Source organism: Peromyscus eremicus, unplaced genomic scaffold (genome assembly GCF_949786415.1).
Source record: "Peromyscus eremicus unplaced genomic scaffold, PerEre_H2_v1 PerEre#2#unplaced_67, whole genome shotgun sequence".
In the NCBI taxonomy this organism is placed as follows: Eukaryota; Metazoa; Chordata; class Mammalia; order Rodentia; family Cricetidae; genus Peromyscus; species Peromyscus eremicus.
This window is the reverse complement of record NW_026734308.1, coordinates 455,810-527,898: the sequence shown is the minus strand read 5'-3', so window position 1 is coordinate 527,898 and position 72,089 is coordinate 455,810. Positions and strand designations below refer to the sequence as shown.

The following is a 72,089-nucleotide window of genomic DNA, read 5'->3' as shown; positions in this document are numbered from 1 at the left end:
GTCCCAGTCCCACTGCCTGGGTGCCTCCCAAACAGTTCAAGCTAATCAACTGTCTCACTTATCCAGAGAACATGATCCAGTTGGGGGCTCCTCAGGTATTGGATCATAGTTCATGTGTTTCTACTAGTTTGGCTATTTGTCCCTGTGCTTTTTCCAATCTTGGTCTCAACAATTCTTGCTCATACAATCACTCCTCTTTCTCACCGATTGGATTCGTGGCGCTCCACCTGGGGCCTAGCCATGGATTTCTGCATCTGCTTCCATCAGTCATTAGATGAGATATCTAACAAGACAGTTAGGGTGTTTGGCCATCCTATCATCAGAGTATGTAAGTTCAGGCTTTCTCTCAACCATTGCCAGTAGTCTATTGTGGAGTTATCTTTGTGGATTTCTGGGGACCTCCCCAGCACTTTACTTCTTCCTATTCCCAAGGGGTCTTCATTTATCATGGTCTCTTTTTCCTTGTCCTCCCTCTCTGTTCTTGATTCAGCTGGGATCTCTGGCTCCCCTAAGCTCTCTTTCCTTCAACCCTTGCCCCTTGCCCTTCATTACCCTCCCCACCATGTCCAGTTTGCTCATGTAGATCTCATCCATTTTTCTGTCATTGGGTGATCCCTGTGTCTTTCTTAGGGTCCTATTTCCTAGGTAGCCTCCCTGGAGGTGTGAGTAGCAGTATAGTCATCCTTTGTTTTATATCTAGTATCCTCCTATGGGTGAGTACATACCATGTTTGTCTTTCTGAGTCTGGGTTACTTCACTCAGGATGATTTTTTTCCTAGATTCATACATTTGCCTGCAAACCTCATGATGTCATTGTTTTTCTCTGCTGAGTAGTACTCCATTGTATATATGTACCCCATTTTATTTATCCATTCTTCAGTTGAAGGGCATCTAGGTTGTTTACAGGTTCTGGCTATTACAAACAATGCTGCTATGAATACAGTTGAGCATGTGTCCTTGTGGTAAGAGTGAGCATTCCTTGGGTATATGCCCAAGAGTGGCATACCTGGGTCTTGGGGGAGATTGATTCCCAATTTTCTAAGAAAGTGCCATATTGATTTCCAAAGTGGCTATTCAAGCTTGCATTCCCACCAACAGTGGAGGAGAGTTCCCCTTGCTCCACATCCTCTCCAGCATAAGCTGTCTTCAGTGTTTCTGATATTAGCCATTCTGACAGGTGTAAGATGGTATATCAGAGTCATTTTGATTTGCATTTCCTGATGACTAAGGACGTTGAGCAATTCCTTAAATGTCTTTCACCCATTTGAGCTTCCTCTGTTGAGAATTCTCTGTTTAGCACTAAAGCCCATTTCTTAATTGGACTGTTGGGCAATTTGATGTCTAATTTCTTGAGTTCTTTATATATTCTGGATATCAGCCCTTTGTCAGATGTGGGGTTGGTGAAGATCTTTTCCCATTCTGTAGGCTGTCGCTTTGTCTTGTTGACCATGTCCTTTGATCTACAAAAGCTTCTCAGTTTCAAGAGGTCCCATTGATTGATTGTTTCTCTCAGTGTCTGTGCTACTGGTGTTATATTTAGGAAGTGATCTACTATGCCAATGTGTTCAAGACTACTTCCTACTTTCTTTTCTATCAGGTTCAGAGTAATTGAATGTATGTTGAGGTCTTTGATCCACTTGGACTTAAGTTTTGTGCACGGGAACAGATATGGATCTATTTGTAGCCTTCTACATGTTAATATCCAGTTTTGCCAGCACCATTTTTTGAAGATGCTTTCTTTTTTCCATTGTACAGTTTTGGCTTCTTTGTCAAAAATTATATGTTCATAGGTGTGCAGATTAATGTCAGGGTCTTCCCTGACATTACTCAACTTCCATATGAAGTTGAGTATTGTTCTTTCCAGGTCTGTGAAGAATTGTATTGGTAATTTGATGGGGATTGCATTGAATCTGTAGATTGCTTTTGGTAAGACTGTGATTTTTACTGTGTTAGTCCTGCCTATCCATGAGCATGGGAGATCTTTCCATTTTCTGACATCTTCTTCAATTTCTTTTTTCAGGGACTTGAAGTTTATGTCATATAGATCCTTCACTTGCTTAGCTAGAGTTACCCGAAGGTATTTTACTTTATTTTTGGCTGTTGTAAAGGGTGATGTATCTCTGATTTCCTTCTCAGCCTCTTTGACAATTGTATATAGGAGGGCTACTGATTTTTTTGAGTTGATCTTGTATCCTGCTATGTTGCTGAAGGTGTTTATAAGGTGTATCAGTTCCTTGGTCCAATTTTTTGAGGTCACTCATATATACTATCATGTCATCTGCAAATAGGGAAAGCTTGACTTCTTCCTTTCCAATTTGTATCCCCTTAATCTCCTTATGTTGTCTTATTGCTCTGGCTAGAACTTCAAGTACTATATTGAATAAGTATGGGGAGAGTGGACAGCCTTGCCTCATTCCTGATTTTAGTGGAATCGCTTTGAATTTCTCTCCTTTTAATTTGATGTTGGCTGTTGGCTTGCTATAAATTGCCTTTATTATGTTTAGGTATGTTCCCTGTATTTTGATCTCTCCAATACCTTTATCATGAAGGGGTGTTGGATTTTGTCAAATGCCTTTTCAGAATCTAGTGAGATGATCATGTGGTTTTTTTCTTTCAGTTTGTTTATATGGTGTATTACATTGACAGACTTTCGTATGTTGAACCACCCTTGCATCCCTGGGATGAATCCTACTTGATCATGGTGAATAATTGTTTTGATGTGTTCTTGGAGTCTGTTTGCCAGTAATTTATTAGTATTTTTGCATCAATGTTCATGAGAGAGATTGGTCTGTAATTCTCTTTCTTCGTTACATCTTTGTTTGGTTTAGGAGTCAGGGTAATTGTAGCCTCATAGAAGGAGTTTGGTAATGTTCCTCCTGTTTCTATTGTGTGGAACAATTTAAAGAGTATTGGTATTAACGCTTCTTTGAAGATCTGGTAGAATTCTGCACTGAAACCAACTGGTCCTGGGCCTTATTTGGTTGGGAGACTGTTGACGACTGATTCTATTTCCTTAGGGGTTATTGGACTACTTACATAGTTTATCTGGTCTTGGTTTAACTTAAGTATGTGGTACCTATCCAGAAAATTATCCATATCTTTTAGATTTTCCTGTTTTGTGGAATAGAGGTTTTTGAAGTATGACCTGATGATTCTCTGGATTTCCTCAATGTCTGTTGTTATGTCCCCCTTTTCATTTCTGATTTTGTTAATTTGGATATTCTTTCTGTCTTTTGGTTAGTTTGGATAAGGGTTTGTCTATCTTGTTGATTTTCTCAAAGAATGAACTCTTTGTTTTATTGATTCTTTGTATTGTTCTCTCTGTTTCTATTTTATTGATTTCAGCCCTCAATTTGATTATTTCCTGGTGTCTGTTTCTCCTGGGTGACTTTGCTTCTTCTTGTTCTAGAGCGTTCAGGTTTGCTACTAAGTCACTAGTGTGAGATTTCACCAACTTCTTTATGTGGACATTTAGTGCTATGAATTTCCCTCTTAGCACTGCTTTCATAATGTCCCATAAGTTTGGGTATGTGGTATATTCATTTCAATTGATCTCTAGGAAGTCTTTAATTTCTTTCCTTATTTCTTCCTTAATTCATTGGTGATTGAGTTGAGTATTATTCAGTTTCCATGAGATTGTAGGCTTTCTGTGGTTTTTGTTGTTGTTGAAATCTAACTTTAAGCCATGGTGGTGTGATAGAATACAGGAGGTTATTCCAATTGTTTTGTATCTGTTGAGATTTGCTTTGTGGCCAAGTATGAGGTGGATTTTAGAGAAGGTTCCATGGGGTGCTGAGAAGAAGGTATGTTCTTTTTTGTTAGGATGGAATGTTCTGTACATATCGATTAAGTCCATTTGAGACATAGCATCAGTTAAGTCCTTTATTTCTCTGTTAAGTTTCGATTTGGCAGATCTGTCCAGTGGTGAGAGTGGAGTGTTGAAGTCTACCACTATTAATGTGTGGGGTTTTATATGTGATTTAAGCTTTAGTACCATTTCTATTACATATGTGGGTGCCCTTGTGTTTGGGTCATAAATGTTCAGAATTGAAATTTTATCTTGGGGGATCTTGCCTGTGATGAGCATGCAATGCGCTTCTTGATCTCTTTGATTGATTTTAGTTTGAAGTCTATTTTGCTGGATATTAGGATGGCTATACCTGCTTGCTTCTTAAGACCATTTGATTGGAAAATCTTTTCCCAGCCTTTTATTTTTAGGTAATGTCTATCTTTGAATTTGAGGTGTGTTTCTTGTATGCAGCAGAAAGATGGGTCCTGCTTTCATATACATTCTCTTAGCCTGTGTCTTTTTATAGGTGAATTAAGTCCATTGATATTAAGGGATATTAATGACCAGTGATTGTTCATTCCTGTTATTTTTTTGGTAGTAGTATGTGTGTACTTCTCTTCTTATGGGTTTACTGCTGTGGTGTTATCTGTTGCCCGTGTTTTCAAGGTTGTATCTGACTTCCTTAGGTTGGAATTTTCCTTCTATTGCTTTCTGTAGGTCTGGGTTTGTGGATAAGTATTGTTTAAATCTGGCTTTGTCTTGGAATGTCTTGTTCAGTCTGTCTATGATGATTGAAGGTTTTTATGGGTATATTAGTCTGGGCTGGCATCCATGGTCTCTTATTGTCTGCATTATATCTGTCCAGGTCCTTCTGGCTTTCAAGTCTCCATTGAGATTTCGGATGTTATTCTGATGGGTTTGCATTTATAAGTCATTTGGCCAATTTCCTTTGCTGCTCTTAATATTCTTTCTTTATTCTGTATGTTTAGTTGTTTAATTATTATGTGGTGAGGGGACTTTTTTGGGGTCTATTCTGTTTGGTGTTCTATATGGCTTCTTGTATCTTCATAGGCATTTCCTTCTTTAAGTTGGGAAAGATTTCTTCTATGATCTTGTTGAATATATTTTCTGTGTCTTTGAGTTGGTATTCTTCTCCTTCCTCTATCCCTATTATTTGTAGGTTTGGTCTTTTCATGGTGTCCCAAATTTCCTGAAAATTCTGGGTCATGACTTTGTTGGCTTTAGTGTTTTCTTTGACTGATGACGCTATTTCTTCTACTATATCTTCAATGCCAGAGATCCACTCTTCCATCTCTTGCATTCTGTTGGTTATGCTTGCACCTGTAGTTCTGGTTCATTTACTCAGATTTTCTATTTCCAGCATTCCCTCTGTTTGTGTCTTCTTCATTTTTTCTATTTCCCTTTTCAGGTCTTGGACTGTTTTCCTCATCTGTTTCATTGCTTTTTCATGGTTTTCTTTCAAGTGTTTATTGTTTTCTTCTGCTTTATTTGTCTTTTTTTCTAGTTTTTTATAGCATTCTTCCCATTTTTTGTTTTTCTTTTTCTCAATTTCATTTTTGATTTCTTCTTTAAAAGTCTGTAGAATCTTCATGATGTTATTCTTAAGGTTGCTTTCTTCTGCTTCTTCCATTTTGTGATGTTCAGGTCTTGCTGTTGGAGGAGGGCTAGGTTCTGGTGATGCTGCATTGCTCTTTATTTTGTTGTATGTACTTCTGCCTTGATGTCTGGCCATCTCCTCGTGGATTCATTCTTGATCTTATGAATGCTCTTGGTCCAGACAGAGCTCTGGTCTGGATGGGAGCTGGGCCTGGTCTCCAATTCTCAGGAAGTGGGTGGGGGTCTTGGGCGGATGGGTGTGGGGGCAGGGCATGTAGATTTCAGGGTCTTCTGGGGGGTCTAGGAGAAGGAGAACCTTCCTGCTGGGGCCTGCCTGATGGCCAGAACCTGGGGCTAAGTTGGGTAGGTCTTCCCCGGAATGCCTGGTGCCCAGGGATGGGACCTAGGGGCAGTCCTGTCTGCGTATAACCCCAGGCACTCACCTCTGGTCCGTGAAATTATTTTATTTTATGATGTAATACAGCCTCAAAATCAAATACCACATGTTCTTTATCATATGTTGTATTAGTCACAGTTGTCTGTAATGATGGAACATGTAGAATATAAAGAGAATATAATGTAGATTTATTTGAATAACTTAAAGGCTAATCCAACAATGGCTGGGTGTGAACGGAAAGTCCAGGAATATAATAGTTGCTCAATCAGCATGTTGACTCTAAGTCTGGATGTCTCTGCTAAATTTCAGTACATGCTGGAATCACAAAGATGTAGACTGTAATGCCAGTGAAGGAACAGATTTGCAAATAAGGCCAGGCCAATTAAGCAAAGAATAAAATATTGCTTTCTCCATTTCCTTATATCAGCTTCTAGAAGAAGGTATGGCCCGTATTAGAAATGGGTTTTTCCAGCTCAAATGCTCTGAATTAAAGGTGTATCTCAGTGACTCAAGATCCAGATTAGAAGTGAATCTTTCTACTTAAAATTAAGCACAAATCTGTCCCAAATGTGCCTTTAATTTTTTGGCTTTTAGTTTTTTCCAGATGTAATCAAATTGACAACAAAGAATATCCATAACATTGGGAAGCTTTGGTTTAAATGCTTAAATTCTGTCCATGTAGTTGTGAGTGTGGATATAGGTCATGAAAAAAAGAAAGTGAGCCATAAAAGGTGCTGAGATGGGAGGAAGAAATAAGATGAATAAGTCATAAAAGTTGAAAGGAGACAAAGGTTTATGGGAATAAGAGATCAAAACTGAATAATAAAAATAAATTATATTTGAAAGTGTGATGATAAAATGTTACACTTTGTACTTAATTTTTTCTAGTGTTCAAAAATACAAGTAATGGCTAGAAAGACTGCTCAGTTGATGAAACATTCACTAGTAAAGCATGAGGATTGGAATTCAGCCAAATATCTACATAAAGCAGGGGAGGCACAGACAATCTAGTTAGAGGAAGTAGAATCAAGCTGCTCTGGGTTCAGTGAGAGTCCCTGTTTAAAAAGAAATAGGTGGAAGTGTTGAAGGAAGACACCAATCACCAAATTCAGGCTTCATTAATTATCTGCACATAAATATATGTGCACATACATATGCATGCCTCACATAGGTATGAACATGCATGCACTGCAAACACATATAAACAAGAAAACAAATAAAAATAAATTGACAAAATGAACCACCTTAAGTCTTAGCATCATGTCCAATGCACAAAAATGCCCCAGGGCATTCAGATGCCTCTTGATAATAAAGCATGTCTCTGCCTTTTCGCAGCAATAAGAAAAAATCTTCACTGTGATTTAAGAGACTTATCTGAGATATGTCATGTCTTTCTGTTCTTCAGTACTAACTGAATGTGGTAATTTGAAAGAAAATGGCCCCCAAAGTGAGTGGCAGTATTAGATGTGGGTTTGTTGGAGGATGTGTAATCCTGTGTGGACAGGCTTTGAAGTCTCTTTTGCTCAAGCTTCCCTTGGTGTGACAGTCAATGAACTTACTGTTGCCTACAAGATGTATGACTCTCAGCTCTTCCTCTAGCACCACATCTGCCTGCATGTTGCACTCCCCACCTTGATGAAAAAGGACTTAACCTCTGAAATTATAAGCAAGCCCCCCATCAACTAAATGTTTTCCTTATAAGAAGTGCTGTGGTCATGGTGTCTCAGTAATACATAGTCTAACTAAGATAGAAGTTGGTAATAAGGATGGGTGCATTGTTATGATAGGTCTGACCATATCTGTGTTTTGAGGAATTTGGACTTTTATATTTTGGATTATGAAAGCAGAGGCTGGCAATTATCTGAGTTTGAGGCTAATCTGGTCTAAAGAACAAGTTCAAGGACAGCCAAGCTTAGGTAGTAAAGGAAAACAGATAGCTTGAAGATGTAATTGAAAAAGTGATCCATATTCCAACCCCAGTAAGCATAACTTGGAAGCCTCAGATACGTGGTTCTGGCTTTAAAGTTAAGGAGAGAAGAAAGGTGTTATGGAATAAAGCCACTGAGGCCAGGCTTGTGTCAGGGCTGTCCTTAGCTGGAGGTCTAGTAGAGAAGTCATTACATGGTGTTGTGAATTTGAAGCCTGGATTGCCTTGGAGAAACCTAGATGTTAGAGATGCCAGAGAGAAAGAACACCTGCTGAGGAGAGCTGCTAAGAGGGAGAACCAGCTCAAGAGAAAGAATTGTGTTTCAGTACAAGTTTAATGGAGTTATTGGAGATGAGAAGAGGGTTTTGATGGTAGACATGATGATGCAAAGTTAAGGTTTGCCCAGCCAGTTTTTGGTCTTGCATTTGTCCAGTATTTTCTCACTATGCTACCTTCCCTACATTTTGGAATGGTAATGTATAAACTGTACTATTATATGTTGTATGTGTGTGATCTGCTTTTTGTTTTTGATTTTACAGGTGATTACAGTTTTGAGACTGCATGAATCTCAGAATAGATTATTAGACTTTGAAGCAAGTTTTATGACTGTTATTGACTCTGGCACTTTTAAAGTTGAACTGAACATATTTTTTGAATTATGATATGTGCATAAGCCTTTGGAGGACAGAAAATCAAATGTGGTGGTTTAAAAAATGACCCTCAAAGGGAGTGGGGTTATTAGGAGATGTGGCCTTTTTGGAAGAAGTGTGTCACTGCAGGCACAGGCTTTGAGGTCACTTTTGCTCAAGCTTCCCTTACTGTGTTAGTCAGCTGACTTCCAGTTCATTACAAGATGAAGGACTCTCAACTATTCTTCCAGCACCACATTTGCCTGCATGTTGCCATGATCTTTGCCATGATGATAATGGATTGAACCTCTGTAATGTAAGTAAGTCCCATCAATTAAAGGCTTTTCTTGTCAAAGTTGCCATGGTCATGGTGTCTTTTCACAGCAATAAAAGTCCAAACTAAGTCACTCTAATTCCCTTGGTTCCAATGTCTCTCCTAGGATCTCACAGATCTTCTTAGTGACCCTTCTAGTATCCTACAGGAAAACAAAAACACCACAGAGGACAAGGATGTGAACATGAATAACAACAGATGCAGGAAATGAGACATAGAGAGAAGGAGAAGAGTGCAAAGAAGAACAACACAGGAAAGGAAGTGACAAAGGACTGAGAAGAGTCAAGGAGGAGGAAGAAATAGAGATCTGATGCCCGAGGTTGTCTTCTGAGCTACACATATGAACCATTCGTGCTCAAACCCAAACACACACAAATATGCACATTCACAGAAAAATATACTTGCAAATACACAGTGCCCATGCATGTCCAAAGACAAACATATATTAATAACACATACAAAAACATTCACTCACAAACATGCATACACCCATATATGTGCATATATACATATGTACACTACCTCTCAAACATATATACTATTTGTTTGAAAGAATAAGAGAGGTGGGGTTGTGACTCAGAACATAAATCTCATGCAGAGGACTAGATTTAGTTCCAATAACTCATAGCAGGCAGTTCACACTCCAACTCTGGTAACCCAACTCTCTGTTCTCACCTCTGCAAATGCTAGTATTCAAGAGAAGGATACTACAAAACACATACACATTAAAAATAAACATCTAGCTTGGAGTGGTCACATGTTTGAACAGACACAAATGCACAGTTATAATAAATTGGTAAATAAGTAAATGTAAAAACAGATTCATCAAGACATATGATATATGAATACATAACAATAGTCCCAGCACTTGGAAGGTGGGGGCAGAAGAATCAGAAGCTCAAGGCTACCTTGGACACAAAATGAGATTGGAATTAACTTGTGTCTAGAATTTTGTCTCCAGAACGTAAGAATCAGCAATTAGAAGTGTAGGAAGACCTCACAGATGGTAGCAGTCAGTCAGGCATTGGTCATGCCAGTGAGCTCAGCAAGTGTGGAGCTGAGACTGGAGAATTACCATGAGTGAGGCCATTCTCCATCTTCATGAATCCTGTTGGGTGGGCCTGCAAGAAGGGATAGATCAGGGTGGAGTTGGAGGATGGGAAGAATACAGTCAAAGCATAATGAACAAAATGCTAAAAAAAAAGGTATTTTTTATAAAAAGAAAAAAAATACCACTTTCTCACACACAAAATGAAGATCCATTGGCCAGAAGAAGAGTGACATTTGTACACAGACTTTAAAACAATTCTCTGTCCTCTGTAAAGCATGCAACCATCAAAAAAAAAAAAAGAGGCAGGTTTCAGGTGGAAATTCAAGCCATTGCCAGCACAGAGAAAAGCCTTGCTGTGATTTCCCACAGGGGACTGAACAAGGGGGAACTGAACAGAAGAACCTTGCCGAGATGTCCCTCAGGGAACAGAGTAAGAGGGAGCTGAAAAAGTAACACTTATTGCTGGAGCCTGAGAAGATTGCTAAATTTCTTTTTTTTTTTTACTTTATAATTTAATTTAATTTTACATATCAGCCACGGATTCCCCTGTCCTTCCCCCTCCCACCCCCACCCTGCCTTCCCCCCAGCTCACCCAGCATTCCCATCTCCTCCAGGGCAAAGGCTCCCCGGGGAATTCAGCTCAACCTGGTAGATTCAGTCCAAGGAGGTCCAGCCCCCTCTTCCCAGGCTGAACAAAGTATCCCTGCATAAGCCCCAGGTTCCAAACAGCCACCTCATGCACTAAGGATAGGTCCTGGTCCCACTGCATTGATGCCTCCCAAACAGTTCAAGCTAATCAACTGTCTCACTTATCCAGAGGGCCTGATCCAGTTGGAGGTGGGGTATCCCAGATACCTCAAGCTGTTTAGGACAGCTCTAATGACTGGGGCTGTGATGAGACAATTCAGTCCTCGAGGGTGAGGTATCCCAGATATCTTGAGCTGATTAGGGCAGCTCTGACACCTGGGGCTACAATGAGACAGCTCAGTCCTGGAGGGTGAGGTATCCCAGATACCTCAAGCTGATTAGGAAAGCTCAGCCCTGGAGGTATCCTGAATACCTTGAGCTGTTTAGGACAGCTCTGACAACTGGAACTGCTATGAGACAGCTCAGACCTGGCAGGAAAGGTATTCCAATTGCTCAGGAGAGTCAGGCCTGGAACTGCTTGGGTAACTCAGCAGGGAAGGGTATCCTGACTGTTTAGGAGTCAGGCTATAGCTTGTGTGGTGGGGAATGGTCTCCTCACAGGATATAGAAATCCTGCTTCTCTCCTGGAGAGCCACTACAGCCACACGTCAGAGCTTCAGAACACCTGGTATTGACAAAGAAGCCAAAACTCTACAATGGAAAAGAGAAAACATCTTCAACAAATGGTACTGGCATAACTTGGTGTCAACATGTTGAAGATTACAAATAGATCCATATCTGTCACCATGCACAAAATTCATGTGCAAGTGGATCAAAGACCTCAATATAAATCCAGGTACACTGAAATTGATAGAAGAGAAATTAAGTAGTCTTGGCTGCATTGGCACAGGAGACCACTTCTTACATATAATGCCAGTAGCAGAGACACTGACAGCAACAATTAATAAATGGGACCTCCTGAAACTGAGAAGATTTTGTAAGGAAAAGACACAGTTAATAAGACCAAATGACAGCCTACTGAATTGGAAAAGATCTTCACCATCCCCACATCTGTCAGAAAGCTGACCTCCAAAATACATAATGATTTCAAGAAACTAGACATCAAAATATTGAACAATCCAATTAAAAAATGGGCCACAGAGCTAAACAAAATTCTCAATAGAAGAATCTCAAATGGTCAAAAGACACTGAAGGAATTGCTCAACATTCTTAGTTATCAGGGAAATGGAAGTCAAAACGAATCTGAGATACTGTCTTACACCTATCAGAATGGCTATGATCAAAAATACTGAGGACAGCTTATGTTGGAGAGGATGCAGAGCAAGAGGAACACTCCTCCACTGTTGGTGGGAATGCAAATTTATACAGCCACTTTGGAAAACAATATGGTGGTTTCTCAGAAAATTGGGCATCAATGTACCTCAAGACCTAGCTGTACTACTCTTGGGCATATACCAAAGGAATACTCAATCATACCACAAGGACACATATTCAGCGATGTTCATAGTAGCATTATTCATTATAGTCAGAACCTGGAGACAATTTGGATGCCCCTGAATTGAAGAATGGATTAAGAAGATATGGCACATATACATAAAGGAGTACTACTCAGCAGTAAAAAAAACAATGACTTTATGAAATTTGTAGGCAAATGGACGGAACTAGAAAATATGATCCTGAGTGAGGTAACCCAGACTTAGAAGGATAAACATAGTATTTCTTCACTCATAAGTTGATACTGAATATAAAGCAAAGGATAACCAGATTACAACCCAGAGCTCCAGAGAAGCTAGCTAACCAGGAGAACCCTAAGAGGGACATATGTATTGCCCTAGGAAGGAGAAATAGATTAGATCATCATGAGTACAGTGAGGGTGAGGGGAACAATGGACTGTAGGGGATGGAATTTGACAACATAAGGAAATGGGATGATAGAACTGGAACAGGGACAGAGTGGGAGAGCAAGTAAAGAGATACTATGATTGAGGGTGACATTAAGGGAACAGAGAGAAAGAGGGTGCTTGGGACATTTCCAGGAATCTACAAGAACTATCCTACCTTAGACTACTAGCAATAGTGGAGACAGTGCCTGAACTGACCTACTTTGATAATTAGATTGTTGAATACTCTGTCATCATAGAGCCTCCATCCAATAATTGATGGAAGCAGATGCAGAGATCCATAACCAAGCATCAGGTCAAGCTCCTGGAGTCCAGTTGAAGAGAGAATAGGGATTCTATCAGCAAGGGGTATCAAGATCATGATGGGGAAACATACAGAGACAACTAAACCAAACTAGTGGGAACCCATGAACTCTGGAGCCATAGCTGTGAAGCCTCCATAGGACTGGACTAGGACCTTGACATAGGCAATGCAGTTGTTTAGCTTGACCTGTTTTAAGGACCCCCTGGCAGTGATATTAGAATCCATCCCTGGTATATGAATGGACTTTTTGGAGTCCAGTATCTATGGTGTGACACACTACACACCCTTGGTTTAGGGGGAGGGGCTTGGACCTACCTCAACTGAGTGTACCAGCCTCTGCTGACTCTACATGGGAGTCCTTGCCTTGGAGGAGATGAGAATAGGGAGAGGGTTGGGATGGGAAGGCTGGGGGCACAGGAGGAGGGCGGAGAGGGGCATCTGTTGTTGGTATGTTAAATGAACAGAAAATTTCTTAATAATACAAAAGAAAGAAATTTGTGTTTCATAAAGTCAATATTCATGGACTACCCTAAGAACAGTGGATCTTAAAATGGGCTGGGTATCACATTCATTTTCAGTCATACCTAACTAACCCTATCCGTTATTTGGAGGAGACTTACTTACTGAAGTTGGATCTCAGATCACATCCAACAAGAATGAAGTCTCAATTACAAATCAGGTGGAACAGCTGATCCAAATTCTCACCCTTGAGCTTGAGGATGAGCATAGTTTACACCAGGAGCTGTTACCTGTCATTCAGGACATGACCACATTGCTAGAAGTGTATCTATATACATTCAAAGAGCCTGGGAGAGTGGGTTGGCAAAACATCAATCCCCAGTGCTAACTGAGATCATGATCAGTGCCACCCCTACCCAGCTGTGACACTATCCCATGTCCCAGGAGGCAAAGGAGGGAATCACCACTCACCTCAGGCACCTCATGGAACTAGGAACTATGGTTCCTTGCTGGTCAGCCTGGAATACACCCCTGCTCTCCATTACAAAGACAAACACAAATGATTACCAGCCTCTGCAGGATCTTAGGGAGGTCAATCACAGGGTTATGGAAATTCACCATACTGTCCCAAATCCATACACTCTTTTGATGTTATCTCTTCTTACATGGGCCTGGTATATGGTATTGGATCTTAAAGATGTTTCCTTTTGCCTGCTGTTAACCCCAAAGAGCCAGTCCTTGTTTGCCTTTGAATGGCATGACCCTGAAAAGAAATACAATAGATACCTGACTTGGTCCAGGCTGCATCAAGGGTTCAAGAACTCCTCAATCATCTTTGAGAAGGCCCTACATGAGGATGTCAGTGAGTACCAGAGGGGACATTCACAGGTCACTCTCCTGAAGTATGTGGACAATCTCCTGATAGCAGCTGACACTGAAGAAGTTTGTAAGGTAAGCACTAGTAATTTGCTTACTGCCTTGGGGATCCCGGGGTATCAGTGAAAAAGGCCCAGATCTGCCAAGCTAAAGTGCCTTATCTGGGATATGTCCTCAAAGGGGATCAGCATTGGGTCTCTGAAGCCCACAAAGAAACTGTGCTCAAAATACCTGACCCCAATAACAGGATAGAGCTTAGAGAACTCCTTAGGTCATCTACTTACTGCCACCTCTGGGTCCCATTTTGCTGAAATGGCTAAGTCACTATATGAGGCAACAAAAGAAAGCTGGCCCTTGTGGTGATATTTTATGTGTATGTTAATAAGTAAAGTTTTCCTGGAGATCAGAAGAAATAGCAAGCCATTTTAAGTAAGCACAAAAGTCAGGCAGTGTTGGCACATGCCCTTAATCTGATCACTTGGCAGGCAGGGTCTCTGTGTGTTCAAGGCCATACTAGGTCACAGAGCCAAGCATAGTGACACATACCTTTAATCCCAGAACCAAACATAGAGACCTGGGGGTCTGTACAGACAGGTAGTGACAAGGAAGTGAGGAAGCTAGGCTAAGAGCCACTGAGAGAGCAGAAGAGCAAGGCACTAAAAGCCTAGGTAGACAGAAAGTCATGGCATTTTGGAAGCTGCAGAGCCCGTGAGGTAAGGTTGCATGGTGGCCCTCACTACTTCCCTGATCTCTAAGGCTTTCTCCCCTATATTTGGCTCCATGTTTTTTATTTAATAAGACTGCTTAGTAATTTGGCTATATTTGGCATCTAACTGTGGGACAGGAATTGATAAAAAAGCCACTTGGCTGTGGCTTTGTGCGCCCCAGTTCAGCTGGAGCATGCTGACAGAGCTGTACTCAGCTGGAGCTGCAAGGGGCCATATGCAACTGCAAGTGGCCAGACTGCTCCTGGCTCAGGCCCAGTATGGCTCAAGACTGAGCACATGGCCAGACTTTCCTTAGCTTTTAGCTTTTTTTTTCTTTTGGTAGGCAGTAGGCTCTCTCTCTCTCTCTCTCTCTCTCTCTCTCTCTCTCTCTCTCTCTCCCTCTTTCTCTCCCTACTTTCCCCCTCCCTGCCTCCTTCCCTTCGTTCCTCCCTCCCACTCTCTCTGGACTCCCATCTCAGACTGATACCACACTAGATAGCTGCTTTGAAATACCCTCAAATATTTACTGTTCTATGCAGACTTGCTAAGTCAATTACAATATCTTAAAAGGAGAAACTAGTTAAAAGAGATTTTTTCCCGCATTTAAAAGTGGGAAACATTTTTACAATGGAAAGAAATTGGTCTTTGTTTGATAACACCTTAGGCAGTCTAAAAATGGGACAATTAAATGAGAGGATAATTAATGTTGATGGGTTGTATGTAACATCAATTATGAATATTATTTGTTTAATTAGTATTAAAAATGTTGGTCAATCTAAGTGCCAAGGTAAAAGCATTAGAAAAACCTGATAAAAATGAATCATAGAGAACTTCAGGCCCAGACAGAAAAATTCAAAGGTGAAACTAACTAAGGATTGACATTAGAAAAACTAGTTAAAATGACTTATAGAGAAATTCTGAGCCAGGCAGAAGAATTTAAAGGTGAAATTATTTTGGGACTCAATTATATGGTTATAGAGAGACAGCCGGTTTTCAAACAACCAAACTTAATCTATCCAGTAACCTTACAGAAACTACCTGCTCAAGGATGTGTACAAGCTAACTGGATTCCAGTGGAAATGTTAGATTTAAGGAGATTTAAGGAAAATAGAGTATCATATGGCATGCATTCTCTATTTTAAAGCAAATGTTAAATGCATGGTCAACTTGTAATAGGGTTATTCCTAAGGACTGGAAAGAATTGGTAACAGCTGTCCTGGAATCTGGAGCACAATTACAGTGGTGAACATGGCTAAAGGAGGAGGCTAAGACAATAGAAAACCAATGTAGAATGAGAGGTGTGCAAATTTCACAGGATCAGCTTCTTGGAGAAGGTGAATACTCTGATATACAAAGACAATGTTTATATGATAACAAACCATAATTTTATGCTGCATTGCAGCCATGAATGCATGGGACAGAATTGAGGAAGCAGGAAAAGAAAACCTGACTCATTCACAAAAGATATACAGGGCCCCAGAGAATCCATCATGAATTTCTTACAAAGGCTGTCTTCAGCAGTAAATAGAACGATACCAAATTAAGAAATTAGATAGATAATAATGGTATCTTGGGCTTTTGAGAAATATGAATGCAGCATGCAAAAGAATAATCAGGCTGCTAAAGGCAAGATCAGCACTCTTGGCGGATTGTGTCACAGACACAATTATTGTTGATTCTCATGACCATGATGATATGTGGATAGGAGAAGTAATTTCAAAAGCTTTGAGGAAAAATGTCAGACCATTTGGGTGTGGTAAACAGGGTCATTTGAAAATGGAGTGTAAACAGGGCATTCCTAGAAAGAATGTTTATTCAAAGAACAATGGCAACAAAATGCCCCTCCCTTCTGTATCATTCAGAGGGTGTGGTAAGGATAAACATTGGACCAACGAATATAGATCAACAAGAGACAAACAAGGCATTCCTTTGCCTCTTTCCTTGGGAACTCCCAGAGGGCCCTCATGTAGGCCCCCACAGCAAATTCAGTTCAGACATTTCCTGCCACCATAGAAGAAACTCCTTCTATGAGCAATTAAATAAACAAATGCCTATTGGAATAAACCAGCATGCTCAGGGTGATAGAACAGTTATAGCAGAGAGAACAGGAAGAAACTATAAGGTTAATTTTTTGGCAAACTTCTATGAATGAACAATGACCAAAATTAAAAATATGAATAAATGACATTTTTGTAAGGTTTAGTAGACACAGGTGTGGATGTGACAATAATTGCATCAGAATTTTGGCATTCAAATTGCCCTCTTCTGGTGGTAAATGTTAAGCTGTTAGGGATTGGAACATTATCTCAAGTGGATCAAAATGCAAGATGGCTCAAATATACAAGTCAAGAAGGACAGAGAGGAAAATTAAAGCCATTTGTGTCCAATATAGCTATGAACTTATGGGGCCATGGTCTATTACAACAATGGAATACTCAGATTCCAACCTCAGAATCAAATCATAAACTAACACATATTTCTGAGAGAAGTATTCGGAGGTATTATTCTAAAGAATGTTCACCAGCCATGCAGATTGTTCGAGAACAGGGCACAACAACTGCTGATATTTCAAATACACCAACAGCTTTTCCTTTAAAATGGTTAACAGACAAGCCTGTATGGGTTCAGCAATGGCCTTTAAAAACAGAGAAACTCCAGGCTTTTGAAGACCTGCTACAAGAGCAGTTAAATGCTCAGCATATTGAAGAATCAACCAGCCCTTGGAATTCTCCTGTATTTGTTATTAGAAAGAAATCTGGTAAATGAAAAATGGTAACAGACCTTGGAGCAATTAACAAAGTAATTCAGTCAATGGGTTCTTTTCAATCTTGAATGCCTTTGCATACTCTGCTACTTAAAGAATGGCCTCTTATAGTTATCAATTCAAATAACTGTTTCTTATCAATATCCTTACAAGAAAAAGACAGAGCAAGATTTGCCTTCACAGTGTCTATTTATAATAATTCACAACTGGTTAAGAGATATCAGTGGAGGCTTCACTCACAGGGAATGTTGAATAGCCCAACCCTGTGTCAATACTGTGTTAACAGCTATTGGAATTAATACACAAACAATTTCCTAAATCTATAATTTACCATTATATGGACAATATTTTACTAGCTGATTCAAATACAGATACTTTAGAAAGAATGTTTGAAAAAGTAAAGAAAATTTTGCCTTACAGGAGATTACAAATTGCTCCTGAAAAGATACAAAGAGGAGATTCTATTAATTATTTAGGATACAAAATAGATCTACAAAAAATTAGACCTCAAAAGGTGCAAATTAGGAGGGATCGATTATGGACTCTTAATGGCTTTCAAAGATTATTTGGAAATGTTTCCCATCTATGAACTGTGGGGGTAAAAAATGATGAAATGAGTAGTGTGTTCAAAACTTTAGAAGGTGAAAAGGTCTTAAATAGTCCAAGAGAATTATCAGCTGCTGAGAAAGAATTGGCCTTGTTGGAAAAAAAAGTACAGAAAGAAAATGTGCATCATGTGGAGCCAAAACTTGATTGCATTTTGGTTATTTTACCCTCTAAGCATTATCCTACAGAAATTTTAATGCAGACAGAAGATATTCTATGGGAATAGATATTTATACAAAATAAATGGAGGAAAAAATTTAAAAAAAAATATGTGAAAAAGTCCCGTGTAGCTAGAGTTTTCCTGCCTGGCCCACACTCAGGACAAATCTCTCTCACCTGCCAGTCCCACAGCAGCTCAGACCTGAACAAGTAAACATAGACTTATATTGGTTACAAACTGTATGGCCGTGGCAGGCTTCTTGCTAACTGTTCTTACAGCTTAAATTAATCCATTTCTATAAATCTATACCTTGTCACCTGGCTTGTGGCTTACAGGCATCTTCACATGCTGTTTGTCATTGTGGTGGCTGGCAGTGTCTCTCTGACTCAGCCTTCCACTTCCCAGCTTTATTCTCCTCCTTGTCCTGCCTATTCTTCCTGCCTGGCCACTGGCCAATCAGTGATTTATTTTTTGACCAATCAGCAACACACTTGACATACAGACCATCCCACAGCAGACCTGATTGATTTTAAAAGAAAAATTGAGACTTTGTCAATTAGCAGGAACAGACCCAGCAGAAATTTCATACTTTTAACTAAGGAAGACATTGAAAAATTATGGACAGAAAGTGAACCTTGGCAAAGAGCTTGCAGTAATTTTTTGGGAGAGATTAACAGCAAATATTCCAAAAGCAATAAAATTGAACTTTTTAGAAAGCGTGATGATTGTATTTTGCCTTACATTGTACTGGAAACAACCATATATGGAGCTCATATATTTTATACAGATGCAAGCAAACAAGGATAGGTACGTTACAAGTCAGAAAATTTAAATAAAGTGATTCAAAGTCCTTATAATTCAGTTCAAAAATCATAATCGTATGCTATTCTGTTGGTATTAATAAATTTTTCGGAACCTCACAACATAGTTACTGACTCTCAGTATGCTAAAACAGTGGTATTACATATTGAGACTGCAGAAGTTATCTATGATGAGTCAGAATTAACTTCACTATTTTATTCAGCTACAAGAAATAAACAGGAGTAGGAAGCATCCCTTGTATATAACTCACATCTGATCCCATACAGGTCTGCCAGGCCCTCTAGCACAAGGTAATGACAAGATTTTTAAATTATTGATAGAAAATGTGCTGGAGGTCCCAGAATTTCATAAAAAGCATCATGTTAATAGTAAAGGTTTAAAAAAGGATTTTTCTATAACCTGGCAATAAGCCAAGGAAATTGTCCTACTTGTTCTTTATACAATCAGATTCCACTATGAGCAGGATGTAACCCAAAGGGTACTCAGAGGAATGAAATCTGGCAGATGGATGTGTTTTACTTTGCAGAATTTGGAAAATTGAAATATTTACGCCACACTATTGATACTTATTCAGGATTTTAATACGCAACTGTTTTGGGTTCTTAAAAATCTAATTCTGTAATCATGCATTTGCTAGACGTTATGGCCATCCTGGGTACACCTGCACAAATTAAAACTGACAATACTTCAGCATATGTCTCTGGTAATATGAAACAGTTTTTTGCTTATTATAATATAAAGCATATTACAGCTCTACCACATATTCCTACAGGCCAAGAAGTTATAGAAAGATCAAATTGAACTCTGAAGGATATGCTAAATAAACAGAAAGGGGTAACATCACTCCCCAAATAGATTAAATAATGCTCTATTGTGGTGGTATTTTACTTGTACTGAAATGTGATTTTAATTGTATGTTAATAAATAAAGTTGCCTGGGGGTCAGAGTTTTAGAGCCATAGCAAATGCGTGGCGGTGGTGGCGCACACCTTTAAGGACCTGGAGGGCGGTACATACAGGCAATGACAAGGCAGTCACGTGTTTAGGTTTACAACCAATGAGAAGGCAGAACAGCTAGACTATAAAAAGGCATACACACAGGAAGTAGGCCCCTTTTTTCGGAGAGCTCTCTTGGCTGAAGCAGGATAGCTGAAGCAGGAAGGGTAAGGCTCTTAGTTCTGACCTCTTGGCTTTCTTCTCTGAATCGGCTCTGTGTTTCTTATTTAATAAGACGGTTGGTTACATCTACACTCTATTAACTTTGAATTTTCTCAGTGCTAATGAGAAAGGAACAACAGCTGAAGAGATATATTGGATAATAGAAAAACTACAGAATTAAATTAACCTATATACTTTAAATATGTGCTGACATCAGAATGGAAACCAGGACATACATTACATTGGGGATGAGGTTTTGCTTTTGTTTCTACAGTGGAAGATAAGCTGTGGATACCATCAAAATTGACAAAGGTAGGACTTGAACAAGAGAAACCTCTTAATTAAAAGAGATGATAGTTCATCAACAAGCATGACCATTCATTCAATTTTACACCAACTTATACCACTAACAAATGCTTTTCTTTCAATCAGATATAACTTGCCAAAATGGAACCTTTCCAAAGATAACCTTAGGGAAGGGTTTTTGTCATTGTCTTTCAGGAAAATGAAGATAAAGAATCTGAAGAACACTGGACAAATGAGACATCTGAAGAAAAGGGGCAAATCATCTAAAAAAAATGTCCCAAGAAAAAGAATAAATTTGCCTATTGGTATATCACATATAAAATTTCATAAGTCTTCCTAAATGTTTGCTCTTCTCTACAGACACTTAACACAAATAGTCTTTTTGTACTCCCAGTTCAATTAAAAATAAGCTGGCTTTAGTGTTGGAAAGTGGCTCTCTCCTGCTGTAAACCCAAGAATGTTCTTAAAAGGAAAATCCAGAAATCTCTGTATCATATCAGAAGAAAGAACCATATTCTGATATGGGACAGAAGAAAATGAAAAAGTTAAGGGACGATTCTATTGCCACTAATCCCAATTTTTTGGTTCTATTTTGATTCTTTAAACTTCTCTTAAGGTATGAATTTTATATCAAATTTTATAAGATTAAAATATATATTTTAAACTTTTGTTATGATATTAATGGTCATATAGAGTGCTAACTAATTCTAGAAAAAAGGCTTCATTTACTTCCCTATACATGTTTTTGTGTTCAAGTCTCTATCAGTTTTCTGCAGGCAATCATGACAAGGCCTAACAGTGAATTTGAAGTCTCCAGAAAGATAATGTGGCCCCACAACAATGATTTCACATGGACAATCATAATACCATTAAGCTGACAAACATCACCCAAAAATCACCTTAAGAATACAAAACTGCTAAGAACAATTTCAAGATGGCTAGCTGAGATGATCCATCCTCACAGACTACTCAAACAAGGATGTGAGATAAGCCCTGAACTTTGGCATTATGCAGAGACTGAACACTAAATTATATAGCTACCTCTCCCGGAACTTGACAATTTACCCCAAAATTTTCTTTTCAGAGTCACCTAAAGATGCCTTCACCCACAAACAGCATGAAGTAATTTTAAGTACACAATGCCCACATTCCCAAGAGGTGGGGTAGGGTCGGTGTTTTGTTTTTTTTTTTTTCAATAGGTTTCATGTTTGGGATATTTGTCATTGTTTAGGATGGTTGGTTACAAGTTGTTGTTGTTAATAGTCAGGAAAAGGGATAAACAAAGGAGATTTGATTTAATTTCTTGTTTGAAAACAAAAGGTAAAAGAGGTTATAGGGAGACAGAGCCTGCCAGCACTCGACTGGACTAAGAGGTGAGTCTTTGTCCTCATACCCGGACACCTCAGCCCCTAGCCTTTGGGCCCAGGGGCACAACCCTGTGCCCCTACACCACCACCCATTGCAGTCCCAGTTTCAGGCCAGTTGGTAGGCATACCTCCTGTAGATAGATCAGACTACCACCATCCTCCATCAGACCCTGTAACCCAAGCCCCACCTACCCCAAACCCCACCCACCCTCAGAGACTGCAACTGTTCCCTGAAACAGAGCCTGCCAGCACCTAACTGGACTAAGAGATAAGTCTTTATCCTCATACTTGAACAATCCAGCCCCTAGGCTTTGGGTCCAGGGGCATAACCCCTGGATATGAAAAAAAGATCCATTCATTTGCTGCATACACATACAAGAAACATACCTCAACTTCAAAGACAGACACTACCTCAGAATAAAAGGCTGAGAAAAGACTTTCCAATCAAGTAGTTTATAGAAGCAAGCTGGTTTAGCTATCCTAATATCTAATAAAATAGACTTCAAACTAAATTCAATCCAAAGAGATCAGGAAGGACATTACATATTTATCACAGGGAAAATCTGACAAGATGAAGTCTCAATTCTGAATATTTATGCACCAAATACAAGGGCACCTATATTCTTAAAAGAAATATTACTAAAGCTTAAATCACACATCAATTCCCATACACTAGTAGTGGGAGACTTCAACACCCTACTCTTACCAACGGACAGGTCTGCCAGCCAGAAACTTAACAGATAAACTAGGGAACTAATGGACATTATGATGATATCTACAGAATATCCCACCCTAACACAAAAGAATATATGTTCTTTCCAGCACCCCTTAGAACCTTCTCCAAAATCAACCACATGCTTGGTCACAAAGCAAATCTGAACAGATACAAAAAAAAAAAAACCTGAAATAACCTCCTGTATCTTATCAGACCACCACTAATTAAAGTTAGATTTCAACAACAACAAAAATTACAGAAAGCCTACAATCTCATGGAAACTGAATAATGTTCAAAGGAATCATCAATGGGTCAAGGAAGAAATAAAGTAAGAAATTAAAGATTTCCTAGAATTCAATGAAAACAAATGTACAATATACCCAAATTTATGGTACATCATGAAAGCAGTGCTAAGGGGAAAATTCATAGCTCTAAATGCCCACATAAAGAAGTGGGAGAAATCTCACACTAGTGACTTAGTAGCACAACTGAAAGCTCTAGAACAAGAAGAAGCAAACTCACCCAGGAGAAACAGATACCAGGATATAATCAAACAGAGGGCTGAAATCAATAAAATAGAAACAAATAGAACAATACAAAGAATCAATGAAACAAAGTGTTGTATTTTGAGAAAATCAACAAGATAGACAAATAAACCAAATTTATCCAAATAAACCAAAAACCACAGAGAGTATATCCAAATTAACAAAATCAGAAATGAAAATGGAGACATAACAACAGACAGTGAGGAAATCCAGAGAATCAATCAGCAGGTCATACTTTGAAAACCTGTACTCCACAAAATTGGAAAATCTGAAAGAAATGGATGATTTTCTGGATAGGTACCCCATACCAAAGTTAAATCAAGAGCAGATAAACTGTTTAAATAGACCAATAAACCCTAAGAAATAGAAACGGTCATTATAAGTCTCCCAACCAAAAAAAAAAAAAAAAAGGCCAGGAACAGATGGTTTCAGCACATAATTCTACTGGATTTTCAAATAAGAGCTAATACCAATACTCTTCAAATTGTTCCACACAATAGAAGCAGAAGGAACATTACCAAATTCTTTTTTTGAGGCTACAGTTACTCTGATATCCAAACCACACAAAGATGCAACAAAGAAAGAGAATTAGAGACTAATCCCCCTCATGAACATTGATACAAAAATTCTCAATAAAATACTGGCTAACCGAATCTAGGAACACCTCCAAAATATCCTCTGTGACCAAGTAAGCTTCATCCCAGGTATGTAAGGATGGTTCAGCATAGGAAAGTCTGTCAATTCAATACACCATATAAACAAACTTAAAAGAAAAAAAAAACCTCATGATCATCTCATTGGATGCTGAAAAATCCTTTGTCAAAATCCAATATAACTTCATGATAAAGGTTCTAGAGAGATCAGGAATACAAGGAATATGCCTAAACATAATAAAGCAAGTGAACATCCAACATCACATTAAATGGAGAGAAACTCAAAGCTATTCCACTAAAATCAGGAACTAGTCAAGGCTGTCCACTCTCCCTATACTTATTCAACGTAGTACTTGAAGTTCTATCTAGTGCAATAAGACAACCAAAGGAGATCAAGGGGATACAAATTGGAAAGCAAGAAGTCAAACTTTCACTATTTGCAGATGATATGAGAGTGTACATAAGTGACCCCAAAAATTCAACCAGGAAACTCCTACAACTGATAAACTCCTTCAGTAAGGTGGCAGGATACAAGATTAACTCAAATAAATCAGTAGCCCTCCAATATACAAATGATAAATGGGATGAGAAAGAAATCAGAGATACATCACCCTTTACAACAGCCACAAATAACATAAATTACCTTGGGGTAACTCTAACTAAGCAAGTGAAAGACCTGTATGATAAGAACTTTAAGTCTCTGAAGAATGAAATCACAGAAGATATCAGAAAATGGAAAGATCTCCCATGCTCATGGATAGTAGGATTAACATAGTAAAAATGGCAATCTTACCAAAAGCAATCTAGAGATTCAATGCAATCCCCATCAAAATCCCAACACAATTCTTCACAGACTTGGAAACAACAATACTTAACTTTATATGGAAAAACAAAAAACCTAGATAGCCAAAAGAATCCTGTATAATAAAGCAACCTCTGGAGGCATCATGATCCCTGACCTCAAGCTCTACTATAGAGCTATAGGAATAAAAACAGCTTGGTACTGGCACAGAAACTGACACGTGCACCAAAGGAATTGAATTAAAGACCCTGACATTAATCCACACACCTATGATCATTTGATTTTTGACAAAGAAGCCAAAAGTGTACCATGGAAAAAAAGGAAGCATCTTCCATAAATGGTGCTAGCATAACTGGATGTCAACATGGAGAAGATTGCAAATAGATCCATATTTGTTGCCATGCACAAAACTCAGTCTGGTGGATCAAAGACCTCAACATAAATTCAGTTACACTTAACTTGATAGAAGAGAATGCAGGAAGTAGTCTGGAACCATTGGCACAGAAGATTACTTCCTAAATATAACACCAGGAGCACAGACACTGAAAGCAACAATTAATAAATGGGACCTCTTGAAACTGAGAAGCTCTTGTAGAGCAAAGGACTTGGTCAATAAGACAAAACAACAGCCTACAGAATTTGAAAAAAACTTCACCAACCCCATATCTGACAGAGGGCTGATCTCCAAAATATACAAAGAATTCAAAAAGCTAGACTTCAAAATACTGAACAATCCAATTAAAAAATGGTCTACAGAGCTTAACAGAGAATTCTCAACAGAAGAATCTCAAATGGCTGAAAGACATTTAAGGAAGTGCTCAACATACTTCATCATCAGGGAAATGCAAATCAAAATGACTCTGAGATACTATCTTACACCTGTCAGAATGCCTAAGATCAAAAACAGTGAAGACAGCTTATGTTGGAGAGGATGTTCAGCAAGGAGAACACTCCTCTATTGTTGGAGGGAATGCAAACTTGTACAGCCGCTCTGGAAATCAGTACAGCGATTTCTCAGCAAATTGGGAATAAGTATTCCTCAAGACCCAGCTATACCACTCTTGGGCATATACCCAAGGAATGCTCAATCTCACCTCAAGGGCACATGCTCAACTATGTTCATATCAGCATTATTCATAGTAGCCAGAACCTGGAAACAACCTATATGTCCCTCAACTGAAGGATAGATAAAGAAAATGTGGCACATGTACACAATGGAGTGCTACTCCTCAGTAAAAAACAATAATATCATGAAATTTGCAGGGAAATGGATATAACTACAAAATATCATCCTGAGTGTGGTAACCCAGACTCAGAAGTACGAACATAGTATGTACTCATTCATAAGTAGATACTAGATGTGAGGGAAGGAATGGCCAGACTGCAACTCAAGGCTCTGGAGAGGCTAGCTGACAGGGAGGGACCCTGAGAGGGACACGGGGATTGCCCAGAGAAGTAGCAGTGGATGGGATCTGTGTGAGTGGGCTGGGGGTAAAAAATAGGGGGTGAGAACATAGGGAAATGAGAGGGTCGGACTGGAGTGGAGATAGAGTGGAAGATCAGGGAATGAGATACCAGGATAGATGAAGACATCATGGGAATGGGAATAGGCAGGGTGCTGGGGAAGCTCTCAGAAATCCACAGGGATGACCCCACCTTGCACTCCTGACAGTGATCGAGGGGGTGCCTGGACTGGTCTACTTTGGTGACTGGTCTAGCGAATAACCTAACTGTCATCATAGAGCCTTTATCCAGTGACTGATGGAGGCACATGCAGTGATCCACAGCCAGTTGCCAGGCTAAGCTCTGGGAATCCAGTCAATGGGAGAGAGGAGGGATTCTGCAGTTGGGGAACATCAAGATCATGATGGGAAGATGTGACTGGCCACATTGTTGGAGACCCATGATCTGTGGACTACTGGCTATGGAGTCCCCATGAGACTGGACTAGGCCTTCTGGATATGAGAGACAGTTGTTTAGCCCTAACTGTTTGGGGGACACCCAGTCAGTGGATCAGGATCCATCCCTGGTGCATGGGCAAGCTTTTGGGAACCCGGTGCCTGTGATGTGGCACGTTGCTCAGCCTTGGTGTGGCAGTGAGGGGCTTTGACCTGCCTCAGCTGGGCTCTGCTGACTCCCCATGGGAGACCTTGATTTGGAGGATGTGGCGATGGGGGTTGGCTTGGGAGGGAGGGATGAGGGATCGGGGAGGGAGGAGGGAGGAGGTGGGATCTGTGGGTGGTATGTAGGGTGAGTAGAAAATTTCTTAATAAAAAAAAAGGAATTCAGCTACAGGCCATTTCAATGGACTGAGGCTGAGGAAAATGGTTTCAATAAGATAAATAAAGGCTCTCTTCTTGGCACATGCACTGAGATTGCCAGATATCACCAAAAGCCTTGGCTAATCAGGACCTTACTCAAATTCTAGGACCTTGGAGCATGCCAGTAGTGGCTTACCTGTCCAAGAGACTCAACCCATAGTAGCAGGGTGGCCTCCATGCCTAAGGATCATTGCAGCCACTGCACTGTTGGTGAATTATGCCAACAAGTTAACCATTGAGGGGGTGCTCATTTTAAATCTTTGGCCATAGCACAAGTTCAAACAAATAGCTGAAAAATGCCTGGCCTGCCAACTCACCAAAGCAGAAAATCAACCCCAAAATCCTGGAACCAGACTCAGAGACACTAAACCTGGTTCCCACCGGCAGATTGACTTCACTGATGTAAAACCTGGAAAATATGGCAACAATTATATTTTGGTATTTATAGATACATTCTCTGATGTGTAAGGCCTTTCCCACAAGACATGAGACTGCTCTGATGATTGCCAAAAAGCTACTTGAGGACATCAATCTGAAGTATGGTATCCCTACCCTCTTAAGTTAGACAACGGACCAGTTTTCATCTGCAGTTCAGGTCAGGTTGAGTACAAAAACAGGACCCTAAAACATACCCTTACCAAATTAACCATGGAAATTGGCAATGACTGGGTGGCTCTCCTCCCGTTTGTCTTCTACAGGGTTCTTAACTCACCTTATAGTTTGTGGCTAACTCTCTTTGAAATCCTGTTTGGGAGGCCCCAAATGCAGGAAAAAGCTCAGATTTTAAAAAGCTCAGATTTAGGCAAAATAGGGGGGGGCCTCCCAAACAGGATTTCAAAGTGAGTTAGCACAAGGCACCACACCACAGGCACTGGATTCCCAAAAGCCTGCCAATGCACCAGGGATGGATCCCGATACCCTTGCCTGGGTGCTCCCCAAACAGTTCGAGCCAAACAACCATCTTCCATACCAGAGGGCCTTGTCCAGTCCCATGGGGGCTTCATAGCTACTAGTCTACAGTTCATGGGCCTCCAATAGTGTGGCCTGTCATCTCTGTAATTCTTCCCATCATGATCTTGACGTCCCCCGCCTCCAGAATCCTTCCTCTCTCTCATCAATTGGATTCCCAGAGCTCAGCCTGGCACCTGGTCTACCACCCTGATCTCGTCTAATCTTGGAAGCTAAGGAGGGTCAGGCCTGGTTAGTACTTGGATGGCAGACCCTATGTCTTTATTTATGAGAGCCACAGCCTTGGTACAATGGGAAGGGGCTTGGACCTGCCTAGGCTCAGTGTGATGGGCTCTGCTGCCTCCACATGGGAGACCTTGATTTGGGGAATGTGAGTATGTGGAACGGCTTGGGAGGGAGTGCTGGGAGATGGGAGGAGAGTGGAGGTGGCACCTGTGGGTGGTATGTAGAGTGAGTAGAAAATTTCTTAATAAAGAAAAATGGAAAAAAATACAATATTATTTAAATAAAAAGACATAGGGTCCCACCTGAGGGCCATTTATGAGACAGCTCTGTCACCCATGCCATATGGGTTTTGGCCAGGAGACTGGGTCTTCCTGCAGAGACATTATAGGGAGACCCTTGAGCTGTGATGGAAGGGGCCACACACTGTGATCCTGACAACTCCAACAGCCCTAAAGTTAGACAGCATTGCCACCTGAATTCATCACACCCATGTGAGGCCAGCCAATCCAGAGACAGCGGGAGCCACAGAACCATCACAGGAAAGAGACTCCTCAGGCTGGAGATTCTAGCATCAAGATAATCCACTGAAGCTGCCAACTTCCATCATGAAGATCCTGGGTTTTGCTGGCACTGATATCCTTTGCCACTCTGTTTCCCGTTAATCCACAACAACCTGGAGAATTCACTTGAACTGTCACTGACACACCCTATGGAGAAATTCTCAAACAAGAATCAGCTATGGCTCCACCTGGGACCTGGTTCCCACCTCTAGAATTTGAGGTGCAGGATTTATTTCTGTCCCACCAAGACTGGGGCCAACTGAGAGAGTAGATTTTATGTCTGCCTGGACACAAGACTGAAAAGTCCTGGCTTCAACAATGTGGGGAACCAAGTCTTACTTCTATTCCCCTTGAAAATGTGTGAGTATGGAATCTATCTGAAGGAAACAGCCATCATGAGATGATTTGATCACAGTCCAATGGAGTCTATATGACAGTGGTTGCAGATTCAATGCAATATAAGGTGAATATAAGGATAGAATTTAATGAGAGGGGAAAACAAAATCAGACAGAGGAATGGACCACTGGTAAGATCTGGGGTATCCACATCTATGATGGCCCTGGACCTTATCTGGGACTGATCACAGGGCCCCTCTTCACCATTAGATTAGAGTTTCAGACAACCCTTCTCCCTGTGGCAATAGGATACAGTCCAGTCCTGGTACCACAGGAGGGTCCTGCCACTAGACTCCTTGGAGGGGTCCAGACACCAGTAATCCACTTTGGAACCACCTCTCAGGGTCAAGATTCTTCATACAGTCAACATCATTTATGGAACTTGGTTTATAAAAACCTTCCAGGTGATAAATGCCTCTAAATCTGACTTGAGTAAGAATGCTGACTTTGTCTAAATACACATCCCCTTATTATACCGGTGTTGCAATAACTGGTGATTACATCTCAGTCTCCCCAGCATCCTGCCCTTGGGGAAAACAGGGTAAGATTTTATTACAGCAGGTGAAGCTTATGAGAATATGTGTGGTGTCCATTGGAAAGCAAGCCTCAGCAGATTTATGTTACCAGACCATCACCATATAAAACAACACTCTCTATTTAGCCTCTGTTGGATGGTGGGCTTGCACTTCCAGGATCACACCCTGAATCCATGGGGCAGTCCTTAACACAGGACGATGTTTTTGTGTGATGGTCCAATTATTCCCCAACATGAAATACTATAAAGTGGTCCAAATGGAACTGGCCATATCTAATATTCCTGCCAGGGAAAAGCAGGTCATTGGAGAAACAGCTGTTTTACTCTCTTTCCTGGTAGGACTGGGCATAGCCAGGGCAATGGGAGTGGGTTTTTTTTTAAGATCTTAAAAACATAGAATAAGCTAGGCGGTAGTGGTGCATGCCTTTAATCCCAGCACTTGGGAGGGAGAGCCAGGTGAATCTCTGTAAGTTTGAGGCCAGAACGGTCTACAAAGCAAGATCCAGGATAGGCTCCAAACCTACACAGAGAAACCCTGTCTCGAAAAAAAACAAAATCAACAAAAACAAAATAACATAGAATAGTGTGTACTCAAATTAGAAACTTTCTTATATTCTCTGGCTGAAGTTGCTTTGCAAAAGTGAAGAGGTCTGGACGTCCTCTTCATGCAACAAGAAGGCCTGTGTGTTGCTCTGGGGGAAGAATGATGTTTCTATGTCAATCATTCTGGGGTAATTAGAGAGTCAATGGTCTTTTTGAGAAAACAAATTAATGATAGAGATCAGAACATCTGTGTGGAAGCTGGATGGTATGAGTATTTGTTCATTTGGTCCCCCTGGTTAACCACCCTGGTGTCTGCCTTATCAAGACCTTTAGTGATCTTGCTCCTTTTGCTTACACTTGGCCCTTGCCTTATTAATAGAGTAATTGCCTTCATTCAAGAACAGATTAATTGCATTCAGTTAATGATCTTAGGTCCCAATACCATCCCCTTGAACTGCTGAACAAGCAGGACCTATGATACTTGTGAAGAGAAAATGTTAATGCTGCCTATCCATGAGCATGGGAGATCTTTCTATATTCTGACATCATCTTCAATTTCTTTTTTCAGGGACTTAAATTTCTTGTCATATAGGTCCTTCACTTGCTTAGTTAGAGTTACCCCAAGGTATTTTATATCATTTGTGGCTATTGTAAAGGGTGATGTATCTCTGAGAAGAGTTAATACCAATACTCTTTAAATTGTTCCACACAACAGAAACAGAAGGAACATTACCAACCTCCTTCTATGAGGCTACAATTACCCTGTTGCAACAAAAGATGCAACAAAGAAATAAATCTACAGACCGATCTCCCTCATGAACATTGATGCAAAAATACTCAATAAAATACTGGCAAACAGACTCCAAGAACACATCAAAACAATTATCCACTATGATCAAGTAGGCTTCATCCCAGGGATGGTGGTTCAACATACAAAAGTCCGTCAATGTAATACACCATATAAACAAACTGAAAGAAGAAAAAAACCACATGAACATCTCATTGGATGCTGAAAAGGCATTTGACAAAATCCAACACCCCTTCATTATAAAGGACCTGGAGAGATCAGGAATACATGGAACATACCTAAACATAATAAAGGCAATTTACAGCAAACCAATAGCCAATATCACATTAAATGAAGAGCAACCCAAAGCGATTCCACTAAAATCAGGAACAAGGCAAGGCTGTCCACTCTCCCCATACTTTTTCAATATAGTACTTGAAGTTCTAGCCAGAGCAATAAGACAACATAGGGAGATTAAGGGGATACAAATTGGAAAGGAAGTCAAGCTTTCGCTATTTGCAGATGACATGGTAGTATACATGAGTGACCCCAAAAATTCAACCAAGGAACTAATACAGCTTATAAACACCTTCAGCAACATATCAGGATACAAGGTCAACTCAAGAAAATCAGTAGCCTTCCTATATACAATTGACAAACAGGTTGAGAAGGAAATTAGAATGAGCACTTTAAAAACGCCATTAACTCAGACATCTAGAGAAAGAAAGAATAATCCCTGTAATGATAAAGAGAGAAACAGACATCAGAAATATGCTGACAGACCACTGACAACTTGATCTGTGGAATGGCCATTATCCTCCACTCATCGGGAAGGTTAGCTGGCTGATGATATGATTAACAGCAGGCATTAAGCTGTTAACCTGCTGTCTTTTCAGATTGGTGGCTCCCTCAACAGTGCAAAATGAAAGATTCTTTTTCAGTGCCTGCTCGTAGTCATTCATGTTCAGAGGCCACATATGTTACATGTATTGTCAACATAGATGGGATGGCTTTAAGACTCTATACTAGCATATTAACAAAGAACTCTGACTGTCACCACGGCTGGTGATTCTTGGGTGGGGGCTTTGTGCTCTGGGATGGGAAGGTCCTGAAAAGATGCCTAGTGATTTCACTCAGAGACATTCCTTATACTGAGGTTTTTCATAGATCTTTCATGGAAGAAATTGCTGCATTTTATTGTTCTGCTCCATGATTACAGCTTGATTGGCCAATGTTTTAACAATATTTGATTTATATTTTAATGCATGGATGTATAACAATACATGTGTGAATGCCTGTTTATGTGTGCATATTTTTAAATATTTATATATATATATATATATAATTGATTATATTTTATACACTACTCAAGATTTTGACAAAAAGAACAGAAATATATAAAAGAATATGAGTAGAAAAATAATCAGATGATTCCCCTTCAAAATTTCAGTTTGAGGAAATAATGGAAAGTAACACTACAGAATACATCTTATAACAACAGAGTATCATTTTGAATTCCTTTCTAACAAATTGTTATCATCTGACACCAAGTTGTGGTGGTTTGAAAGAAAATGGTCCCGCATATCACAGATTCTATGGACTCCTCCAGAAAACACTTAGACCGTATCACTACTTTCCACAAGACAGCATGGCACAAAATCCATGACCTTTTAAAATAACAATGAACATTTTGAAATAAATAAGAAAATAATACTCTTAACAATAGATTAAACTATACTGGGACCAGTCCTGAAAAAGGAAGTGAAATTAATTACAGTAAATATTTAAGACTTAAAGGAAGCACCTAAAATGAACAACATGAACTGGGATGACACTCTCCAGCAATACACTCTTCCCTGATTGACAAATATAATATTATGAATATGATTAAATAAGCACAGAAAATCCATAGTAAAATTTTGTCAAAATTCTAATTTCATTTCTTATTTTAAAAAGATGTTTCAAGTTTATTTTACTTTTATTTTTGAGTGTTTTACTTGCATGGTTATCTGTGTACCTCATGTATTTTGAGTGCCTGTTGAAGCCAGGAGAGATTATTGGATTCCCTGGAACTGCAGTTACAGATGGTTGAGAGTGACATATGGGTGACAAGAATGGAATCTGTGTTCTCTGGAAGAATTACAAGTACTCTTAACAACTGATCTACATTGTGCTTCTCCCATATTATGGTCTTCTTATAAGTGAGAAGATTTTCCACAAAATCAATGGAATATTTACTTCTCACAGGCCTAATATCTTGTTTCTTCACCCATCACAATTAAGACTTGTTTCTTAGATAGGTTTCTATTGCTATGAAGATACAATATGACTTCAGCAACTCCTATAAAGGAATATATTTAATGGGTGGTTAGTTTACACTTCAGAGGGTTATCCCATTATCCTTGGGTGGCATGAAATGCAGCAAGAAGACAGATACAATACTGAATCGTGAATCCTCACATCTTATACAATGGCAACAGAATGTGCTCTGAATCACTGGAAGTAGCTTGAGCATTTGCCAAACCACAAAGCCCACCCCAACAATGTCACACTTCCTCCAACAAAGGCAATCCTACTTCAACAAAGTCATATCTCTTAATATTACCACTCCATTTGTTGGTCATTTTCTTTCAAACCACCACAATTTCATATCAGATAATTATAATTAGTTAGAAAGTATTCAAAATGACACTTTTTGTCATGGCATATACTCTATAATGTTAGTTTCAATATTTCTCCAAACTAAAATCCTGTGCGATATCAAAATAATAGGCAAGATCAAATTTTAATCAACTTGTGGGGGCTAGTGTTTCCTAAAATTGATACTAAATATATATTTTGAAAAGCCATATGAAAACCCACTAATTCAGATGCTTTCTAAAGTAAATAAAATGATTCAAATTTTATTATGACATATAGGAATGATCATGTCCCAACTAGAATTTATATGCTGTCAAGTAAAACCTATAGTATCAGGAATTGGTTTTCATCTTTTGAATAGTTGGCAAAAAAGCGTCCCATAGACACCCCCAAATATTATAGGCTGTTGTCAATGTTATTGGTTAACTTCCACAACCTGATGATAAGGTCCTATTCCTGAAGACAGAACATAACTTATATTATTCACCATGGAGAAACTGAGTTGATATCTAACAAGAAGCTTCATCTCTACTGATTATCATTAACAGTACTAGAAGGTACTGTGCACACTACAGGAGGAGAAAAACAATCATAAATATCATATATCTACAAATCCTGTGACCTATACAAGTGACATACTGTTGCTAGAGTTTTCCTGCCTGGTCCATGGTCAGGGCAAATCTCTCTCACCTGCCAGTCCCACAGCCACTCAGACCCAACCAAGTAAACACAGAGACTTATATTGGTTACAAACTGTATGGCCGTGGCAGGCTTCTTGCTAACTTTTCTTACAGCTTAAATTAATTCATTTCTATAAACCTATACCTTGCCACATGGCTCGTGGCTTACCGGCATCTTCACATGCTGTTTGTCATCATGGCGGCTGGCAGTGTCTCTCTGACTCAGCCTTCCACTTCCCGGCTTTATTCTCCTCCTTGTTCCGCCTACACTTCCTGCCTAGCCAAGGGCCAATTAGTGTTTTATTTATTGACTAATTAGCAACACATTTGCCATACAGAACATCCCACAACCTAACTTCCAGATTTATTGGTAGTTTAATGGAAAAAAATATTATGGGAATAGTAAACACCATTTTTACTGGATTTAAATCCAATTCCATCAGATGGAATCCACATCTGACAGTGATAATGAGGCCCAAACCTGATCCTAGATTGTTCCTGGACTTATGGAAAAATCTATAACTATTATTATGCTAAGTGAAACAGCAATAAAATTAGTCCTGATGATATATTGCTATACCCATAGATCAGGGCATCACACCACTGTCATCAGAGAAGCTACATTTTGCTGTAGATTTTAATTAACACAGAGATCACAACTGGACAAAGTGCAGAAAGTGAGAAACTTGAATCAACCATTCCAAACCAGATATCTACATAAAGCTCATCTATTCATGGCACTGGGTTCCATGAAGAACAGGAGATGGATAGATTGTAAGAGCCAGAATTATTGGATAAATTCAAGTTTACAGAACATTCCAGACACAAGAAGGCTAGTGCATACAGAATCTCATACAGACTAACAGCATGCACAAGTTACACATGTTATATGAGACAAAAATTTCAGCACAGAAAAAGACATTTGGACAGAAATTCTCACTCCTAACCAAGAACCAATATGCAATTGATACGTTCTAGAAAGGGAAATTAAGTTATCTCCAATGGAGTGTCATTGGGTGTGTCAGCCATATTCTATGTCAGCCCTCACTCAGGTGAATAGGGCCAACACAAAACAGACTCCATCTGGTGTGTCTAGGCAAGTATATCATTTTAATTTTGTTTGGTTTCATTTTTTGTTTGTCTGTACTTTTATTTGTTTTTGATTTACTGAGAGAGGAATAAAATCAATTGTGTATAATCTGAAAGGCTTTGCAGTATGGTGTAAACTATGATCAAAATATATTACATGCAAAAATTTTAAATAAAATTATAAGAAAAAATTAAGGAATACAGAACTGTCACATGAAAGAGATGATCTATTTAAATCTTGGAGACATCTCTGACCAGAAAGTTCTCAAGAGAAGAAATTAATATGTCTATGGCTAAGAAATATCTTTTAAATTGGTCAACATATTTAAACATTAGAAAATGATAATTGAAACTACTTTGAGATTTCATCTTACTCAGCAAGAATGACTATCATTCCAAAACCCATAAACAACAAATGCTTATGAGAATAAATGCTGGAGAAGGTGTAGGCAAAGGGGAACCCTCATGCACTTTTAGTGGGATAGGAAACACTAGAGATTAGTTGAGCCACTCTGGAAATCAGTGTGGAAAATTTATCACAAGGCCCAAATCTCCTTGGAATTGTTTAAAGAACTTGATATTCTATTTCACAAATACTTTCTTGGCCATGTTCACAATAGATAAGAAAGTAAAACAACTTAAATGTCTTTCAACCAATGAACTACTAATGAAAACATGATACATGTATACAATGGTATACCTATTCAGGAATGGAGAAAAATGAATTAATGAAATTTTCATGTAAATGTGTTTAAGTAGAAAATATTATACTGAATGTGATAATACAGACACAGACACAGATATTAAATATTCTCTCTTATTTGTGCTTTCTGACTTTGAACCTGTAGATGCAAGTTTATTACCTCAAGCAACTGCAGAACCAAGAAAGCAAAATGGGATCAATTGGTAAAGCATCTCTCAATACTAGAACAGCATGCAGGTACTACAAAGGGAGATATGGAATAAATAGATGGGAGCTTTAACTGATGAAGGGTCACAGAGTACAATACAGATTGACAGAGTGGAAGGAGGGATACATACTACTAAGCATGTTTAAAAAGACAGAGATGATCTTATTATTCCATATTTACCTAAAATCACATATAATATGCATGTATTACCATGTATTTTTAAAAAATTTATGCCATTAATAGTGATCATATTACCCCAAGTGCCATGGAATATATATATATATATATATCCAAGTACCATGCATGAGAAACCTCCCTTTAAGTTGTTGGTCAGGGCAATCCATGAGACTTCTAAAACACTATCAGCTAATGTTGCCCTTGATTGTCTCAGAATTTGAAAACTTAATTCTTTTGCTAAAGTCTCGATGCACTTCAGACACAGATGTTTGGGGAATTGAACTGAACCTGACCTGGAACCTCTTTCCTGAAAAGTGGCTTTCAAAAGTGAAAAGCTGCAAAGGGAAAGGATCAATCACTAGACCTATCCAGAGGTTTCAAGGGCTGTCTAATTGGACTTAAAGCACACTCAACAAGAGGTGAGCCCTGTCTGGTACTGTAAACATAGACAACCAGTTAGGCATGGAGAGGGCATAGACCCAAGAGGTGAACCTGCTGCTGCCAGTTTAACTAACCAGCATACTTTCCAGCTGTTTTCTAAATACCTATCTTTATACACACAGATAAATATAGTTCTCATGCCTCATCAAAGAAACTTCTTTTTGCAACATATGGAGACTATCACAAAGTTCCACAAATAATCAACTGTAAAGTACCCAACTCCAGTTGATGCATCTGCAGTGAATATGGGAAAAGGGGCTGGTTAAAGTAACCCAACCTGATCCTGGAGCCCAGAACCAGGGAAAGAAACACAGCCTGGGTCTGGGAACTGAGCCAGAGAAAGAAAAACTCTCCCCAAACCCAGAAACTAAGAAACATACCCTGAGTCTGAAACCATTACCAAAGAAACACTCTTGGTCCCTAGAATCAGAGTCAGTGAAAGAAATATGCCCTAGCCTTAGAATTAGTGTCAAAAAGCTAAGAAAGGCCAGTAAAATAAAAACACAGTTTGGCTCTGAGATCAAGGCTAACTCTGCCCCTAACCCATAAAACTAACCAATCCCTGAGCAGAAAAATCTAACCAATCTTTGGTTGACTCCACCCCCAAGATATTCTATATAGAGCACCCTGCATGTTCAGTTGTGGGCAATTCTCTAAACCCTGTTAGAGGCAGCCACTCTACTGGACTCCTCTTTCCCAAATAAATTCCTTTCTCAAAAGCGTTTTAGGTGTGAAGATCTTAATTCACCCTTTCATGCTGAGCTGTCCTATAAGCTCCAGGCCTGGCTCTCCTGAGAAGTCAGAATACCTTCCCTTCCAGGGCTGAGCTGTCTCATTCAGATCCAGCCCTCAGAGCTGTCCTAGCAGCTCAAGGTATCTGGGAGACCTTCCCCTCCAGGGCTGATCTGTCCTAAGCAAGTCAAGGTATCTGGGATGCCTCCAGGGCTGAGCTGTCCTAGCAGCTTGAGGTATCCCAGATACCTCACCCTCTAGGGCTGAGCTTTCTCATTGCAGCTCCTGCTGTCAGGGCTGACCTAGCAGCTCAAGGTGTCACCTGACTCTCTAAGTAGTAAAGATACCTTTCCCCCAGAGTTGCAAAATTCATATTTTGGTGCCAAGACCTGGAACCAAACCCACAGAGTTGCAAAACTTACTTATATTTTGGTGCCAAAAACCAGGACCAAACCCACAGAGTTTCAAAACTTTTTTTTTACAATGAATCCCATCTACCTAAGGCTTGCGAAAAACACAGAGCTTAAGGATATCTGTTGATAGGATTTATCCTACAGCCATTACAGAGCAATACATCTTTGATCTCTCACCAGTATACTTACCCAAATGAACCACCACAACGGCACCAGTTATGCAAATAGTGATAGAGGAAATTTTACATTGTCTTATCCCTAGATAAAAAACAACAACAAAAAACAGGTCAATAAAGGTAGATTCAACTGCCTCAGGAGGGGAAATCCCATATTGGTTGTTCAATCCCAAGTGCTCATCTAAGGACACATTCACATACAAACAGAACTAAATGGACTCTATATGTTATGTAAATGTGTGATCATATAAACATAGCATTGAAAATTAAGGAAAGGATCATGAATATGGGAAAGGGAGGAAGGCAATGGAGGTGAAAAATCGAGGCTGAGGTGCAGTGAAGGCACTATATTTATCAAAAACAATCCCTACTTTAAAAAATGATTGTACATGACAACTTTTTTTCAGGGCAAAATTTTTATGGTCTCTGTAAATTTTTTGCACATTTGAAATCATTGTGAATACTTAATTGTATTAGAAAGTATTTTAAACTAAGCCTTATTTTAATGTCTAAGTACTTGTTATTGAGTTTCTGGTTTGGGGTCATAACCTCAGGTTCACAATTCTCTAGATCATCTCTGAATAAGTTCACAGTTGCTTAATACAGCAACCTTTGACTGATAAATACAATCTGTGTTTATTCCTATCAGCAGCTCATTTCAGTACAAACTTTGGGATGTTAATGATTTTTTTGCCTGCACTATAAATTTTACCTCTCAGCATTTGCTTTAAGCTGAACAAGTGGTCAATGCTGGAATTCTCACAGCATCAAGACAGAGGTTTTGGGATGTCAGCCTACTTTTGGTTTGAAGGAATACCTTTCGCTGCTATAGCGCATAAAAGAGAAATTATTGAAGGAAGCCGTGATAAGTTTGTGATCAGAGATGAAGACACGGTCATAGTGAGTTATCCTAAATCAGGTAAGGAACATCACTGAGAATGATCCTGAACTGTCTGTGGAAGTTTTGGGCTTTAATCATCCTTTATTTAGGTGGTGAATGGAATGCTTTATATATCTCATGTGTTCCATGGTTTGTGGGCTTGGAGAGCTGTATCTGAGAGCATTTCCACTCAGAGGAAAAAGTCTAACCTAATCAATGTAGTCAGAGGAGCAATGACAGTGTTTCCTAAAGCAGATTCTGGTATTGGTTTTTCTCTGTGTGGAAGAGAGATAATGATGAGAATAAACAGATAAAATAGCATCAAGAAAAAAGGCATGAATGTAAGAATATGTGGAGGAGAGGACAAGGTCAGGTAGAAGAATTACCATGGACCTTCTTCACGTAGACGAGAGTCTCAAAACTCAAGGAAAAAAAATAGGCATCATGGTCATTGGGGGAGGAGTGTGGTGGATGGCAGAAGCCGGTTAAGTATTAGGTTGCGCCAGGTGGTGGTGGCGCACACCTTTAATCCCAGCACTCGGGAGGCAGAGGCTGGCGGATCTCTGTGAGTTCAAGGCCAGCCTGGGCTACCAAGTGAGTTCCAGGAAAGGCACAAAGCTACACAGAGAAACGTTGTCTCAAAAAACAAAAAAAAAAATTTTAGGAATAAAAGACCATGATAAATGAAGACCACATGAGAATAGGAAGAAGCAAAGTGCTAGAGAGGCCCACAGAAATCCACAAAGATACCCCCACAATAGACTACTGGCAATGGTCGAGAGACAGCCTGAACTGACCTACTCTGGTGATAGGATGGCCAAACACCCTAATTGTCGTGCTAGAAACCCCATCCAATGACTTACAGAACCGGATGCCGAGATCCACGACCAGGCCCCAGGTGGAGCTCCAGGAGTCCAATTGTTGTTAAGACCAAGGTTGGATAAAGCACAGGGACAAATAGCCAAACGAATGGAAACACATGAACTATGAACCAATAGCTGAGGAGCCCCCAACTGGATCAGCCCCTCTGGATAAGTGAGACAGTTGATTAGCTTGAACTGTTTGGAAGGCCCCCAGGCAGTGGGACCTGGACCTGTCCTTAGTGCATGAGCTGGCTGCTTGGAACCTGGAGCTTATACAGGGACACTTGGCTCAGCCTGGGAGGAGGGGACTGGACCTGCCTGGACTGAATCTACAAGGTTGATCTCAGTCCTCAGGGAAGTCTTTGCCCTGGAGGAGATGGGAATGGGGGGGTGTGTGCTGGGGGAAAGGTGCCCCGGGGGGATGGGAGGGAGGAAAAGAAGGGAATCCATGGCTGATATGTAAAATTAAATTAAATTATGAAATTAAAAAAAAGTATTAGGTTGCCAACATCAAAGGGCAATAACATGGAGAATCTAAGGGCAGTGGACTGCAGGAAAAGGATTCAGATAATAGCCCAGAGAATAATGCTAGAGAAACACTCATTGACAAATGAGCATATAATCACAAATACATGTGTGTATGGTAAATAGACACAGGAAATTTATTTAAGCTAAGGAGAAGCACTACCAATACATACAGTGCAGGATGGATGCATCTTAATGACATTGTATTAAATAAAATGTTTCAGTCTCAAGGACAGATACCATGACTGCATACCTGACAAATATCTGGAATAGGTGAATTCACCGAAACAGAACGGTTCTTGACTGGAGGGAATGTTCAATAGGCAGGTGGGGTTTGCTGAGATTCTCAGTTTTGTTTGGTGACGTATTTTGAATCTTCTGGAAGAATATATTTTGTACTTACACGATGTGGATATTGCAAATACCACATGCTTTTGTGCTTGGAAACAGCTACATTGTAAACTGTATGGTTGTATATTGTTTAAGGCTTTTCAGAAGTGCTCTTGAAATGAGTGACAATAACTTTTCCTTCTTGTTCAGGAACTAACTGGCTGACTGAGACTGTCTGCTTGATTCAGACCAAGGGAAATCCCAAATGGATCCAATCTGTGCCTTTCTGGGAACGCTCGCCCTGGATAGAGTTTCAAGACGGATATCTAACATTAATCAATAAGGAAGGACCACGCCTCATGACTTCCCACCTCCCTTTCCATCTTTTCCCCAAGTCTTTCTTCAGATCCAAGGCCAAGGTAAGTGTCCAGTGGTTGAGAAATCTTTGGCCAAATGCTCATTGAAATTATTCTTCTGCATTGGGCCGTGGACCTCTGCCTGAAATTCATTCTGTGTAGATTTGGAGAGGGAAGTTGGGATTCTCACATACTAGGTGATGCTAATCTGTCCCCTCCTCAGACTATATCAGAGTACCATGATATCAACCACCTCTCAGTGATGCTGGGCAGATACAATGTGAAAAAGTGTATTATCACATTAGGGCATTCAGGGACTATACATACATGTCAAGTAGAGTTCAAACTCTAGTGTACAGTGGATATTACTGTTTTGTTGTCATCAAAGTCATTTAGCTAAAATTGATTCTACATACAGCCCATACCTAATGGGTGAATCACCCAAGCAGAGTTGCTCATAGGGAAAGCAGCCTGAATAGGCACTAATGCTGTAATTTGAGAGATTGTTCAACAATCATGGTTTATCTGTATCCATTGTGTCTTGCTGTGTCTAGCTGTCTATTAAAATCAGTAGCCACAAAAATCACTGACATCACTGATAGGGGATCTCCTAAAGGAATCAGAAATATCCAGGTTCTGACACATCATTGCTCACTGTTAATAAGAAAGTTTTGTGGACGTCCCCACACCTTAGAAACTATAAGTATTTATGCTTAAACACAAAGACAAATGTAGAAAACAATCTCTCTTGAAAGTATCACAATGAAGTTGTGATCGTAAAGCTATATATGTGTGTCTTATCAGGATTTGGAAAAATTTTGTCTGGAGAAATTAAGGCCTAAAAGATGAATTATATAATAATGTCACAATGAGCATTGGGACAAAATATTAATTTCATTAATTAATTAATACTATATTTTTTGAAATTTTTTCTTCTGTTTTTGAGATTGTACTATAATTAAATACATTATTCCCCCTTTCTCTTCCTCTCTCCAGGCTTACCATCATAACTCTCTTTTCTCTCTTTCAAATTTGTGTTTTTTTCATGATTTTTGTTACATCTATATATGTATCTACATATTCCTAAGTACCTTGGTACAATCTGCTCAGTATGTACAATGTTACTTGTATGTATGTTTTCAAGGCTAAGAAACTGGTATGGCATAACCAATTGCTATGCTTTTCCCTGGGGAAGTCTATTTCTTTCTGTATCAGCATTTTTTAGTGCTCATGGGTCTTTGTGTTCACCATTTTGCAATGAAATGTTAGCATTAAACTCTGCATCATGATTCTTTTGAGAGTTTTCTTTTATAGTTACACTTACAGAAATCAATTAGTTTGTCATTTTTCAGATATATTTAACATAGTATGCATTATTCCATGTGTATAAGACATTCTTTCACAGTGGATGGATAATCTTTTACACTGTAAGATAATTGATCTTTACAAGTATTGAATCAATCTTGTTTTTTTCTAGTTGCTGTTGGTTTTTTTTACAGAATTAGTGAACACAGTCATTTTGCTATTTCATTTTTGTAAATCAAAATTATAAAAGAAGATTCTGATAAATATAGATATTTTGCACTTCTGTTCATATTTTGTTCAAATAAAAATGATAAAAATTTTTAGAAACCTCACTGATATTTGATTGACTTTTCATATAAACTATGCCAGATAAAATCGGTTTATGACTATATTGACCTTCATTTACATGTTTTTCCATTTAAGGTGATCTATATCATCAGAAATCCCAGAGATGCTCTTGTGTCTGCTTATATTTTCTTTCGTAACACAAAACTTATCGATAATCCAGAGTCACTAGGAACTTACTTTGAATGGTTCCTCAAAGGAAATGGTGAGTGTCCTGTTAAATATAGGGGTTGAGGGAGGCTCAGTTACATTTATGAAGACAAGGTTTGATATAGCTTAGGATGGCCTTGAATTCTCAATAGAGATAGGGATTACCTTGAAGATCTGCTCCTCCTCCCTCTACCTCATGAGTTCTAGAACTACAAGCACTCACTTCTATATTCTGTTTATTTAATTCTGGGCTTCAATCCCCAAGTCATTTATGTTATCTAACTTGGTTACAACTCTAGCCTTTAGTATATTCTGTAATTTTCTCTTAGCTCCGTCTTATTCCTCTACACTCTACCACCTGTTGATCCAAGGATCATTACCATTACAAACCTAATTGTGAAGTCTTCCTGTTCTCATAAGCCACTGCCTAATGGCACAGCTACAGCTTGACCTATGACTAACCATCCTGGCAATATTTGGAGTAGCTAGTCTTTGTAGTACTAATGAAGATGTTATACCTTGTGGTTAACAGAACAACAGTGATAGCAACAACACTAGGACCTATTCCCTCCCCATCATGGATACTTGACCATGCTTACTGTATCAGATGTGAAGTCTTCTTAATCAAAAAATGATTGGTTACTCTGATACCACAATTGCAGTTATTGCACCAGTGGGTGTATGTTGTATGGATGTTTAAAATATAGATATCAGTGTCCATAGATGAGTGTAATATTATTGACAAGACACTCCCACTAGAATCGTACATAAACCTTTTGTTACAATGAAGGCTATTCAGCAGAAAGGCATATTTCAGCTCATTACCAGTTTTCTTTCCTTATGTTGTGTGACAAGACTGGTTTTAGGAATAGGGTCTTAGCTGGGCAGTAGTGGTGCACATCTTTAATCCCAGCACCAGGGAAGCAGAGCCAGGTGGATCTCTGTGAGTTCAAGGCCAGCCTGGTCTACAGAGCAAGATCCAGGACAGGCACCAAAATTAGACAGAGAAACCCTGTCTCGAAAGCAAAAATAAATAAATAAATAAATAAATAAATAAATAAATAAATAGGGTCTTACCAACCAGTTTTTGTGGGCAACTGACAATAATGACAATTGTCTATATTATTTGGATCCTCAGGCCCATTTTAGGCAACAACTCCTAGGGAGGCATCCCAATAATAGCAATGCAGTTTTTATTTTATAACCAATAACTTCTGGGAGCAGTAGTATCTGCTCATGAAAGCTGCCTTGATTTAAACTCTGTAATATATTTTTAAATGAGCTTACAAACTAATGAGTTTGTATATGGCATTTTCATATATTCTTGGTTTTGGTTAATTCTATCCCTTATTTACCCACCCCATTTTTGCATCCACACAATCACTCTCATATTCCCTCATTCATATTGATACCATATGTGTCCTGGTACTTCTCTCTCCTTAAGGTCTCTTTTTTTCTTGCTTCTCTTCTAATGGTTCTTTTCTACCTTCCTCTCCTTTATTTACACATCAAGGTAAACATGCTAATAATGTGTCTAGGATCCAAGTATGAGAGAAAAGATGCAGTGTTTGTCTATCTGTGCTTGTGTTACCTCATTAAGTATATTTTCCAGTTGCAACTATTTTACTGAGAATTTCCTAATTTCATCTTTAAAGTGGAATGAAATTTTATTGTGTGTACATATCACAATCTCACCTATATTCTTTCTTTTTTTTCCCAAGACAGGGTTTCTCTGTGTAGCTTTGCGCCTTTCCTGGATCTCGCTCAGTAGACCAGGCTGGCCTCGAACTCACAGAGATCCTCCTGCCTCTGCCTCCAGAGTGCTGGGATTAAAGGCATGTGCCACCACCGCCCGGCCCTCATCTATTTTCAATTGATGAGCATCTAGGCTAAACCTGTTCTGTAGCTATTGTGAATAGAGCTGCAATTAGCACAACTGTTCAAGTGCCTATGCAGTTGTATATATCTAAGTCTATAGTAGTATATACCTACCTAGTTTGAGTAAATACCTAAGATTTGATAGCTGGGTCATATGAATTTTTGTTTTCATCTTTGTTAATGATTCCCACAGTGATTTAAATAATGGCTATGCAGTTTTCAGTCCCAACAGTGTTTTTCTTTCCCCACAATTTTTCTGAAAATTAAAAAAATTAAAAACTAAATTTTATTATAAAGCAACTTGTACATAAATAAAAACCAGATTCACCAAAATTATTGAAACTCAAAGTCTATACAATACTGAATTTATGTACAGTTAGAATTGGTATCCAAAAGAGAAGCTGGGAAACATCATATTAAATGTTATAATTTCAGTATTGCTTATATTTCACCCAATTTTGGACCACAAAACCCCCAAATCCATGAGAAATTTAGAACAAGAATAACATTTGACTATATACTCTTTCAACACTCCTGTCCATTACTTGCATCTACTTCTTTCTCATTCCTTTGTATTTAAATTATCTTTTCTTTTCAAACATTTTCAACATACACTTCAAACATTTATTTGTTTTTTTTTTCCTTTTTTTGTCTTTTTTGTTGTCATTTCTGAGATGCATTTTCTCTATGTTACAGCTCTGGCATAATTTTTTTAAATAATTGTGGCCATTCTGACATAGATAAGATAGACTCCTAAGTTGTTTTTAGTTTTTATTTGTATTTTCTTGATAGCTAATCAAGGAATTTTTGATTTTGATCCATTTCTTTCTTTATATTGAATATTTTATTATCTTTAATTCTTTTTAGATACTAGATACACATTTTCTGGAAGCATATAACTTGCAAAGATTTCTTCCATTGTATTACCTGAATCTTCACATGATTAATTATTTCTTTTAGTGGATAGAAATCTTTTGATTTCAAGGGATCCCACTTGTTGAGTACTTGCCTTATTTTCTGAGTGAGATGAGTAGCATTTAGAAAGTCCTTACCTGTGATTACCTCTCAAAGTGCACTTCCTGTATTTTCCTCAACTGTGTCATAGTTTTGTATCTTCTGTTGAGGGTCTTGATACATTTACAACTGGTGTACGTGTGTGTGTGTGTGTGTGTGTGTGTGTGTCTGTGTGTGTGTGTGATGAAGGATTAAGATTGAAATTCATTCTTCTACACATAGCAATCTAGTTTCTAAAAAGCCATGTACTAAAGATACCAAGATCTTACTTCCAATGCATGTTTTTGATATTTTGTCAAAAATACAGTGCCTGCAGTTGTGTGAACTTATGTCTTGGTTTTCATTTCAATTAATCCACATGTTTGTTTGGTGTCAGTGCTTTGCTGTTTTCATTTCTCTATCTCTGTAGCATAACTTGAAATAAGGTCCTATCTTTTTCCAAAGTTGCTTTGATTATGTGCAATTGTTTGTGCTTTTGTATGAATTTATTATTGAATTTGTTCTTAAGAAATTACAAAGATGTATAAATTATGTTCTGCTTATTGAAACCCTTTGCCCTCTTTGATCTCCCTCTCACCTTTAGTAACCCCCATTCCCTACAGTTCTCCTTTATAACTTTCACATCTCTTTATTGGTGACCCATTCAATTTAACCATGATTATTATCTTCTGTGGGAATGTGGGTTTTGACTACCAATAGAAACCTAGTTGGCACCTCACTGGGGACACAACTGAAGACAGCTTGAGTCGGCTGTTTAAAACCTGGGGCCTATGCAGGGTCCCTTGGCTCGGCCTGGGAGGAGGGGACTGGACCCACCTGGACTGAGTCCACCAGGTTGATCTCAGTCTGTGGGGAAGGCTTTGCCCTGGAGGAGATTGGAATGGGGGGGCGGGCTGGGGGGAAGGTGAGGGGGGGGAGGGGAGAGAACAAGGGAATCTGTGGCTGATATGTAGAACTGAATTGTATTGCAAAATAAAAATTAAAAAAAAAGTTATCAGTAGATAATTTTAATGTAACACCTCTTAGATTTTTTCCCATAGAGTGATAGATATCTTGGAATTCCCACTCATACCTTCTTCCTATATTATCTTTGTTCTTATTGGATTGTCCCACATCTTTCACCTTGCCTTCACACCATGATATATTTTTCTTTTAAAATTTTCTTATTTATTGTGATCTAGTGTACATGTGTGCATAAGTGTCTGTGTGGTACCCACATCTCACAGAACATTTGGAAGAACCTGAGAAAAACCTTGTGGAGTCAGTTGTCCATTTCTAATTTATATGGTTTATAGAGACTGAGGTCTGGTCATCAGGTTTACATGATAAGCATTTTACCCATTGTCATATCATTACCACACCATTCCTTTTTGTATCACTATTTAATTCATTTACAATGTATTTGTTGTGGAGATCATTTTGTGCTACTTTATACTTTTCATTTTACAGTATAGCTTATTCTTTAAAATTATATTATCATAGGAGTTTGACAGAAGGCTCTGGCCAAAAGAACTTAATGCTTTTTAGAAGAAGGTGCTTTGTTTCCCAGAGCCCTCACAGAGTGGCTCACTACTTCCTGTAACTCTAGCTTCAGAGGAAACCAACACTCTCAGCTCTGTAGACACAGACACACACAGACTTGTACTCACATAAGAACATATAAACATACAAAAATAAAAATACAATAAACCATTGAAAATTTATTTCTTTATCCACAAGTTTCTAGAGATTTGTATTTTCTCCAAATATACATGTTTAAAATCCCCAGTCTCTTTCTACTTTTCCTGCTCTCTCTCTCTCCTCTTCCCCCACACCTCTTTCTCTACCAGTTTACTTATGTACCTCACTCTGGTCATTCATGTAATTATTAATGTGGTCATATAACCTTGATACATACCTTCTTTTGATTTCACTCAACAGGTTGCTTTATTGATGGTAATCTTCCTTTCTGTCATATTATGAGATGCCATGCTTTACATATTTGTAACTGGAGCTTTCAGACTTCCTCAGGAAGTTGTCCAGGTGGCAAGAATGTACTTGACTTGTTATTGAATATTACTTACCACTAACACTAAAATTTTGTGGTTGTTTGTTGTTGGATACAGCCACTAGGTCTCATAATTTGATACTTATCAATTAAAGTGTAACATATAATAAATTTAAAGATACATAGATTAATATTTATTGGCTAATTTAAGATATAAAAGTTACAATGAAAAAAGCTTGCAGTTATAATTAATATAAGCCTCTGTGTGTTTAAATTGGTTCTGGGTGGCTGTGGGCCAGGCAGGACACAGGAAAGCTCAAGCTACATTTAGTGCCCAACATGGGGCAAGAATTTCCACCCAAAACTTGAGAAAGTTTAAAAAAAAGGATTCTAAAAGGGAGCTAAAAACAGCTTCCTAGTGTGTCTGTCAGGCCAGCTGCAGCCTGAGGGCTTGAGTATGGCAGGTTTGTGGCATGTGGGCTTGAGCATGGCAGATTCCCTCCAGAGTACAGAGAAGCATCCCCATGCTGCATTGTGGATTTAGCTTTTGATGGTATGGACAAAAGAAAAAAAGGAAGAGGCTTTGGGCTACACATTTCTGGGTGGAAGCACAGACCCACAGCCTCCTGGAGTCAGTGGACATCATGGCTCCTAGAGACAATGGTGAATTATCTCCACCATGTTGAAAAGCTGAGGTGGGCAGAGTCAGCACCCAAGACTGTCACTTCAGTACTAGCCACTGCAGTTTAAAGCAATAGACTCACAATGAGACAGATTCAAATGGGATAAACCCTAAAGAGTTTATAGTGTGTGTAAAAATATATATAGGCTTAGAAGAGAGAGGAAAAGGAATATAGAGAGTTATATAAAATAGGTTTTAAAGAGTAAAGTCTTTAAAGAGACAGTAAAAGTAATATAAAAATGAGCCACATAAAGATGGAAATCATACACAGAGTCTGGATTATGTTGTCATTGAGATTTTTAACTGTAGAAAGACATTTGATTATAAGGGCTGCTTTGTTAAACCAATATATGTATTTTAAAGGTATTTTGACTTAAAAATTTGGATCTAAGGATATGTTGCTTTGGAAAGGAGGCTCTGCGTTTTTTTCCACAGAAAGCCAGAGGCTATGGATTTGTTCCAGATTAAGAAGGTTCAGATTTGATCAAGCCAGACATCCTGAACCTTAACAGGTGGTACCTGTCAAGAATGGTTATAACCAGGCTTCCCAGGACTTGAACATTATCTCACATTTTCTCAGGATTCCCCTAAGATTACCAGCACCCTCAATCAGCAGGGGTAGTATGAGAAGCTACTCCTAAATTCCCAAAATATTGTTTATAAATGTTTATTTTTGTTTAAAGCAGGTGGATTATAAATACAATTTCTTTCTCAAGAGGAAAAGAGAATGTTATAGATATGACAAGATGAAAGGGTAGATTATTATTTAAAAATGTTTTACATTGCTATGGATTTTAGTTTATTGATACAAATTTAAAGTTAATTTTTTTGTGCTGTATGTATATTTATACTCTTTTTGGAATTATTTTTTTTGTGCAACTCATTTAAAGTTGTAATGTATCATTAAGAAATACATATTCATAGTTAATCATCTAAGATAATCAAACTTGTAGTCATGTTAGTTAAGTTGTCTAGATATACATAGATATATTTCAATTATGTACGTAATCTTCAAACAGTTCAAAGACCTAAAGAATATGGAATTTAAAATATTTTAAGAACTTTGACTTTCTGGACATTGAGACATGTCTGCTCCTGGCAGCACCAGTCTACTTCAGAGAAGATAATGGGCCTTGAAGAAACTCATTATGAAGTTTGCTTTCTTTGTTGCAAAAGTTAGCCAACAGACAAAAAATTGCCCTTGCCTTGATTGCTTGACAATAAATATGTTGAATTAAGTGGACATGCAGGACCCATAAAAGGTGACCACTGAATTTTGCAAGATAAGATGGTTCTTCAGGTACCTACTTAACAGATGAGACTGCCAGACATTCCACAGGACACAGAGAGAAGCAACTGAGAGACACTAGGCCTATAGACTAATTAAGGATGCAACAATGTTGCATGTAACTGTTCAGGTAGCCAGCTCTCTCTGTCATTCTAGATTTTTGGAAGTTGCGTACAATGTATTTCTTGCTTACTTAAGTAATATATCCTTCTGGGGTCTTTGATGTAGTTGAAGACTAGATAGTTCTAATTATAATTTCCCTTGGTTATGATAAAAGTTAAATTAAATATGAAACCTTAGACTCACACATATAGGACAGATAGAATATTTTCTTTAATTTTACAAAATACAAATAGATTAGATATTGTAACTGTAATTATTGCTTGATAACTATTTTGTTATTTGTAATTTTAATATGTTAAGTTAAAACCTTCCTTTTGTTTAGACAGAAAAGGGGAAATGGTGAGGAAGTGTCATTCTGTATTCTGTGAATATGTGTTGCTTGATTAGTTGATAAATAAAGCCATTTGACCTATAACAAGGCAGTTTAGAGGCAGGGTAGAAATTAAAAGAGAGAGACAGGAAGAATGAGAGAAGAGATGCCAGTGAGCCACAGTTATGCAGTTAAAGCCACAGAACATGTGGAGATACACAAATTAATAGTTATGGGATAATTTAAGATATAAAAAATAGCTAGCAAAAAGTTTGAGCCATGACCTTGCAGTTATAATTAATATAAGCTTCTGTGTATTTACTTGGGGGGGATGCAAGTGGGAGAGATGTGTCCCTATCACCAGCAGGTCAGGACACACGAAATCTTCCAACTACAGCCTTGTTGGGAATACACTTTGTAATTCATGTCCCCAAATTACCTTTTAAGACAATTTTCCAAAGCAGAACTGCTATTAATTATTATCAATATTTCTTATTAGCTTATTTTTGGTGCACTCACTAACATGCTTTTGTTTTTTTTGGTTTTGAGACAGGATCTGTTGTATCCCAAGTTGACACGAAATTCATTATGTAATTGAAAATTACGTTGAATCCCTGGTCTTTGGGCTCTCCCTTCTGGTTTTTTTTTTGTTTTGTTTTGTTTTGTTTTTCAAGACAGGGTTTCTCTGTGTAGCTTTGTGCCTTTCCTGGAACTCACTTGGTAGCCCAGGCTCGCCTCCCTTCTTAATTTTTTTTTTTTTAATTTTTATTTTGCAATACAATTCAGTTCTACATATCAGCCACAGATTCCCTTGTTCTCCCCCCTCCCGCCCCCCTCACCTTCCCCCCAGCCCGCCCCCCATTCCAATCTCCTCCAGGGCAAAGCCTTCCCCACAGACTGAGATCAACCTGGTGGACTCAGTCCAGGTAGGTCCAGTCCCCTCCTCCCATGCTGAGCCAAGGGACCCTGCATAGGCCCCAGGTTTCAAACAGCCAACTCATGCAATGAGCACAGGACCCGGTCCCACTGCCTAGATGCCTCCCAAACAGATCAGGCCAATCAACTGTCTCAGCCACTCAGAGGGCCTGATCCAGTTGGTGACCCCTCAGCCATTGGTTCATATTTCATGTGTTTCCGTTTGTTTGGCTATTTGTCTCTGTGCTTTATCCGACCTTGGTCTCAACAATTCTCTCTCATATAAACCCTCCTCATTCTCGCTAATTGGACTCCCAGAGATCCACCTGGGGCCTAGTCATGGATCTCTGCCTCCAGGTCCATCAGTAGTTGGATGAGGTTTCTAGCACGACAATTAGGGTGTTTGGCCATCCCATCACCAGAGTAGGTCAGTTCGGATTGTCGCTCGACCATTGCCAGCAGTCTGTTGTGGGGGTATCTTTGTGGATTTCTGTGGGCCTCTCTAGCACTTTGTTTCTTCCTATTCTCATGTGGTCTTCATTTACCATGGTCTCCTATTCCTTGTTCTCCCTCTCTGTTGTTGATCCAGCTGGGATCTCCCACTCACCCAAGCTCTCTTTCCCTCGACCCTCGCCCTTCACTACCCCCACTCCTGTCCAGGCTGTTCATGTAGATCTCATTCCATTTCTCTGTCGTTGGGCGATCCCTGTGTCTTTCTTGGGGTCCTGTTTTCCAGGTAGCCTGCCTGGTGATGTGAGTAGCAGTCCAGTCATCCTTGTTCCACATCTAGTATCCTGTTATGAGTGAGTACATACCATGTTTGTCTTTCTGAGTCTGGGATACCTCACTCAGGATGATTTTTTCTAGATCCATCCATTTGTCTGCAAACCTCACCACCGCCCGGCGGGCTCTCCCTTCTTAATTTTTGCATTACATATGTGTGACACATCATTTCACTTGGCTTCTAGCTTTTCTTTTTATGCATGTATGTATTAGTGTTTATGATGAAGTGCATGCAAATGTGAAAATGTAGGTGTTCTTATGCTAAAGACAGATGATAATATCAGGTGTTGAACCTTGATTTCTACCTTGTTTGAGACAATCTCCTTCTTGTACATCCCTGTGTATGGCACATTGGCAGGTCCTAAGCTTGTAGGCAATCTCCTGTCACCACCTCTCATGTCATAGTAGGGGTACTAGGTTTAAAAAAAACAGGCTTCATCACCATGTTTGAATGGATTTTGAGGATCCAAACTCAGGTCTTGTGACATACAAGGCAATTGATTATCTTTGAGCTATCACATGTGCCCAGCTTTCAATCTCTTTAAGTAACTTAATTCTCTCATATATTATGCAATTCACTTTATCTCTACACATTCTCTGTAGATCATTTATCACCGCCAGGTTTCAATCAAATCTTAGATTCATTGAATTCATGTGTCCTACTTCTCTGGCAATGACTTAAGTCTTACTTTCTCTCCTGACTAGATTCAGTTGGTTCTTCAGATAATGGGGAACAATACAAGCCTGCAATGGAGGGTGAGGCATGAAGAGACAGCACAACTAGACAGGAACAGTTAGGACACTCTGACTAGTGAAAACACATCAAAATAGTACTAGAAATGTAAATGATACATTGGGTTGAATGTGGAAGGCTATGCCTTGAACATCTCTAGCTGTCTATGATTTGCTGTCTTTGGTCTTAAGGACTCATTATTCACAAGTTGTGGAACCTTAGAGGTGGTTGTTAGTGGGAATAGATCTCCCTCAGAAGGGGTTAATAGAATTCTCCAGACATTATGGTAATAAAAAGTCCCAAGCTGGAAATGCTCAGAATCCTCTGGCTTCTTGTACTCTTGTGATCACATTTTACTAACTCATGCCTTTGTCACTGCTACTTGCCAATAGGATGTCTCCTCATGGCACCAGTAGTAAATCTGTGAGGTGATGAGTTCACTAATGAACTGGATTTTATCTGCTTACTAACTTTGTGTGTGTGGTAAATGGTATCATTGAAATGATGACCAGCCTTCAGGAGCTCAAGGATTGAAGAGGAAGCCATAGAGTCAGCAAACTAATCACTTAACTTGACTTTACTATCTGAGGGTGTAAAACTTAATTCGCTGGGGCCAGAGAGAGGACAAAATTTAACTCTCTGGGGCCAACAAAAAAGGAGGAAACATGCACAAACATTTGTATTTCTCCATCATTTTCTCTCTGTTCTTCCTCTATGTTTCTCTTACAGCTTGTACATCTGAACAAAATCTCTCAGGCAATATAAAACTTACAATGTGGTTACATTCTATTTGTCAAGTGCATGAGTACAATGAATAGAGTTAGAAAAGATAATTTCCAATTTCCCTCAAGTGATTAAACATCCTACATATTATGGATGTAAAACAAATTATCCCACGAACCCACATACATTCATATCCAAGCAACTTGGTATAGATTAAAAGAATATATATAGATTAACAGAATATAAGCCAGTAAGATATATTTCTCAACGATTGTTTTACTGCCAGGCTGAATTTTGTGGTTACAAAGGAAGGATCAATAATTTTATTACTTATCTCAAATGGTAATCCTATGAACAATCTTAAAAGAATCACAAACCCAAATTATTATGTATAAAAAACAATCATTCTTCTGTCTTTTAAATACTCAGATTGTGTATTCATTCATCAATAGCTTTTTTGTATCAGGAAGCAGAGGGCATAAATGGGCATTTATTAATCACTGTCTTTGAATTAATTATCAGGATTTAAGGCATTAAGGAATTAATCATCATCTTGGATTGCCAAACTATCCTAACAAGAAAGATCCATCTGCAAATAATAACTAGGCTGCTTTGTTCTTGTTTCTTGACCTCGATGAGTCCCTCACTCAACTATGTGCCTTTCTAAACTTTAGATGGTTTCCCCAAGTTTTTCATCTCAAAGTTATTAACAAAATTATCTTATCCTATCTATAAGTCATATTGAAAGCTTTTTTTTTAGCTATGATGCACACTGAAGCCCATGTCACATCTCTCAACATTAAGATTAAAAGAACTTGAGCTAGCTTAACTTCTGGGACACAATTGTGTTCTTGTTCATTTTTTACTCTTTTGGGTGGTCTACCACCCGGCTCCCAAATGTATCACACAAGGAGGCTTATTCTTACTTGTAAACACCTGGGCTTAGTTTGACTTGTTTCTTGCCCGCTTTCCTTAACTTCAATTAACTCATCTCTCTTTTGCCTCTGGGATTTTTCCCATTCTCTTACATCTGTAAATCTTACTCTTACTCTTACTCCTACTGGCACTGGCTGTGTATCTGGTTTGCTGACTCTGATGTCCTCCTTCTTCTCTCTCATTCATTGATCATTTTTACTCCCAGAATTCTTCTACATATTCTCTGCCTGCCAGCCCCTTCTGTCCTTTCTCATGCCTCACTATTGGCTTCAGTTCTTTATTAGACCATCGGGTGTTTAGACAAGTACCATAACACAACTTCACAGAGTTAAACAAATGCAACATAAAAAGTAACATACTTTAAAATAATATTCTACAGCACAATTGTTTTTCTTAATCATTAACCTAAACCACAATCCATATGGATCCTCAAAAGAAACTAGGTATGTGACATTTCCTTGTTCTTGTTTTCTATTCTCTGCAGCCCATGCTTTATCATGGGCAGGGGAAACACCATATCTTGCTTTTGACTTTATTAGTTTCCCTACGAAACTAAACTCTATCATAATCAATTACTATATTTATTAAAGAACCTAAATTACCAAAATCCCATTTAAACTATCACTATTATTTTGTATAAAACCATTGCTTTAAACAGAATAGCTTAGGAGGAAATAATTTTTACAATAATTCACAAATAAAAATGCCCGGTAGAATAGGATATTTCCTGGAGATAGTCATAATAAATTAAGGGAAGTGGGGATTTTCCCACATACATTCACACCATTCTAGATACCATAGGAAAATAGCAGCGGCAAAAATGTAAAGGTGCAACATTAGCAAAAGACATTCTAGAGCCAAAGCCTTTGGGGCCTTACCTATCTGAGATTCACCCATTAGAACTTTCCTTCCTGGTGGATCAACCTACTGATCTTCAGTTGCCACCTAATGCTCCTCTGACATGGCTACATAAAATATCACATTAAATGCTGTAAATACTGGTTTTATTTTTCTTAGTAAATTTCTCTGCCATTTGTGGAAAGTGAATAATAATAGGCAGACCTCAATTTTATTCTTTGTAATCAATAATTTCCTTCCCCTTTCACACAGTGCTATATGGATCATGGTTTGAGCACACCCGTGACTGGCTGTCTATGAGAGGAAATGACAACTTCCTGTTACTGAGCTATGAAGACATGAAAAAGGTAACTGTCATTCTTACAGCAATCACAAAATCCTTTAGCAATTCACCCCATGCAGCACCCTACATTATTCAATATCCCTATTCCACCTACTCTATCACTGGTAGGATCATGAAGAGTCACTAAATGTGATATTATACCCTATTTCCTTTATTAAGATGCATCTGTCACTTACTCTCCAGCCTCCTAGTCACCCTACTTGACCCTGAAGTAGGTTGGAGAAGCTCAAACTTGTTCTAGTGGTTTTTCAATTCTGTCTATGCAACAATTTTGATACAGTTGATAATCCAGTGGTAGTGGGGAAGGGGTAAATAGTGTCATTCCACTGGTGTGCCGAAATGTATGCCATCTCTCTTTGATGAAAAGAAGAGGGACAAAGGCATTCAACCTTTCAGGGAATAAGGTGTCTTGTGCTCTGAAGTACTGAGGGTTTCTGCATGGTGAGCTAGATGACACTGGAAATTTCAATAGTCTTAGAAGAGAATATCTAAAATGTTTCAACACTAAGTAATGAAATATATCTAAATACTCTGATAGGCCATACCCTTATGTTATTTTGCAGGTTTCATTTCATTGAAATGTCCCACTGCAAGTCATAAATATGTTTAAGTAATATGTGTGTGTCACAAATATCTCTTACTTTAAAAATAAACAAAATCATATTTTGTCAGGGTGTCACATGATTGTAAACCTTGCACTGAGAGATAGAGACTGACTCAGAACTACAGGCCATCTTTGGTTGTCTGATATGTTTGAGGCCAGCCTTGGGTACAAGAGACCTTGTTTCAAAAGACTACTAAGGAAAATAATTTTGAAGTTCATTCGTCTATTTTATTTTCATGTAATTAAAAAAAAATCTTCCCTCCAATGATGGGCACATAATAATGAAACCAAGCATATAAGCAAAAAAGTATTCTCATTTGATCAGCAATTCAAAAATTTAAGTAGTTTGAAAGTTATATGTGAAATATAACCATCATTTACACATTTATATATCAACGATAAAGATATCAATTGTACTTTTTACTGAGCAAAACAAAATTGTGCTGAGCAAACAATCTGTCAGAAAAAATACTTGTCCACCTTCAGAATTCTTCAAAAATTTAGTTAAGGAGAAGCAATTTTACAGCCACTGCTAACCTTATAGAAGTAGATTCTAGTGATGACAAAGGCTGCTGATAGTTCTATCTTCTTTTTTGTTGCTTTGATTTCTCATATTATATTTTTTATTGTTTAAAACAATTATATATATATGTATGCATGGTTTTTGGAGACAGAGATTCTCTGTGTAGATTTTGGAGTCTGTCCTTCAACTCAATTTGTAGAACACGCAGAAATCTGCCTGCCTCTGCCTAATGAGTGCTGGGATTAAAGACGAGCACCACCACACATGGCAGTTTAAATATATTTTGATCATATTCTGTCCCTCACACAATTCCTTCCAAATTGTCTCCCCTTCCTTACACACCGAACTTTAAATTCTTTTTTTAAAAAAATCCCCAAATGAAAACGATAGCAAAAGAGAAAAACACTATGAGACTGGACTAGGCCCTCTGCATAGGCAAGACTGTTGTGTAGTTTGCTCTGCTTAATGGGCCCCCTGACAGTGGGATCAGGAACCATCCTTGGTGCACAGCAGGTTTTTGAGAGTCCACACATCCTAGGGTGGGACAACTTACACAACCTTGGTGCAGGAGTAGGGAATTGGACCTGCCTCAACTGAGAGTATCAGGCTCTGCTCACTCCCCATCGTAGGTCTCACATTGGAGGAGATGGGAATGGGGGTGTGGGCTGAGGGGGAAGCCTATGGGGGTCAGAGGAAGGTGGAGAAGGGGATGGTGGTCAGTATGTAAAATGAATAGAAAATTTCTAATACTAATAAAAAAAGGAACAAAAGAAAAACACCAAAGTGTAACAAAGTGTGAGCGCTCCCACCACCCCAAAAACTATGGAGTCTATTATATGTCAGTCATTTACTCCTGCACATGAAGACTGTCCTGAAGTGGTTGATATATACAGGGTCACTGCACTGGAGAGGCCTAATTTTCCCTCTCCAGGCAGGTGTAAATGACAGTTCAGGTGTTAACCTTTACCCTAGTGGCTAGATTTTCATTCATTCATTCATTATTTTTTAAATGTTTAACAAAATAAAACACAATATGATGAAACAATACTATCATCTTAGAGTTGGACAAGACAAATCAACAGAACAAAAGCATCACTATGGCACAAAAATCAGAGATCCATGTGATTGAACACTTGGGAAGCCCATAAAATCATGAAAGTAGAAACTCTAATTTATAAGTAGAGAACTGGTGCAGACATGGAGCACAGTGCAGCATGCTTCAGAATGTGGCTTCTTATGTGTTTTTCTCATGCTGATGTGGAGGGCCTTGTTTTCTTCATGTCTTCCCTCCTCTCTGGCTCTTATGCTTTCTTCTTCTGAGGAGGAGTTTTGGAGGGATTTTTGGAGGGATTTAGTGGAAACATACCATTAAGAACTGATTTGTTCAGAAGTATCCACTCTGTGTAATGTCTGTCTGAGGGTCTCTTATTTGTTCTTGCCAGCTTCAGGAGAAAGCTTCTCTGATGATGGCTGAACAAGGCACAAATCTGAGCATAGCAGTATATTGTTAGGACTCATTTTGTCACTAAATTGTTAGATCAGTATTAGTTTCCTTTACACTAGGTCCCCAGGCTATTTAACCTCTGGTCAGCAAAGCAGTGTCAGGTAAAGATTCCATCTCATGAAGTGGGCCTTAAGTAAAATAAATTATTGGTTATTTCCTCCCATGAGCTTTGTGCAAACATTACTCCAGCATATCTCTCAGGACAAAATTGTAGATCAAAGTATTTGTGGCTAGATTAATGTTTACATTTCTCTTTTGATAGTATGCATAGTACCATCTTTTAATAACGATGATGGAATGTGGAGCTGACAGCAGTATGTAATCACCAGCATCTCCATGGTTGATGAGTGATAAAGGTGTTGTCTTCAGCAATGAGTCCTTGCTGTCAGTTTGTGGAGAGCAAACTATAGTCTTGGCAAAGGCTTGTGTTAGGGGTCCTGTGGAATCCCTTTGGCCAAGAACTCACTAGGTGTAACCCAATACCAGACAAGAGATGGTCATTTGGAACATGATCTCCCCCATTATTTGGTAATATTATTTAGATTGTCATCATATGTGTATATATTTTAAGAAGTTTTTATTGTACTAGCTTTCCATACATTCACTGATGTGTTCCTTAATTGTAGCTGTCACTCCTAATATTCCCTCCCTCCCTCAAGTCCCTCTTCTTTCCCCATCCTCATTTGATTATCCCATTCCAGGACTTGCCTATCCATCTGTAACTTGTCTCCATGTTTAGTTCTTTCATTATGATTATGGGCTGAACCAACTTTTTTTCCTGATGTTGTCTGTTGTCTATTTTGGGTTCTGCATGTTTTCTTTTTACTTTGATATGCCTCTCCTTCTTTAGGTTGTGGAGTTATTGTCATGATTTATTTTTGGTTTATTTATTTTTGTTTTTTCATCCAAACCAAAATTTCCCTCACTCCCCTCTTCCTACTTCTTCCAACACTACTGCCACCCACACAATTCCCCTCCACTGTTACTCTTCAGATACTGGTGGGCCTCCCAATGATATCAGCTAGCCATGGTATATCAAATAGTGGGGTGACTAGTCTCTTCCTCTTCTATTAAGGCTGGATGAGGTAATCTGGTATTGGAAATGGGTGTCGAAAGGAAGCAAAAGAGTCAGGGACTTCCCCTGCTCTCATTATTAGGAGTCTCACAGGAACACTAAGTTACAAAACTGTAATATATATGCACAGCACCTATAACAATCTCATGGAGGTCCGTTGTTGTTTGTTCAGTCTCTGTGAGCCCCTGTGAGCCCAGGTAAGTGTAGTCTTTGGGGTTTTTTTTGGTGTCTTTGATGTCACTGGGCCCTACACTCCAGCCATGCCCTGTTCTGAAAGATATTTGTGAGCTCCACCTAATGTTTGGCTGTAGGTCTCTGCATATTTTTCCATCAGTTGCTTTGTGGTGAAGCCTATGTGATGACAGTTGTACTAGACATCAATCTATGAGAAAAGCAGTACATCATTTCATTGACTTCCTTTGCCATTCATATTTTTTCTGTCCTAAATCTCTGGAGTATACTGCCTCTGGGTGCTAGCCCACAGAGGGGAGCCCCTCTCAGGACATGGGTCTGTAGCTCTGTCAGTCATTTCTTGTTCACTCCCCCAATTTCTGCCACATCTTTACCCAAGCAAATTTTGTCAGCAGGAAAGATTGTAGGTTGAAGGCTTTGTGGCTGGACTGGTGTCCCAGTCCACAGGAAATCTTGCCTGGTTACAGGAGATGGCTAGTTCAGTTGCCATATTCCATGTTACTAGGTCGTTCTCATAGATTCCTGAGTGTTTCCATTGCTCTAGGTTTCCATCTCATCCCAGTGATGCTCCATATTCCATTGTCTCTCCTAATTCTCTCTCAACCCATCCTCCACCCACATGATCTCTCCTGTTCCCATCCTCATTCTCCCTTCTAAGTCCCTCCTCCATCCACTAGCAATGTTCATTTTACTTTCTCACAGTGAGTCTCATGCATACCCCCTTGGGCATACCTAGTTATTTAGTTTCTCTTGGTCTGTCAGTTTTATCTTGGTTCTCCTTTACTTTCTATGTAATAATCACTTATGATTGAGTACATACCATTCTTGTATTTCTGTGTCAGAATTGCCTTAATCATGACTATCTTTTCTACATCCATCAGTTTGTCTTCATATTTAATGATGTCATTGTTTTTAACAGCTGAGTAATACTCCATTATATAAATATACCAGATTTTCTGTATCCATTTTTCTATTGAGGTTATTTACAGTTTATGACTATTACAAATAAAGCTTCTATAAACATAGTAGAAAAAGTGTCCTGTGGTATCGGGTGTTCTTTGGGCATATGCCCAGGAGTGGTATGGTATAACTGAGTCTTGAGGTAGATCGATTCCCAAATTTCTTAGAAACTGCCATATTTATTTCCAAAGTGGCTGTATAAGTTTGCACTCCCCCCAGCAGTTGAGGAGCATTCCCCTTGTTCCACGTGCTCTTCATCATAACTCTGTCAATGGTAATTTTGGTCTTAACTATTCTGACAGGTGTAAGATAAAACTCAGTGTTGTTTTTAATTGCATTTCCCTGATGGCTAAGGATTTTAGTATTTCTTTGACTCTTTCTCAGCTATTTATACTCCCCTGTTGAGAATCCTCCGTGCAGATATGTACTTCAATTTTAAATCAGGGACAGTGATATCTGTGGACATTATTTTCTTGTCCAAGATTGTTTTAGCTATCCTGCTTTTTTTATTTTTCCATACAAAGTTGAGTATTGTTATTTTAAGGTCTGTAAAGAATTGTGTTAGAATTTTGATGGGTATTCCATTGAATCTGTAGATTTCTTTTGATAAGCTGACCAGTTTTACTATATTAAACCTGATGATCAATGAATATGGAAGACATTTCCATGTTTTGAAATCTTCTCCAATTTCTTCCTTCAGAGTCTTTAGGTTCCTGTCATACAGGTTTTTCACTTGCTTTCTTACAGTTACACCAAGATATTTTATCTTACTTGTGGCTATTGTGAAGGGTGTTGTTTTCCTGATTTCTTTCTCACCCCATTTATCATTTGTATATAAGAGGGCTACTGGGATTCTTTTTTTAATTTTTTATGTATCCAGTTACTACACTCAAGATGTTTATCAGTTTTGGATCTCCTTGGTAGAATTTTTTGTTAGATTATGTATACTATTGTATCACCTGCAAATAGTAATTTTTTTACTTCCTTTACAATTTGTTTCCCATTATTCTCCTTAAGTTGTCATATTCTGCTAGACAACACTTCAAGTACTGTGTTTAATAGATGTAGAAAGTGTGGAAAGCCTTGTCATGTTCCTGTTTTTTGTGAATTTGCTTTGACTTTCTACCCATTTAATTTGATGTTGGCTATTGGTTGCAATATATTGTCATTAGTATGTATAGCTATGTCCCCATATCCCTGATCTCTCCAAGCTATTTATCATGAAGGGGTGCTCCTGTTTGTTAAAGGATTTTTTCATCTAATAGGATAATCCTCTGGTGTTTTTCTTCCAATTTGTATATATGATGGATTAAATTAACAGATTTTCATATGTTGAATCATCCTTGCATCTCTGGGATGAAGCCCACCTAACTAGGTTAGATTATCTTTTTGTTTTCTTGGATTCAGTTTGTGAGTACTTTATTGAGTATTTTACATCTATGTGCATGAGGGAAATTGGTCTGTAATTCTATTTTTGTTTCTTCTTTGTGTGGTTCAGATATCAGTGTAAGCCGGGCGGTGGTGGCGCACTCCTTTAATCCCAGCACTCGGGAGGCAGAGTCAGGCGGATCTCTGTGAGTTCGAGGCCAGCCTGGGCTACCAAGTGAGTTCCAGGAAAAGGCGCAAAGCTACACAGAGAAACCCTGTCTCGAAAAACTAAAAAAAAAAAAAAAACAGATATCAGCATAACTGTGGCCTCATTTGGCAATATTCCATCTATTTCTATCTTGTGAATTTGAGGAGTATAGGTATTAGCACTTCTTTGAATGCCTGGTAGAATTATGTACTAAAACAAACTAGTCCTGGCTACTATTTTTTGGGAGGCTTTTAATGGCTGCTTCTATTTCCGTGGGCATTATGCATCTATATAAATTGTTTTGAACTTCATATAACTTCAGTAAGTGATATCTAACACAAATGTTGTTCCCTTCTTTTAGATTTTCCAAGTTTGCGGTGTACACATTTTTGACTTATGGCCCAATGATTTCTTTAATATCCTAGGTGTCTCTTGTTATGTCTCTCTTATCATTTCTGATTATGTTAATTTGGATATTCTCTCTCTTCCATTTAGTAAGTTTGGATAAATGTTTGTCTACCTTGTTGTTTTTCCTCAAAGAACCAACTCAATGTTTCATTGATGGTTTGCATTGTTCTCTTTGCTTCTATTATATTGATTTTAGTCCTCTATTTGACTATTTCCTGAATTCTTTCTAGTATTTGTGTCTGCTTCTTATTGTTCTAGAGCTTTTAATTGTGCTGTTAATTCTCTGGTATGAGAATTCTCTAATTTCTGCTATCAGGTTCTTAGTGCTATGAGTCTTCTCTTAACAGAGCTTTAATTGTGTCCCATTAGTTTTGGTAGGTCATGGATTTATTTTAATTGAATTCTAAGAAGTGTTTAATATCTTTATTTCTTTCTTGACCCATTGTTAATTCAGCTGGGAGTTTTTCAGTTTTCATGATTTTATAGGCTTTCTACAGTTTCTGTTGTTTTCAAAATGCAAATTTTACTCACAGTGGTCTCATAGTATATAGTGGGTTATTTCAATTTTTTTGATGTATGGATACTTGATTTGTAACTGAGTATATGATCAATTTTGGAGAAGGTTCCATGAGAGAATGAGAAACAACTATAACCTTTTGTGTTTGGGTGAAATATACTATAGATATATGTCCTGGTCATTTGTGCCACAATGTCTGATAATTCTATTATTTATCAGTTTAATTTCCTTCTAGATGGCATGTCCATTTGTAAGAATGTGCTGCTGAAGTGTCCCACTATTAATGTTTGGGATTTGATGTTTGATTTAAGTGTTAGTCGTGTTTGTCTTACAAATATGGGTACCGTTGCATTTGGAGAATAAATGTTAAGAACTGAAATGTCATCGTGGTGGATTTTTACCTTAATAAGTATAAAATATCCTCCACCTTCCTTTTTGAATAATTTTGGTTTGAATTCTCACTTTTGCATTAAAATTAACCCATTTTTATTAATCTTTGTATTGTCACAGGTCCTGTGGTTTCACCTGCCTATAACATCTTGTTTCTTCAGTGGCTCACTCCACTCTGCTCTTCATTTCCTCCTCCATACTTTGATTTTATTGCCTAACTGTATCTTGCTTGGCTATTGGTCAGCTTTTTCATTAAACCCATCTGGGCATAATTTATACAGAGTACAGGAACATTCCACAGCACTTAGAAAATGGAGTGGACTATGAGTGGGGATAGAAAGGACACCAGGATGGAAGAAAGCAGTTTTCCACAGGAACTACATAGATAATCACCTGGAAATGAGGGCACGGAGTGAGGACAGGCCACAGCAAAATTTTGATATAAAGCTGTGAATGAAACTGAATGATTGACCTTGGGATAACAGAGGTAGAGGTGAGGATCTATAGTTAGCCTACTTGCTTTCCTGGTCAGAGTGACCTGTGGGATCTTATGGAGTGTCTTCTTTATCTGGAGGTGAGGGGAAAACAATGAGTAGGTAGAAGGAACTTTGGAGACTAAGACTTATGTTATACACATTATATTGGGGAATTTTGGGGAGAGACTATAGCAGGTGTTCTGCACAGAGATGAGGGTGAAACTAGGAGAATGGACTTGAGGAGGAAATGGAGAGATAAACCTCTGCATTGAGTCTATTATTTCCATGTCCAGTTTTGCCTGTGGGTTTTTGGGAAATGGTTGATTGACTTGAGGTGTGGGACCAATCAACAATTTATGGTAGGGGTATTTAGGAGGGTCTCTGAGATCCACTAGAGATGGAGGTGTCTGATGTAGGTGTTTTGATGCAGAACTGGGGATAACACTGGGGGATGGGACTCAAAGGAATGGAGAGTGAGCCAAAAATCTATAGGTGGCTTACTTTTCCCTGGCCAGAGTAATCTGTGGGTTCCCAAGGAGGGCCAGTTGAAGTAGGGGCTTGGGATAATCCTATGAGTTGGAAAAGTCAGGATAGGAGGAGAAGCTCTTTGGGATCCACTCTAGATGGGGCGAGATGCCACAGATATTCTGTGGCAGAACTTGGTATGAGACTTGGGAATTGGGATGTGAGGAACAGAGGAAAAGGAGAAAATATGTGGTCAGCCTACCTACTTCCCTGGCATGAGTCAGAAAAATAATCTTTGATGAAATTTATTAAGGATAATCAAAAAGAGAAAAACTGGATTTTTCCAAAATAATTTGATCTCTTGATTTTATCTTTTCCAGGGGTACAAATTTTCCATGTAAAAAGCAAAGCCATCCATCAGATACTTTGCTTTTGAGGAATATTTGAATTTTTCATTGTAAAATTCAATTTTTTCCCAGGAAACTTCATTACCCACCTCTGCTGCATGCTTATTCATTTTCCCATAATTCTCCTTTGCAACCATTCAATGCACTGTTTTCAATAATTGCCATGGTTGTTTACCTTTACATTAAATATTAACTGAATCTGTGATAAAATATGTAATAAAAGTTTAGAGCCAAAAATTCCTGTATGAACATATTTGTAGGGCTTGGATTCTAAGCAAAGTCTTCCTTATTCCAAAATTTTGCATTCTTATGAGTAACTCCTAGAAGTGAGCCAGTTGTGGTAGTGCACAGTTATAATCCCAGTGGGGGGTCTGAGGTAAAAAGGTTGTGAATTTGATGCCCATCTAAGTAACAGCATGAAATCATAATTCAAAACAAAATAACATATTGGCAGTAGCCCCAAGTAAAAATTATTGAGAACATTTTTATAAAAGTGTTTTAAATCTGTGTTATGCTCAGTTACCCATAGGGAAAAGTATCATTTGGCATAAACATGAACCCAGATCAAATTATTTGTGCATATTGCCTTCACTCACATTGACGCTTTCTATAAGTATGTCTACAAGTATCTTTAAACTTCTGAGGGCAGGTTGGGTATGGTGGTGCACAATTTTAATGCTAGCACTTAAGGGGAAAAGCCTCTTTGTGTTTGAGATCAGTCTGGTCTCCACAGCAATTTGCATCAGACCAGATAGGACTCCCTCCATAGCATACTGTCTCAAGACAAAAATCCCATTGTATTTAGTAGGTAGGTTGGCATATACCTGTGAATATAGCAATAGATAATTGACGTTAAGATGATCAAAAGTTTAAGGTCTTCATTCAATACAAAGTAAATTTGAGGACACTCTAAGTTATATGAGACCCATCTAATATTAACTCCCCCATAAAAAACCATAGCCTCTGTATTTTAGGGGCCAGAAATCAGTCACATTGCAAGCCGACTAAATATACGAATGTTGTGTGTGACTCTTGCCCTCTTTACAAGGCATGTTTCTTTCCTAAACCCCATTCAATATTTTCTCATTTCGTGGTACCATTTCATTCTTCATTTTTCTTTTTCCATCTTCCATCTGTAGTTACCTTCTCTGCATCTGTTTTCTCAGAGCTCTATAATTATTAACCTCATTTTTGTTTTGATTCTTCATTTAGAATACAAGGGGAACCATAGAGAAGATCTGTGACTTCCTAGGAAAGAAACTGGAGCCAGATGAGCTAGATCTGGTCCTCAAGTACAGCTCCTTCGAAGCTATGAAAGAAAACAGAATGTCTAATTTAAACCTCCACCCAGAAGCTGTGAATATTAATTGTTTGGTCCTCATGAGAAAAGGTGAAGAGACTCTTTAGTCCCAAAATATGTCAGAATATGTGGAGGGTTTTTTCTTCCAATGAGGCTCTAAGAAATTGTTGTGAATGTGTCAGCAGTCATTGCTCATCACTCATAGTTTCTCAGAGATCTTCCAGGGGAATCTTTCTGTGGTGATGACATGGATTTCAGAAACTCTGAAAAGATTGATTTTTTTTTTCTGGGAGATGATCTTGGGTTTGTAGAGGGTTGTGTCCAATATCCTCAATGGAAAATGAGAGACATGTTTTTGTGAGTCTTTGTTAGGCTCTCTGTATCATAGCCATAAACTCTAAAGAAAATGTTTAATGCAAAGAACCAAAGATATATATTGGGGGACAACCACAAAATACACATCCATTCACTGCTGGAAAAAGATGTCCAACAGGTCAAGATTGCTGACCCACTAGTGAATTATCCTCCAGTGTTAAAATATGATGGCATTTGCCAAGCTAAATTTGGATTGCTTCACGATCATAGTTACTGTCTTTTTTTCTGAATTGTCTCCATCGGAATGGGAATATCCATCTTCTCTATGTCTGTGCCACCTCTCTATGCTATGAGCAAATTGTGGGTATAGTTTCATAGCTGTGCAGTTGAGAAGTGACTGCCAGAATACACCACATCAAATTAGTGAATAATTGGTGAGATGGGACTCAGGGTTGAAGAAGGAATGAGTTAGATGTGAGGTATTTGGGGATGACTAAAAAACTTGTGTATAAATGCAGAAAGTGGAGAGTTATGCGTTTAATTTTCCTCCTCTAGTTATTTTTTTTTTTTTTGGTTTTTCAAGACAGGGTTTCTCTGTATAGCTTTGCACCTTTCCTGGGTTTCGGTCTGTAGACCAGGCTGGCCTCGAACTCACAAAGATCCGGCTGCCTCTGGCAAGTGCTGGGATTAAAGGCGTGCACCACTACCGCCTGGCTTCTTCCAATTATTTACATGCTTCAGCCTTAATCTTCAGTCAACCTCCAACCTACAGTGTTTGTGAGAATCAGGTCATGAGACTCTAAGAACATCAGGAATATACATAGAGATAAGTAAGTTAAAGTCATTAGTGTATTGCATCTAATTCAGTACTCCTGGTGTCCTCACAAGAGCAAATTATACTCAGATTTGGGCACACAAAAACGTCAACTTAAGGAAATGATCATCTATGCACTAAGGACCGAGGCCTATGGGAGGATCCACTGCCATTGACCTACAACCTCAGACTCCTGTGCTCCAGACTGTATGGAGATAGAGTTCTCTGTACAAGAACTGAAGACCTCAAATAAGAAAAGAAATAGCCTATTATTGGATTTCCTGTAATGAATAACAATTTGGCAGAGATAAAAGAGTATGTGTTCATAAATGGCTTCAATAAAATGCCAAAACCAAAAAGTGGCTTGTTTAATAGAGACAGGCTACTGAAACTAACAAAAGTTTTATCTGAGACACACTGGAGCAGATGAAATAGAATTTGGAACAAAATTGCATGAGGAAAACTGTTTTTCCAGCTATGTTTTTCCAGAATGAGACCACATTGGGATTTTAGTTTACTCTCTTCTAAAACATAATATTTCCATGTATTATATTTTTAGGAGAAAAATATATAGTAGTTATTTCTCAAAAAATGAATATGGCCCTAAAGTCATATGTAGTTTAATTATCATAGTGATCATATAAAACACCCATTTCTTTTGTATTTGAAGATAACTTTTATTCTGAGAAATTGTTTTCCTTGTATTAAACTCACTATAAGCCATGCATCCCACAGGAAACCAGGTCAATGAAGGGGGAGACAAACTTCATTATGCCCTTCACCCTGATTCATGACTCCAGTGCAGAAGTTGCTGAGATGCATATGGTGGGAAACAATTTGAAAAGAATAAGAAGAATGAGGAAAATGTTGATCTTCTTAATTCCTACATTAGATTGATTCCTTTTTTAATATGGAAAGTATTAACAGATCAAAGATTAATTATAAAATTTATTTCATCACTTACCATTAGATACCTAATCCTTAAATCATAATGCATGAAAAGTTATGTTAAATGTTATACTAGCTTTGAAAAAGAGGAACTCTCTCGACTTACTTTTGTTGTCCTTTAATTGCTTTTCTCAGGACACCCGAGAGATACATTTCCTTGCCTCTAGAGAGATACTCTGAAGAGCTACTATTTACCTAGGAGTCTCACTTATCTGGCTAGATGGTATTAATTTAGTTTAAAGCTCCAATGAAAAATTTTCCACAAACAATTTTGGTCATTATGATTCAATATTTAGATATTTCAGGAAATACAGACTAGAGAGATGTTCTGCGTAGTTGAGGTAACTTCAATAAAGACATTGTCACAATCAAGACCCATGGGAGGAAATGTCTTCTGACATCTTCAAAGGTTTTGACCCTCAGTAGTTCACAGTAGATATTTACTAGACAGAGTACTTGAGCCAGTAATCATTTTCTCTGGTGTAACAAAGAAGATATTAAGAGACACAGAGGGAAGAAGACCTATGGAGAAGCCCACTATCTACAGGCCAAAAAAGCCAGGAAGGCTTTTTATGAGAATTGCAGCCTCTGAAACTAGGAAGAACTTCCTTTCCAACAAGAGTTAAGCCACTATGCGTTAGGGTTATACTGACCCTGAACACATCAGAGTTGGAGGAGGTTTTTAGAAAGAAGCACTAAAGAAAAATACTTGCATGAAAGGTACACAAGATTATGAGAATGTTGGACTGAGAACTTCATGTGTACACTCCACAAACATGATTCTCTCATCTGGACTGATTCATTCCATTTGGCAGACACATTGAATTTGCTGAGATTCTGGTAGCTCAGCATCCAGTCTGGCTTATGAGGATCAAGATTGCTGTGGGATACAATAACACAACTTGTTTCAATAATGGGTATAATAATGAAGCTGAAAGTAGCAATGGGCATTGACAGATTCCAGTATTAATAGATGACACTCTTACAGTCATCGCAAGTAATGATATATTATTTGAATATTGTGCATCAATAATTATTTTTCCTTTAATGTGTACAACTGGGCATTTAAAATTAAGTTATGTGATACAAAAGATTGTATTTTAGTAAGGAAAAAACATGACTTCTATTGTCAGTCTTTTGGCTTCAAATCTACATGCATCACTATAATACTGGTAAGATCTCAAGGACTAATTTATCTTCATCAGTAAAATGGCAACAAGGCCACTATCTTCCTTACTCATTTACTAATACTTTCAATAATTCCATACTGAGAATGTTTTGTATGTCTGACACACTTTGAAAATGAAGCCTTTGATAATTTAAGAAATATTTTACTTTTCAAACATATTACATGCATATTTCAAACATGTTTAAAAAAAGGAAATTCATCAAAGTGTCACAGCTATGAAATAAAATACAGCAAGGATGGGGCCTGTAGAATTCTACATGGAGAGAAGATAGGAAGAAATGGTCACCATTACACAAATAAGGAAACAAAAGAACAAGAAGTGACTATGTGGAACACATCAGCACTTCATGGTGAAGGAACACATAATACAATGTGAGAAGTTGGACTATTTGAGATCTCTAAGTCGAAACCTAAAGACCTCCTAGAATGTGGTTATGAGAACCAAGGTATGGTAAAAAAAAAATACTGGGGATAAAATCATCTTCACGCATCAGCAAACTCCATACTGACTGAAAACAGACATCCTGGGATGCTCTCAGCAGACAGTATCTGTGTCTCTTGTATCTGATGGAAATACCAAGATGACTGACATGTAGCTCACCATTGTGTGTATATCCAGCTCTACGGTATCTGAAACCTTCAACCTCTGCAGGCATGTGCATTCATATGCAGCTACAGACACATATTTAGAATTAATTTTAAAAGGTATTTTAAAAGTTGCTGGCATAGTTTGCAGAACATTTATAAGTAAACCATAAAAGAAAGAAAGAACAATTGAAGTGTGTTTGGATAATTGACATATGAAACTCTGTTGGGCTCGATAGCATGGTGGAAGCATATCTAGTGAGAAGGAGAAATAATATGGACATTAAATATATAGATCCAGTGTCCATGTTGTTAGATTGTGGAGTTGATATATTGGTATAAGAGATGGTTGACATTACTTATTGAGAGGTACAAGTCTGTTTGCATATTTTTCAAAGCATAAGAATCATTCTCCACAGAGTAACTGTTAGTTCTACTTTACTTACTGTGTGGTCCTACATAAGCAGATGATAATATCATGTGAATAAAGGAATGAGAGCAGATTTACAATCACCATTAACCCATCTCTGTGTCTGCTTCACATTTTCCAGGTGTGGCTGGGGACTGGAAGAATCACTTTACAGTAGCTCAAGCTGAAACCTTTGATAAAGTATTCCAGGAGAAAATGGCTGGTTTTCCTCCAGGGCTGTTTCCATGGAAATAAATTCTTAAAACTTTAAAATCTTACATGGACATTGGTGTTTATTTCCCTGTCCTTGTACAGGGACTGAGTGGATATGGTCATAGAATACATCCTATTATTGAATTGTGTAGGCTTTTTTCTAAAATGTATTAGTAGTAACTATAGCAGTACTATTAGTGGTCATAGTAGTGGTGTAGTGGTGGTTGTTTTATGTGAGTCTGTGTGTGTGTGTGCGTTTGTGTGTGTGCATCACGCACATGGGTGTGCACATACATTTCTGTGTGTAGTAACTTTAGGGATAAGAAGAAAGCATTGTTTCCCATGGAGCTGCCATTATGTATGCTGTAACCTCCTTTCTTTGTGTCCTAGGAACTAGATTCATTTCTTCTATGAGGGTAGTACAGTGCTCTTAACCTCTGAATCATCTTTCCAGCCCTGATTCTTGTAGTCTTGAGTCATCAAATATTTGTTCCTATTATGACTGTTTTACTCTACATTGCCAGTTAAGTCCAATTTGCTTCACAGAATTCCAGCTTAAAATAACCCTTGTAATATCTGAAATATAAAACACACTACAGAAATTTGTAGATAATTTTTAGTCTGTGACATTTGGGCAATATAAATAAATCGTATTTATAGAGACATTCAAACCTAATTTAAGTAGTCTATGGTAGATCTTTATAAACTTTCATTTCTGCTCACAATTGTGTATTTGCATTTCAGCTTTTTTCTTCTTTTTTGGTAATTTTTACTGGGTGTATACAATAATGGGTTTCATTAGGAAACTTTGGTTCATACATGCACATCATTGTCATTTTCTCAGTATTGCTCCTCTACTGACAAGTTCCATACATTCACTCATGTTAGTACTTTCTCCTCCCACACAGCACTTCTCTGCTTGTGTGTCATATAGACACACTTATATTTAAATATGGATGTTCAGAATAAAGAAATAATGCAATATTGTCTTTCCTTTTTATGACTACAGGGGAGGTATTTCTGGTAGGTAAGGTGGAGAATATACCCAGAGGCATCTAGAAGAGTCCAGAGCAAGGAGAAAAAGTAGTAGACAGAACATGGCCAGCAGAATAGGCCAGGCTACTAAGTGCGGAGCAAGAAAGCAGGACCAAAACTGAAGGAGCTGAGAGAAAGTGGCCAAGAAAACCAAAAGAGCCAAGGGGGTTGTGGTCAATTTGGAAGGATTATATACAAATCAGAAGCTGGGGAATAAAAGTCTGTGATCTGGAAAAGTTTAGGATAGGGACTGGGGTGAGACGAGCAGAGAGGAGACAGGATACTGGATACTAGTGTGAACTCTGTAACAGGTATTTTCTGTGAGAGAATGGAGGCAAACATGTACTTTGGTATGCTAATAGGCACCAATTTAGCCATTTGTCCTGAGTTTCTCTTGGCCCTGACACACCAGACTTTTTGTTGATGATAAAGGACTATGTAATCTGTTCGGTAATGATAGTGTCATGACCTGGGAAGTTTGCAGTTCTAATCAAGGTTGGGAGGAAGGAGAGAAGTTAATGCTTGGAGACATATGTTTTGATTGCTTCCCACGTTCTGAGGGAAACCCTCGGGCAAGCAAAGTGCTGCGAGCTTTAGAGTGTCTGAAAATTCTGGTTAAAGTCAGAGGCTCAGGCTAGTCTGGAATTCCTTCAGAAACATCAAGTTTACATGGTTTATAGCAAGTGTAGAGGTAGCTAATTTTAAAATGGAGCAATTTATGGTTT

The 72,089-nt window shown here is 38.6% G+C and overlaps 1 protein-coding gene across 1 annotated transcript; it reads left to right on the top strand.

The window, feature by feature from the left end:
• Positions 1 to 38,798: 38,798 nt before the first annotated feature.
• On the top strand, positions 38,799 to 70,371 carry LOC131901273 (alcohol sulfotransferase-like). The gene is made up of 4 exons (XM_059252485.1): positions 38,799 to 39,051; positions 40,941 to 41,149; positions 42,815 to 42,941; positions 70,259 to 70,371. Exons 1-4 carry the CDS (start codon positions 38,880 to 38,882, stop codon positions 70,369 to 70,371), a joined length of 621 nt encoding a protein of 206 aa, XP_059108468.1. The 5' UTR covers positions 38,799 to 38,879.
• The last annotated feature ends 1,718 nt before the right edge of the window (positions 70,372 to 72,089 follow it).

Coding starts and splice junctions, on each gene's coding strand:
- LOC131901273 (XM_059252485.1), top strand. CDS start 38,880: ATGCTGGAATTCTCACAGCATCAAGACAGAGGTTTTGGGATGTCAGCC. Junction 39,052..40,940: donor AGTGAGTTATCCTAAATCAG/GTAAGGAACATC, acceptor CTTCTTGTTCAG/GAACTAACTGGCTGACTGAG. Junction 41,150..42,814: donor TCTTCAGATCCAAGGCCAAG/GTAAGTGTCCAG, acceptor TTTCCATTTAAG/GTGATCTATATCATCAGAAA.